Source organism: Atractosteus spatula, unplaced genomic scaffold (genome assembly GCF_055471065.1).
Source record: "Atractosteus spatula isolate fAtrSpa1 unplaced genomic scaffold, fAtrSpa1.hap1 Scaffold_120, whole genome shotgun sequence".
Classification (NCBI taxonomy): domain Eukaryota; kingdom Metazoa; phylum Chordata; class Actinopteri; order Semionotiformes; family Lepisosteidae; genus Atractosteus; species Atractosteus spatula.
In genome coordinates this window covers 1-72,089 of record NW_028296676.1, presented here as the reverse complement: position 1 = coordinate 72,089, position 72,089 = coordinate 1, and the positions used below count along the sequence as shown (strand labels likewise).

The window sequence follows — 72,089 nt, the reverse complement described above, 5'->3', positions numbered from 1 at the left end:
TTTTTATTTTCCTTTTTAACTGCGGTGGCCGGCTTTCTCTGAATTAGCCCTGCTCGAAAGTGCGGAAACGAAACGTGACGGACGCGGCGCTGACGTAACGCGCTGCGGACCTCTGCCACCCCACAATCCCTAGCGAGCCCTTTTTTCTTTTTTCGTTACCAGGGCAACGAGAAGTGAAATCCTGCGTCTGTTTTGATTCGTGTGTCCGATTCAGATCCCACTCCTTTGCTGTTTGTGCATCTTACCGGTCTTTCGCTTTTTGTTTCTTCCCTGCCTGCTCTCTTTTTTTCGACAGAGTTGTTTCTCCCTGTCTGTGCTCTGTGCGATTGGAAGGGGAGAATTGCAGTCCAGTAATGTTGTGTTAAACTGTACAGCGCTCTTGCTGGACCTCATGTGTAGAGAATACTGTGTCGATTTGTTCCCGAAGAAGATTAATAAAGGTTCCCTTGCGAGAGATCCAGTAGGAAGTTCAATTGGTATATACTGTACAGGTGAACCTGCAGCTTCAGGCAGGGTACCAGTGAACGAGGCCACACTGACTTGTCTGGTCGTTACTAAATAATGGATCTCAAGATCTCATCCAGCTATGTCTGGAGAGGAGCCAGGGTATCGGCTTCAACAACATGGCTGGGCAGCTTGTTCCCCACCCCCACCCCCCTCTGTGTAAAGAAGAGCCTCCTGTCCTGACTGGAGGGTCTCACCCAGCTGTGTCTGGAGAGAAGCCAGGGTATCGGCTTCAACAACATGGCTGGGCAGCTTGTTCCCCACCCCAACCACCCTCTGTGTGAAGAAGAGCCTCCTGTCTTGACTGGAGGGTCTCACCCAGCTGTGTCTGGAGAGGAGCCAGGGCATCGGCTTCAACAACAGGGCTGGGCAGCTTGTTCCGTTCTGGGAGAGAGGAAAGAGAAGAGGAGAGAGGGGGCAAGAGGGAGGAAGATAGAGGAGAAGAGAGGAATGAGTACACTTTCTGTGTCCACGCTGTGGTCACTGAGCCTGTCCTCTCTGGACAGTCAGGTCTGTCTGTGTCCAGTTTCTGTGTCCACGCTGTGGTCACTGAGCCTGTCCTCCCTGGACAGTCAGGTCTGTCTGTGTCCAGTTTCTATGGCCAGTCTGTGGTCACTGAGCCTGTCCTCTCTGGACAGTCAGGTCTGCCTGTGTCCAGTCTCTGTGTCCAGGCTGTGGTCACTGAGCCTGTCCTCTCTGGACAGTCAGGTCTGTCTGTGTCCAGTTTCTGTGTCCAGGCTGTGGTCACTGAGCCTGTCCTCTCTGGACAGTCAGGTCTGTCTGTGTCCAGATTCTGTGTCCAGGCTGTGGTCACTGAGCCTGTCCTCTCTGGACAGTCAGGTCTGCCTGTGTCCAGTTTCTGTGTCCAGGCTGTGGTCACTGAGCCTGTCCTCTCTGGACAGTCAGGTCTGCCTGTGTCCAGTGTCTGTGTCCAGGCTGTGGTCACTGAACTTGTCCTCTCTGGACAGTCAGGTCTGCCTGTGTCCAGGCTGTGGTCACTGAGCTTGTCCTCTCTGGACAGTCAGGTCTGTCTGTGTCCAGTCTCTCTCCCCTCTCTCTCCCCTCTCCCCTCTCTCTCCCTATCTTTCCTCTCTCTGTTCTCTCTCTCCTCTCTACCTCTCCTCCAGGAAGTTCGTCTTCCTCCTCTGTGTCTCAGTATTGCTCATATCCATGGCAACAGACACACTTCCTACACAAATCTGCCAGACACTTACTTCAGCTTGTGTGTGTGTGGCAGTGTGTTTCTGTGTGAGAGGCAGAGGTAAGTGCCACACTGTGAGAGACATAACAGTTGTCAACTGAGAGTGAAGTGATTTTCAGAAACATATTTCTCTCAAACCTGTGAAAATGTGTTCTCTCACAGCAGACTGGAAATATGTCGTAGAATGTAGAAAGTGTCTGTATTAACCCCTCTCTCTCAGTGCAGTGTTCATGTACTGGAGTGTCCAGTCAGTCAGTGTGTCTGTATGAACCCCTCTCTCTCAGTGCAGTGTTAATGTACTGGAGTGTCCAGTCAGTGTGTCTGTATTAACCCCTCTCTCTCAGTGCAGTGTTAATGTACTGGAGTGTCCAGTCAGTGTGTCTGTATTAACCCCTCTCTCTCAGTGCAGTGTTAATGTACTGGAGTGTCCAGTCAGTGTGTCTGTATGAACCCCTCTCTCTCAGTGCAGTGTTAATGTACTGGAGTGTCCAGTCAGTGTGCCTGTATGAACCCCTCTCTCTCAGTGCAGTGTTAATGTACTGGAGTGTCCAGTCAGTGTGTCTGTATTAACCCCTCTCTCTCTCAGTGCAGTGTTAATGTACTGGAGTGTCCAGTCAGTCAGTGTGTCTGTATGAACCCCTCTCTCTCAGTGCAGTGTTAATGTACTGGAGTGTCCAGTCAGTGTGTCTGTATTAACCCCTCTCTCTCAGTGCAGTGTTAATGTACTGGAGTGTCTAGTCAGTATGTTTGTATTAACCCCTCTCTCTCAGTGCAGTGTGAATGTACTGTAGTGTTCAGTCAGTGTGTCTGTATTAACCCCTCTCTCTCAGTGCAGTGTTAATGTACTGGAGTGTCCAGTCAGTGTGTCTGTATTAACCCCTCTCTCTCAGTGCAGTGTTAATGTACTGGAGTGTCCAGTCAGTCAGTGTGTCTGTATTAACCCCTCTCTCTCAGTGCAGTGTTAATGTACTGGAGTGTCCAGTCAGTGTGTCTGTATTAACCCCTCTCTCTCAGTGCAGTGTTAATGTACTGGAGTGTCCAGTCAGTGTGTCTGTATTAACCCCTCTCTCTCAGTGCAGTGTTAATGTACTGGAGTGTCCAGTCAGTGTGTTTGTATTAACCCCTCTCTCTCAGTGCAGTGTTAATGTACTGTAGTGTTCAGTCAGCGTGTCTGTATTTACCCCTCTCTCTCAGTGCAGTGTTAATGTACTGTAGTGTCCAGTCAGTGTGTCTGAATTAACCCCTCTCTCTCAGTGCAGTGTTAATGTACTGGAGTGTCCAGTCAGTCAGTGTGTCTGTATGAACCCCTCTCTCTCAGTGCAGTGTTAATGTACTGGAGTGTCTAGTCAGTATGTTTGTATTAACCCCTCTCTCTCAGTGCAGTGTGAATGTACTGTAGTGTTCAGTCAGTGTGTCTGTATTAACCCCTCTCTCTCAGTGCAGTGTTAATGTACAGTACTGTAGTGTCCAGTCAGTGTGTTTGTATTAACCCCTCTCTCTCAGTGCAGTGTTAATGTACTGGAGTGTCCAGTCAGTCAGTGTGTCTGTATTAACCCCTCTCTCTCAGTGCAGTGTTAATGTACTGGAGTGTCCAGTCAGTCAGTGTGTCTGTATTAACCCCTCTCTCTCAGTGCAGTGTTAATGTACTGGAGTGTCCAGTCAGTGTGTCTGTATTAACCCCTCTCTCTCAGTGCAGTGTTAATGTACTGGAGTGTCCAGTCAGTGTGTCTGTATTAACCCCTCTCTCTCAGTGCAGTGTTAATGTACTGGAGTGTCCAGTCAGTGTGTTTGTATTAACCCCTCTCTCTCAGTGCAGTGTTAATGTACTGTAGTGTTCAGTCAGCGTGTCTGTATTTACCCCTCTCTCTCAGTGCAGTGTTAATGTACTGTAGTGTCCAGTCAGTGTGTCTGAATTAACCCCTCTCTCTCAGTGCAGTGTTAATGTACTGGAGTGTCCAGTCAGTCAGTGTGTCTGTATGAACCCCTCTCTCTCAGTGCAGTGTTAATGTACTGGAGTGTCTAGTCAGTATGTTTGTATTAACCCCTCTCTCTCAGTGCAGTGTGAATGTACTGTAGTGTTCAGTCAGTGTGTCTGTATTAACCCCTCTCTCTCAGTGCAGTGTTAATGTACAGTACTGTAGTGTCCAGTCAGTGTGTTTGTATTAACCCCTCTCTCTCAGTGCAGTGTTAATGTACTGGAGTGTCCAGTCAGTCAGTGTGTCTGTATTAACCCCTCTCTCTCAGTGCAGTGTTAATGTACTGGAGTGTCCAGTCAGTGTGTCTGTATGAACCCCTCTCTCTCAGTGCAGTGTTAATGTACTGGAGTGTCCAGTCAGTGTGTTTGTATTAACCCCTCTCTCTCAGTGCAGTGTTAATGTACTGGAGTGTCCAGTCAGTCAGTGTGTCTGTATGAACCCCTCTCTCTCAGTGCTGTGTTAATGTACTGGAGTGTCCAGTCAGTGTGTCTGTATTAACCCCTCTCTCTCAGTGCAGTGTTAATGTACTGGAGTGTCCAGTCAGTCAGTGTGTCTGTATTAACCCCTCTCTCTCAGTGCAGTGTTAATGTACTGTAGATTCTCTATCTCCGCCACCCACCCCCCCTCAGGAATTTTGCCAGGAGAGTGAGTCATTCTGAGAGATTTGAGAGTCACGAGTCACGTTAATACAGAAGGAACACACTTCAGCAGAGAAATTATATTTCTTAAAGGAGCTTCAGATGAGTGCAAATAGATATGCAGAAAATGATTATTTTTTATCTCCTCTCTCTCACTGTGTCTCCTGTCCTGTTGTGTGTGTTTATTACTGAGGGATTCTCTGTGATCTCCTCTCTCTCTCACTGTGTCTCCTGTCCTGTTGTGTGTGTTTATTACTGAGGGCTTCTCTGTGATCTCCTCTCTCTCTCACTGTGTCTCCTGTCCTGTTGTGTGTGTTTATTATGGAGGGCTTCTCTGTGATCTCCTCTCTCTCACTGTGTCTCCTGTCCTGTTGTGTGTGTTTATTACCAAGGGCTTCTCTGTGATCTCCTCTCTCTCACTGTGTCTCCTGTCCTGTTGTGTGTGTTTATTACCAAGGGCTTCTCTGTGATCTCCTCTCTCTCACTGTGTCTCCTGTCCTGTTGTGTGTGTTTATTACTGAGGGCTTCTCTGTGATCTCCTCTCTCTCTCACTGTCTCCTGTCCTGTTGTGTGTGTTTATTACCAAGGGCTTCTCTGTGATCTCCTCTCTCTCACTGTGTCTCCTGTCCTGTTGTGTGTGTGTGTATTACTGAGGGCTTCTCTTTGATCTCCTCTCTCTCACTGTGTCTCCTGTCCTGTTGTGTGTGTTTATTACTGAGGGCTTCTCTGTTATCTCCTCTCTCACTGTGTCTCCTGTCCTGTTGTGTGTGTTTATTACTGAGGGCTTCTCTGTTATCTCCTCTCTCACTGTGTCTCCTGTCCTGTTGTGTGTGTGTATTACTGAGGGCTTCTCTGTGATCTCCTCTCTCTCACTGTGTCTCCTGTCCTGTTGTGTGTGTTTATTACTGAGGGATTCTCTGTGATCTCTTCTCTCTCACTGTGTCTCCTTTCCTGTTGTGTGTGTGTATTACTGAGGGCTTCTCTGTGATCTCTTCTCTCTCACTGTGTCTCCTGTCCTGTTGTGTGTTTATTACCAAGGGCTTCTCTGTGATCTCCTCTCTCTCACTGTGTCTCCTGTCCTGTTGTGTGTGTGTATTACTGAGGGCCTCTCTGTGATCTCCTCTCTCTCTCACTGTGTCTCCTGTCCTGTTGTGTGTGTATTACTGAGGGCTTCTCTGTGATCTCTCTCTCACTGTGTCTCCTGTCCTGTTGTGTGTGTTTATTACTGAGGGATTCTCTGTGATCTCTTCTCTCTCACTGTGTCTCCTTTCCTGTTGTGTGCGTGTATTACTGAGGGCTTCTCTGTGATCTCTTCTCTCTCACTGTGTCTCCTGTCCTGTTGTGTGTTAATTACCAAGGGCTTCTCTGTGATCTCCTCTCTCTCACTGTGTCTCCTGTCCTGCTGTGTGTTTATTACTGAGGGATTCCCTGTGATCTCCTCTCTCTCACTGTGTCTCCTGTCCTGTTGTGTGTGTTTATTACTGAGGGCTTCTCTGTTATCTCCTCTCTCACTGTGTCTCCTGTCCTGTTGTGTGTGTTTATTACTGAGGGCTTCTCAGTGATCTCTTCTCTCTCACTGTGTCTCCTGTCCTGTTGTGTGTGTGTATTACTGAGGGCTTCTCTGTGATCTCTTCTCTCTCACTCTGTCTCCTGTCCTGTTGTGTGTGTTTATTACTGAGGGCTTCTCTGTGATCTCTTCTCTCTCACTCTGTCTCCTGTCCTGTTGTGTGTGTGTTTATTATTGTGTTAGAAACTCAAGTTGACTTATGAAGGTATTGTTTGACTTTCTCAGTAACTGAAGCACTAAATTAGTCATGGAGGTAGTGACTCACACACTCAATATTTCATGCTGTTCTCCTGGCTCTGTATTACTTGATCTGCTCCCAGTTATCAGATGACTTTTCTTTCTCTTCTTCCTCCAGTTCTCCTCTCCCTCCCTCGCAGAAGCTGGGTGAGAGGATTCCTCTGTCATAAGAATCCAGACTCTGGTTTCCTTGACAACAGTCACCAGGCAACTGTCACCTTGTCCGCCTCGGCACTCCACCTTTCTCTCTGCCTCTCTTAGCGCCTGGGGTTGTTCTGTAGTGTGTCTCCGAGTAAGAACCCGACTGACACACTCACAGGCTGACTGACTGACACACTCACAGGCTGACTGACTGACACAGTTCCTGACTGACACACTGACACAGTGCCTGACTGACACACTCACAGGCTGACTGACTGACACACTCACAGGCTGACTGACACACTGACACAGTGCCTGACTGACACACTCACAGGCTGACTGAGACACTCACAGGCTGACTGACTGACACACTCACAGGCTGACTGACACACTGACACAGTGCCTGGCTGACACACTGACACAGTGCCTGACTGACACACTCACAGGCTGACTGACTGACACACTCACAGGCTGACTGACACACTGACACAGTGCCTGACTGACACACTGACACAGTGCCTGACTGACACTGACAATGTTACTGTCTGACACCCACAGACAGACACAGTGACTGAGTGATGTACTCAGGGTGTCTGACAGTAACTGACATACTTACACACTGACAGACACAGTGACTGAGTGATGTACTCAGGGTGTCTGACAGTAACTGACATACTTACACACTGACACACACAGTGACTGAGTGATGTACTCAGGGTGTCTGACAGTAACTGACATACTTACACACTGACAGACACAGTGACTGAGTGATGTACTCAGGGTGTCTGACAGTAACTGACATACTTACACACTGACACACACAGTGACTGAGTGATATACTCAGGGTGTCTGACAGTAACTGACATACTTACACACTGACAGACACAGTGACTGAGTGATGTACTCAGGGTGTCTGACAGTAACTGACATACTTACACACTGACAGACACAGTGACTGAGTGATGTACTCAGGGTGTCTGACAGTAACTGACATACTTACACACTGACAGACACAGTGACTGAGTGATGTACTCAGGGTGTCTGACAGTAACTGACATACTTACACACTGACACACACAGTGACTGAGTGATGTACTCAGGGTGTCTGACAGTAACTGACATACTTACACACTGACAGACACAGTGACTGAGTGATGTACTCAGGGTGTCTGACAGTAACTGACATACTTACACACTGACACACACAGTGACTGAGTGATGTACTCAGGGTGTCTGACAGTAACTGACATGCTTACACACTGACAGACACAGTGACTGAGTGATGTACTCAGGGTGTCTGACAGTAACTGACATACTTACACACTGACAGACACAGTGACTGAGTGATGTACTCAGGGTGTCTGACAGTAACTGACATACTTACACACTGACAGACAGTGACTGAGTGATGTACTCAGGGTGTCTGACAGTAACTGACATGCTTACACACTGACAGACACAGTGACTGAGTGATGTACTCAGGGTGTCTGACAGTAACTGACATACTTACACACTGACACACACAGTGACTGAGTGATGTACTCAGGGTGTCTGACAGTAACTGACATACTTACACACTGACAGACACAGTGACTGAGTGATGTACTCAGGGTGTCTGACAGTAACTGACATACTTACACACTGACAGACACAGTGACTGAGTGATGTACTCTGAGTGTCTGACAGTAACTGACATACTTACACACTGACAGACACAGTGACTGAGTGATGTACTCAGGGTGTCTGACAGTAACTGACATACTTACACACTGACAGACACAGTGACTGAGTGATGTACTCAGGGTGTCTGACAGTAACTGACATACTTACACACTGACACACACAGTGACTGAGTGATGTACTCAGGGTGTCTGACAGTAACTGACATACTTACACACTGACAGACACAGTGACTGAGTGATGTACTCTGAGTGTCTGACAGTAACTGACATACTTACACACTGACAGACACAGTGACTGAGTGATGTACTCAGGGTGTCTGACAGTAACTGACATACTTACACACTGACAGACACAGTGACTGAGTGATGTACTCAGGGTGTCTGACAGTAACTGACATACTTACACACTGACAGACACAGTGACTGAGTGATGTACTCAGGGTGTCTGACAGTAACTGACATACTTACACACTGACAGACTATTGCTATCAAACCGATGGTCTTGGTGGAAATCTTTAGATTTACAATCAATAACCTTCACAAAACACACTAGAAGAAATCTGAACAAAATCATATTTATTCTTTAACAAAGTGTGACAAGCTAGTCCCAAGTCCTGTACGATACAGTATTGTAATCATATTTACAGATATTGAAATTCAAAGTATTGAGGTGAGATGGCTTAAGAATGACATATAATTAAAATTAAATTAATCTCTTTTCCATTCCTGCAGTTTTGTCATCTGACGGTTCGAATGTGTTTCTTTCTGAGGGATTCTCTGCAATCTCCTCTCCCTCTCACTGTGTCTCCTGTCCTGTTGTACAGTATGTATTACCAAGGGCTTCTCTGTGATCTCCTCTCTCTCACTGTGTCTCCTGTCCTGTTGTGTGTGTTTATTACTGAGGGCTTCTCTGTGATCTCCTCTCTCTGTCACTGTGTCTCCTATCCTGTTGTGTGTGTGTATTACCAAGGGATTCTCTGTGCTCTCCTCTCTCTCACTGTCTCCTGTCCTGTTGTGTGTTTATTACTGAGGGATTCTCTGTGATCTCCTCTCTCTCTCTCACTGTGTCTCCTGTCCTGTAGTATATATTACTGAGGGCTTCTCTGTGATCTCCTCTCTCTCACTGTGTCTCCTGTCCTGTTGTGTTTATTACTGACCTCTCTTACTGTCTCCTCTAGTAATGAGATAATTTGACTGTGCACATACATTTCATGTAGAGAAGATATTATAGAATCTAGTGCTAGTGCCAATGTTAATTCTGCCTATGTCCTTATTAACAGACAATTATAAATATGATTTGTGTAATGTACAATATATGCCACTAAAATATGACAGAATAGACTGAGGTCAAAAATCAGAATAAATACTAGTCTGAATTAGATATTGCATTAATGCTTGTGTTAGTTGTGACTCTATGGTCTCAACAACAGTCAAATCACACTTCATGAAGGAGACATATCCAAAGTATATATTCATCTTTTTCTTTAATTATGTTTCTGGTGACTGTGTTAGTTGTATCTATAATGTTTATGTATTAGGGCCTATATAAATCCATCTTAATTGTGTCTCTAGGGTCCAAACTAATTTCTCTGTGCAAGGAGTGTCTCTAGGGTCTATATTAGGGTCTGTATTAAACTCTCTGTGTGAGGTGTGTCTCTAGGGTCTATATTAGGGTCTGTATTAATCTCTCTGTGTGAGGAGTGTCTCTAGGGTCTATATTAGTGTCTGTATTAATCTCTCTGTGTGAGGGGTGTCTCTAGGGTCTATATTAGTGTCTGTATTAATCTCTCTGTGTGAGGAGTGTCTCTAGGGTCTATATTAGGGTCTGTATTAATCTCTCTGTGTGAGGGGTGTCTCTAGGGTCTATATTAGGGTCTGTATTAATCTCTCTATGTGAGGAGTGTCTGTAGGGTCTATATTAGTGTCTGTATTAATCTCTCTTCATGAGGAGTGTCTCTAGGGTCTGTATTAATCTCTCTTTATAAGGAGAGTCTCTAGGGTCTATATTAGGGTCTGTATTCATCTCTCTGTGTGAGGAGTGTCTCTAGGGTCTATATTAGGGTCTGTATTAATCTCTGTGTGAGGAGTGTCTCTAGGGTCTATATAAGGATCTGTATAAATGTCTCTGTGTGAGGAGTGTCTCTAGGGTCTATATAAGGATCTGTATTAATCTCTCTGTGTGAGGAGTGTCTCTAGGGTCTATATTAGTGTCTGTATTAATCTCTCTGTGTGAGGAGTGTCTCTAGGGTCTATATTAGGGTCTGTATTAATCTCTCTATGTGAGGAGTGTCTCTAGGGTCTATATTAGTGTCTGTATTAATCTCTCTGTGTGAGGAGTGTCTCTAGGGTCTACATTAGGGTCTGTATTAATCTCTCTATGTGAGGAATGTCTCTAGGGTCTATATTAGTGTCTGTATTAATCTCTCTGTGTGAGGAGAGTCTCTAGTGTTTATTTCAGGGTTTTTATTAATCTTTGTCTTGTATAGGTTTCTATGTTCAGTGTTTCCTTATCTTCTCAGTGTCTCTCCATCCCTCTCAGTATCACAGAGAGCTAAGATCATGACAAGAACGTGACTTCTGCCGAAAGAATCGTCCTGCACTACTGGGATAACGTGGAACTAGACTGGACAGAAACCTCTTAGCCCTTGAGGTCAGACTCTCCCTTCTGACCAGCCCAAACACACCACCGACCCCCCCGCTGCCTGGTTGCCAGGTGGACCAGCCCCGTGCACAGCGGACAGCTCCCTCGAGGAGCTCGGAGGTGCAGTGATCCAGAGAAGCAGAGATCTCATAGTACTGACACTCAAACAGGAGAGCACTGGAATGAGCCTCTGAGAGAGACAGAGAGAGAGGGGTTAATACACACACACTGACTGACTGGACACTCCAGTACATTAACACTGCACTGAGAGAGAGGGGTTCATACAGACACACTGACTGGACACTCCAGTACATTAACACTGCACTGAGAGAGAGGGGTTCATACAGACACACTGACTGGACACTCCAGTACATTAACACTGCACTGAGAGAGAGGGGTTCATACAGACACACTGACTGGACACTCCAGTACATTAACACTGCACTGAGAGAGAGGGGTTCATACAGACACACTGACTGACTGGACACTCCAGTACATTAACACTGCACTGAGAGAGAGGGGTTCATACAGACACACTGACTGGACACTCCAGTACATTAACACTGCACTGAGAGAGAGGGGTTCATACAGACACACTGACTGACTGGACACTCCAGTACATTAACACTGCACTGAGAGAGAGGGGTTAATACAGACACACTGACTGGACACTAACACTGCACGAGCCTGGAGAGTCTCACACTGCTCTGTCAGTGTCAGTGGAGTCTGATTATAATCTCAGTTAATCACTAATCAAGATCACAGTCCAGTCAGTCCAGTCCAGCCTGGAGAGTCTCACACTGCTCTGTCAGTGTCAGTGGAGTCTGATTACAGTCTCAGTTAATGACTAATCAAGATCACAGTCCAGTCAGTACATTACCCTAACCTGCACAGATCAGGGGGAGGAGAGAGAAACTGTACCCCAGACTGTACCCCAACCTGCACAGATCAGGAGGAGAGAAAAACTGTATCCCAGACTGCACCCCAACCTGCACACCAGGGGAGCAGAGAGAAACTGTACCCCAGACTGTACCCCAACCTGCACAGATCAGGAGGAGAGAGAAACTGTACCTCATCTCAATGAAGGGGAGTTGTCAGGGAGACCAGCCTGTACAGCAGAGTGTCCATTTAGACATACTGTATAAAGAAATTTCATTGCATGAAGCCACAACACAAAGCTGGCTCACCCTCTGCGCTGACCTCCCGTGACCTCACCAGGTCAGTCTTGTTCCCCACGAGGATGATGGGGGTTTGGGGGTGACTCTCGCGCAGTTGGAGGCGGAGTTGTGCTGCACGATGGAAACTGCGCCTGTCTGTCACTGAGAACACCAGCAAACACACTTCACAGTTCAGCAGAGACAGGTCCTGTTGGAGAGAGAGGGGTTAATACAGACACACTGACTGACTGGACACTCCAGTACATTAACACTGCACTGAGAGAGAGGGGTTCATACAGACACACTGACTGACTGGACACTCCAGTACGTTAACACTGCACTGAGAGAGAGGGGTTCATACAGACACACTGACTGACTGGACACTCCAGCACATTAACACTGCACTGAGAGAGAGGGGCTCATACAGACACACTGACTGACTGGACACTCCAGTACATTAACACTGCACTGAGAGAGAGGGGTTCATACAGACACACTGACTGGACACTCCAGTACATTAACACTGCACTGAGAGAGAGGGGTTCATACAGACACACTGACTGACTGGACACTGCAGTACATGAACACTGCACTGAGAGAGAGGGGTTCATACAGACACACTGACTGACTGGACACTCCAGCACATTAACACTGCACTGAGAGAGAGGGGCTCATACAGACACACTGACTGACTGGACACTCCAGTACATTAACACTGCACTGAGAGAGAGGGGTTAATACAGACACACTGACTGGACACTCCAGTACATTAACACTGCACTGAGAGAGAGGGGTTCATACAGACACACTGACTGACTGGACACTCCAGTACATTAACACTGCACTGAGAGAGAGGGGTTCATACAGACACACTGACTGGACACTCCAGTACATTAACACTGCACTGAGAGAGAGGGGTTAATACAGACACACTGACTGGACACTCCAGTACATTAACACTGCACTGAGAGAGAGGGGTTAATACAGACACACTGACTGACTGGACACTCCAGTACATTAACACTGCACTGAGAGAGAGGGGTTAATACAGACACACAGACTGATACATAAAAAACAGAACCAACTAAACACACAATCTCAGAGATAGAGACGGAGATCCACCTGTTTCCAGTTGTCGTATATAATGACGGTTACCTCCTCTTCATCCACTATCACTGTCCTCACATATCCATCTTCTGGAATAGAGTCACATCAGCCTTTAATTCCTTGGTATAGATTATAATCAGTAGTTGTTTAATGCTTTAGAATTATAATTTCAAATAAAAATATGGTCAATGTACATTCAGTCCAGTCTGTAATGTCTCACACTGCTCTGTCAGTGTCAGTGGAGTCTGATTATAATCTCAGTTAATCACTAATCAAGATCACAGTCCAGTCAGTCCAGTCCAGTCTGGAGTGTCTCACACTGCTCTGTCAGTGTCAGTGGAGTCTGATTATAATCTCAGTTAATCACTAATCAAGATCACAGTCCAGTCAGTCCAGTCTAGCCTGGAGTGTCTCACACTGCTCTGTCAGTGTCAGTGGAGTCTGATTATAATCTCAGTTAATCACTAATCAAGATCACAGTCCAGTCAGTCCAGTCCAGCCTGGAGAGTCTCACACTGCTCTGTCAGTGTCAGTGGAGTCTGATTATAATCTCAATTAATCACTAATCAAGATCACAGTCCAGTCAGTCCAGTCCAGCCTGGAGTGTCTCACACTGCTCTGTCAGTGTCAGTGGAGTCTGATTATAATCTCAGTTAATCACTAATCAAGATCACAGTCCAGTCAGTCCAGTCCAGCCTGGAGAGTCTCACACTGCTCTGTCAGTGTCAGTGGAGTCTGATTATAATCTCAGTTAATCATTAATCAAGATCACAGTCCAGTCAGTCCAGTCCAGCCTGGAGAGTCTCACACTGCTCTGTCAGTGTCAATGAGTCTGATTATAATCTCAGTTAATCACTAATCAAGATCACAGTCCAGTCAGTCCAGTCCAGCCTGGAGAGTCTCACACTGCTCTGTCAGTGTCAGTGGAGTCTGATTATAATCTCAGTTAATCACTAATCAAGATCACAGTCCAGTCAGTCCAGTCCAGCCTGGAGAGTCTCACACTGCTCTGTCAGTGTCAGTGGAGTCTGATTATAATCTCAGTTAATCACTAATCAAGATCACAGTCCAGTCAGTCCAGTCCAGCCTGGAGAGTCTCACACTGCTCTGTCAGTGTCAGTGGAGTCTGATTATAATCTCAGTTAATCACTAATCAAGATCACAGTCCAGTCAGTCCAGTCCAGCCTGGAGTGTCTCACACTGCTCTGTCAGTGTCAGTGGAGTCTGATTATAATCTCAGTTAATCACTAATCAAGATCACAGTCCAGTCAGTCCAGTCCAGCCTGGAGTGTCTCACACTGCTCTGTCAGTGTCAGTGGAGTCTGATTATAATCTCAGTTAATCATTAATCAAGATCACAGTCCAGTCAGTCCAGTCCAGCCTGGAGTGTCTCACACTGCTCTGTCAGTGTCAATGAGTCTGATTATAATCTCAGTTAATCACTAATCAAGATCACAGTCCAGTCAGTCCAGTCCAGCCTGGAGAGTCTCACACTGCTCTGTCAGTGTCAGTGGAGTCTGATTATAATCTCAGTTAATCACTAATCAAGATCACAGTCCAGTCAGTCCAGTCCAGCCTGGAGAGTCTCACACTGCTCTGTCAGTGTCAGTGGAGTCTGATTATAATCTCAGTTAATCACTAATCAAGATCACAGTCCAGTCAGTCCAGTCCAGCCTGGAGAGTCTCACACTGCTCTGTCAGTGTCAGTGGAGTCTGATTATAATCTCAGTTAATCACTAATCAAGATCACAGTCCAGTCAGTCCAGTCCAGCCTGGAGTGTCTCACACTGCTCTGTCAGTGTCAGTGGAGTCTGATTATAATCTCAGTTAATCACTAATCAAGATCACAGTCCAGTCAGTCCAGTCCAGCCTGGAGTGTCTCACACTGCTCTGTCAGTGTCAGTGGAGTCTGATTATAATCTCAGTTAATCATTAATCAAGATCACAGTCCAGTCAGTCCAGTCCAGCCTGGAGTGTCTCACACTGCTCTGTCAGTGTCAATGAGTCTGATTATAATCTCAGTTAATCACTAATCAAGATCACAGTCCAGTCAGTCCAGTCCAGCCTGGAGAGTCTCACACTGCTCTGTCAGTGTCAGTGGAGTCTGATTATAATCTCAGTTAATCACTAATCAAGATCACAGTCCAGTCAGTCCAGTCCAGCCTGGAGAGTCTCACACTGCTCTGTCAGTGTCAGTGGAGTCTGATTATAATCTCAGTTAATCACTAATCAAGATCACAGTCCAGTCAGTCCAGTCCAGCCTGGAGAGTCTCACACTGCTCTGTCAGTGTCAGTGGAGTCTGATTATAATCTCAGTTAATCACTAATCAAGATCACAGTCCAGTCAGTCCAGTCCAGCCTGGAGAGTCTCACACTGCTCTGTCAGTGTCAGTGGAGTCTGATTATAATCTCAGTTAATCACTGATCAAGATCACAGTCCAGTCAGTCCAGTCCAGCCTGGAGTGTCTCACACTGCTCTGTCAGTGTCAGTGGAGTCTGATTATAATCTCAGTTAATCACTAATCAAGATCACAGTCCAGTCAGTCCAGTCCAGCCTGGAGTGTCTCACACTGCTCTGTCAGTGTCAGTGGAGTCTGATTATAATCTCAGTTAATCACTAATCAAGATCACAGTCCAGTCAGTCCAGTCCAGCCTGGAGAGTCTCACACTGCTCTGTCAGTGTTAATTTACCAACAACATTGTCGGAGTCGACGGATGCAGTTCTGTCGTTTATCCCAGAGAGGGCGCTGGCGAGCGAGGACTTCCCCACCCCGTTCTGCCCCAGGAGCGCGATCCGAACTGGTCCGTCTTCATCCCTGTCGGGGGGGCAGCCTGTCTCCCCCGCGTCCTTGTCTCCGCCCTCTGCCTCTTCAGAGGCGGGGCCGAAGCTGATTGGCGGAGGGCTCGGCCCGGCGAGGCCGGACGTCCAGTCGCCGTCCTCGGACACGGCCTCCTCCCTCCTGAGCTGGTGCTTGATGGGCAGGGGAGTGCTGCCTCTGCGATGGGGGGGGGCGCTGGAGAGAGTCATGTTGCGCTGACGGGGGGGAGAGGAGAGGAGCTGATTAAGAGCAGGTCATTAATTAGCGACAGCCTGGGCCGCCTGTGTGTGGAGGAGGGCAGCTCAGCCCGGCCTCCTGCGTGGCCGCGTCGCTCTCCAGATCCTGTGAGCAGGGAGAGAGGTACCCCAGTCCCCCACACCGCATCTGCCAGGCACTACAGAACCGGGTCAGCCTGGGGATCTGAATACTGACACCAGACACCTGGTCCAGAACCGGGTCAGGCGCCGGTCCACACAGCTTGTCAGCCTGGGGATCTGAATACTGACCAGACACCTGGTCCAGAACCGGGTCAGGCGCCGGTCCACACAGCTTGTCAGCCTGGGGATCTGAATACTGACCAGACACCTGGTCCAGAACCGGGTCAGGCGCCGGTCCACACAGCTTGTCAGCCTGGGGATCTGAATACTGACCAGACACCTGGTCCAGAACCGGGTCAGGCGCCGGTCCACACAGCTTGTCAGCCTGGGGATCTGAATACTGACCAGACACCTGGTCCAGAACCGGGGACACAGGGGTACAGGGGTACAGGGACAGGGGGACACGGGTAAGGAGGTACAGGGGTACAGGCAGATACACACCACTCACACAGATACACTCCCTCACACACCACACACACACACCACACACACAGATACACAGACTCACAGACAGATACACACCACACACACACACAGATACAGATACACACCCTTACACACCACACACACAGATACACTCCCTCACACACCACACACACAGACACACAGACAGATACACACCACACACACACAAACACACACACACAGATACACACCCTCACACACCACACACACAGATACACAGACTCACAGACAGATACACACCACACACACACAGATACACTCCCTCACACACCACACACACACACAGACACACACACACACACACACACACACACACACAGACTCACAGACAGATACACACCTCACACACAGGGACTGACACACACACCTCCACACACACAGATACACACACAGGCACTGACATACACACACCTCACACACACAGGCAGTGACATACAGTACACACACCTCACACACACAGGAACTGACACACAAAGATACATACACCTCCACAAAGACACATGAATGCACATACACAAAACCACAAACTCTCTCACACACACACAGATACACACACAGGCACTGACACACACACACAGATACACACACACCTCCACACACAGGCACTGACGCAGAACCACAAACTCACACACAGACACACACACAGGCACTGACACACACACAGAACCACAAACTCACACACCGATACACACAGGCACTGACACACACTTTCACAGAGGCACATGCATGCACACACACAGAACCACAGACTCACTCTCACACTCACACACACACACACTTTCACAGAGGCACATGCATGCACACACGCAGAACCACGAACACACACACACACACAGCCGCTCGCACTGAGGTGCGTGCACATACACATGCAAATAAACACACACACACACTCACCCACATGCACATCGCCACACAAGCACACACAGACACACACACATGCTGTACAGACACACAAGTACACACAGACACACAGATTCACGGGGCGGGCGAGTCAGGAGGGTGGCCGCTAACCCACACCAACACACAGAGAACGTGCAGGCTCCACACAGAGGGTTCCCCAGGTTGGACTCGGACCCAGAGCTCCCTGCTGCTCCTCCCGTACGACAGCCGCACCTTCTCGCCAGAGGCGACCTGCTGCGACATTCCGTGACCGTTACACGCCCCCTGCCCCGCGGGGTACCGCCCCACTCACCGCTCCGGGCCGCGCTGGACCACGCACCACCGCCGGCTCCGCCCTCGGTCCACGCGTGGGTGTCCGCCCGCGGCTCTCCCGGCGTGCCCGAGCGCGTGAACACCACTGCTCGCCCGGGGGCGGGAGCGCGAGAGTCCCGGTGGTTTTTTCCCACACCTATGCGCCGGACCGACCCGTGCGCGCGTGTAAACCTGCAGCCCCCTGTTTGCGCCTGTTTGCGTGAGCGCAGGTGTCTGTGCGTGGGCTCTAGTGGGTGTCTGTCTGTGCGTGTCCTCAGGTGTCCGTGTCTGTGAGCGCCGGTGTCTCTGGTCTGTTGTCCGCGCGTGTGGTCGCGGGTGTCTGGGCTGCTGTCCGCGCGTGTGGTCGCGGGTGTCTGTCGGTGCGTGGAAGCCCGGGTGTCTGTAGTAACGCGCTTCCCTGCCGCTGACGACTGAGCCGAGCCGCGCGGGCTGGCGGGAGACACCTGTACTCCCCTCTCTCTCTCTCTCTCTCCTCCCGCCCCCTCTCCCCCCGCCTCTGTCCCGCGACCGCGCACACGCGCGCGCGTGTGTGGCAGCACGCCTCGCACGATGACTCACGCACTGCGGGCGCCCGCGCGCTCGGCTCGGCTCGGCTCGGCTCGGCCCGGACAGGACCCGCGGCGGCCCGGGCGGACACGAGTGCGGTCGCGCGGAGAAGCGCACGGCGGCCAAGTCAAAGACGGTCACCTGCAATTCCCCAGGGCGGCCAGCAGGCGGCAGCACAGGACAGCGAGCGGCGTTTAAAACGCCTATGGGGAGAAACTGTGTGTATACTGCTGTCAGCTCTTGTGTGTGTGTCTGTGTGTGTGTATACTGCTGTCAGCTCTTGTGTGTGTGTCTCTGTGTGTGTATACTGCTGTCAGCTCTTGTGTGTGTGTCTGTGTGTGTGTATACTGCTGTCAGCTCTTGTGTGTGTCTCTGTGTGTGTATACTGCTGTCAGCTCTTGTGTGTGTGTCTGTGTGTGTGTATACTGCTGTCAGCTCTTGTGTGTGTGTCTGTGTGTGTGTATACTGCTGTCAGCCCTTGTGTGTGTGTCTCTGTGTGTGTATACTGCTGTCAGCTCTTGTGTGTGTGTCTGTGTGTGTATACTGCTGTCAGCTCTTGTGTGTGTGTCTCTGTGTGTGTATACTGCTGTCAGCTCTTGTTTGTGTGTCTGTGTGTGTGTATACTGCTGTCAGCTCTTGTGTGTGTGTCTCTGTGTGTGTATACTGCTGTCAGCTCTTGTTTGTGTGTCTGTGTGTGTGTATACTGCTGTCAGCTCTCTTGTGTGTGTGTGTGTCTGTGTGTGTATACTGCTGTCAGCTCGTGTGTCTGTGTTTGTGTGTATACTGCTGACAGCTCTCATGTGTCTGTGTATACTGCTGTCAGCTCTTGTGTGTGTGCCTGTGTGTGTGTATACTGTTGTCATCTCTTGTTTGTGTGTCTGTGTGTGTGTATACTGCTGTCAGCTCTTGTGTGTGTGTCTGTGTGTGCGTATACTGCTGTCAGCTCTTGTGTGTGTGTGTCTGTGTGTGTATACTGCTGTCTGCTCTTGTGTGTGTCTGTGTGTGTGTATACTGCTGTCAGCTCTTGTGTGTGTCTATGTGTGTGTATACTGCTGTCAGCTCTTGTGTGTGTCTGTGTGTGTATACTGCTGCAGATCTTGTGTGTGTGTCTGTGTGTGTGTATACTGCTATCAGCTCTTGTGTGTGTATACTGCTGTCAGCTCTTGTGTGTGTGTCTGTGTGTGTATACTGCTGTCAGCTCTCGTGTGTGTGTGTATACTGCTGTCAGCTCTTGTGTGTGTCTGTGTGTATACTGCTGTCAGCTCTTGTGTGTCTGTGTGTGTGTATACTGCTGTCAGCTCTTGTGTGTGTCTGTGTGTGTATACTGCTGTTAGCTCTTGTTTGTGTGTGTGTATACTGCTGTCAGCTCTTGTGTGTGTCTGTGTGTGTGTATAATGCTGTCAGCTCTTGTGTGTGTGTGTCTGTGTGTGTGTATACTGCTGTCAGCTCTTGTGTGCGTCTGTGTGTGTGTATAATGCTGTCAGCTCTTGTGTGTGTGTCTGTGTGTGTGTATACTGTTGTCAGCTCTTGTGTGTGTCAGTGTGTGTATACTGCTGTCAGCTCTTGTGTGTCTCTGTGTGTGTGTATAATGCTGTCAGCTCTTGTGTGTCTCTGTGTGTGTGTATAATGCTGTCAGCTCTTGTGTGTGTGTGTCTGTGTGTGTGTATACTGCTGTCAGCTCTTGTGTGTGTCAGTGTGTGTATACTGCTGTCAGCTCTTGTGTGTCTCTGTGTGTGTGTATAATGCTGTCAGCTCTTGTGTGTCTCTGTGTGTGTGTATAATGCTGTCAGCTCTTGTGTGTGTGTCTGTGTATACTGCTGTCAGCTCTTGTGTGTGTCTGTATACTGCTGTTAGCTCTTCTGTGTGTCTGTGTGTGTGTATACTGCTGTCAGCTCTCTTGTGTGTGTGTGTATACTGCTGACAGCTCTCGTGTGTCTGTCTGTGTGTGTATACTGCTGTCAGCTCGTGTGTGTGTCTGTGTGTGTGTATACTGCTGTCAGCTCTCGTGTGTGTGTCTGTGTGTGTATACTGCTGTCAGCTCTTGTGTGTGTGTATATTGCTGTCAGCTCTTGTGTGTCTCTGTGTGTGTGTATACTGCTGTCAGCTCTTGTGTGTGTCTGTGTGTATACTGCTGTCAGCTCTTGTGTGTCTGTGTGTGTGTATATACTGCTGTCAGCTCTTGTGTGTATGTCTGTGTGTGTATACTTTTGTCAGCTCTCGTGTGTGTCTGTGTGTGTGTCTGTGTGTGTATATACTGCTGTCAGCTCTTGTGTGTGTGTCTGTGTGTGTATACTTTTGTCAGCTCTCGTGTGTGTCTGTGTGTGTGTGTATAATGCTGTCAGCTCTTGTGTGTGTCTGTGTGTATACTGCTGTCAGCTCTTGTGTGTCTGTGTGTGTGTATACTGCTGTCAGCTCTTGTGTGTCTGTCGGTGTGTGTATACTGCTGTCAGCTCTTGTGTGTCTGTGTGTGTGTATACTGCTGTCAGCTCTTGTGTGTGTGTCTGTGTGTGTGTATACTGCTGTCAGCTCTTGTGTGTGTCTGTGTGTGTGTATACTGCTCTCAGCTCTCGTGTGTGTCTGTGTGTCTATGTGAGTTTACATCTAACTGTGTAAGTGTGTGTCTCTGTGTGTGTCTGAATGTGTTTTTCTAACTGTGCGAGTCTATACGTGTGTTTGTGTGTGTAACATTGTGTGCTCTGTAGTTTACTCTCTATAGCTCGGACTGACAATGGCCTGAGAGCTCTGAACTACAGGGCCTTTATGACCATAAGCCCCCCATTGTACCCTGCTGGAGAGCGGAGTGAGGTCACTCTGAACTGCATTCACCTACAGAGAGCTGGGTCAAACAGCACTGCATATCTCTGGAAGACTGAAGAGAAAGGGCTGGATTAGTACTGCACTGAGAGAGAGGGGTTCATACAGACACACTGACTGACTGGACACTCCAGTACATTAACACTGCACTGAGAGAGAGGGGTTCATACAGACACACTGACTGACTGGACACTCCAGTACATTAACACTGCACTGAGAGAGAGGGGTTCATACAGACACACTGACTGGACACTCCAGTACATTAACACTGCACTGTGAGAGAGGGGTTCATACAGACACTCTGACTGACTGGACACTCCAGTACATTAACACTGCACTGAGAGAGAGGGGTTCATACAGACACACTGACTGACTGGACACTCCAGTACATTAACACTGCACTGAGAGAGAGGGGTTAATACAGACACACTGACTGGACACTCCAGTACATTAACACTGCACTGAGAGAGAGGGGTTCATACAGACACACTGACTGGACACTCCAGTACATTAACACTGCACTGAGAGAGAGGGGTTCATACAGACACACTGACTGGACACTCCAGTACATTAACACTGCACTGAGAGAGAGGGGTTCATACAGACACACTGACTGACTGGACACTCCAGTACATTAACACTGCACTGAGAGAGAGGGGTTCATACAGACACACTGACTGGACACTCCAGCACATTAACACTGCACTGAGAGAGAGGGGTTAATACAGACACACTGACTGGACACTCCAGTACATTAACACTGCACTGAGAGAGAGGGGTTCATACAGACACACTGACTGACTGGACACTCCAGTACATTAACACTGCACTGAGAGAGAGGGGTTCATACAGACACACTGACTGGACACTCCAGTACATTAACACTGCACTGAGAGAGAGGGGTTCATACAGACACACTGACTGGACACTCCAGTACATTAACACTGCACTGAGAGAGAGGGGTTAATACAGACACACTGACTGGACACTCCAGTACATTAACACTGCACTGAGAGAGAGGGGTTCATACAGACACACTGACTGGACACTCCAGTACATTGAGGGTACATGGATGAGTGTTGATAAACACATGAAGGACACACATGTCCGTTCTTTTTTGAATGAAATGTTTTTATTTTTGTTTATGAAAACACTATAACAACAGAAGGAACAACAGCCGATCTAACAGCTACGAAAGCACACAACGTCAGGCAGTGCGGTGACCGGGGACTGCGCTGGGGCAGGTGGGGCTTCTGTCAGAGGTAGTAGTTGTGGGGTTCTGCTTCGTGGCTGCGCTTTTGGGGCTCTGCGAGTCTTTGCCGTGTCCTGGAGAGGTCTGGATGAGCGACGTGGCCGCGATTTGAGATTTGAGTGGATTTGAGAACTGGTCTTCCTCTCTCCTCTCCCTGGACATTCAGGAGTGGTTTTACGGACGTGTGTAAACATCACGAGGATCGTGATATCAGCTGTGTATGGTTTTCACAGTAATAAGTGACAGCATCAGAATATCCTGATACGGGAAATGTCGTGATGTGACATTAATTTTGTGACAATTTCAGAGTACCATGATACAGGCTCTGTCCTGATGTCACAGTCATGTCACAACAAAATCAGAATATCATGATACTGGCAATGACAGTAAGATCACAACAACATCAGAATGTCATGATACCAGCTCTCTCCTGATGTCACAGTCATGTCACAACAACATCAGAATATCATGACACTGGCAATGACAGTAAAATCACAACAGCATCAGAATGTCATGATACCAGCTCTGTCCTGATGTGACAGTAAAATCACAACATCAGAATATCATGACACCAGCTCTGTCCTGATGTGACAGTAAAATCACAACAGCATCAGAATGTCATGATACCAGCTCTGTCCTGATGTGACAGTAAAATCACAACATCAGAATATCATGACACCAGCTCTGTCCTGATGTGACAGTAAAATCACAACAGCATCAGAATGTCATGATACCAGCTCTGTCCTGATGTGACAGTAAAATCACAACATCATCAGAATGTCATGATACCAGCTCTCTCCTGATGTCACAGTCATGTCACAACAGCATCAGAATATCGTGATACCAGCTCTGTCCTGATGTGACAGTAAAATCATAACATCAGAATATCATGACACCAGCTCTGTCCTGATGTGACAGTAATATCACAACAACATCAGAATATCGTGATACCAGCTCTGTCCTGATGTCACAGTAATACCACAACAACATCAGAATATCGTGATACCAGCTCTGTCCTGATGTGACAGTAATATCACAACATCAGAATACCTTGTCAAAAACCAAATATTGTGAGACAGAATTGGTCCTGATGCAAATGCAATTTTAAGACAATATCAGTATACTGTCATATCAGCTGTGTATAGTTTTAACAGTGACATCAAGACGTCAGAATATCATGATACTGGCAATGTCCTGATGTGACATTAAAATCACAACATCAGAATATCGTGATACCAGCTCTCTCCTGATGTCACAGTCATATCACAACAACATCAGAATATCATGACACCAGCTCTGTCCTGATGTGACAGTAATATCACAACACCATCAGAATATCGTAATACCAGCTCTCTCCTGATGTCACAGTCATGTCACAACAGTATCAGAGTATCGTGATACCAGCTCTCTCCTGATGTCACAGTCATGTCACAACAGTATCAGAGTATCGTGATACCAGCTCTCTCCTGATGTCACAGTCATGTCACAACAGTATCAGAGTATCGTGATACCAGCTCTCTCCTGATGTGACAGTAATATCACAACAACATCAGAATATCGTGATACCAGCTCTGTCCTGATATGACAGTAATACCACAACAGTATCAGAGTATCATGACACCAGCTCTCTCCTGATGTCACAGTCATGTCACAACAGCATCAGAGTATCATGACACCAGCACTGTCCTGATGTGACAGTAATATCACAACAGTATCAGAATATTATGATAGCAGCTCTGTCCTGATGTCACAGTAAAATCACAACAGCATCAGAATATCGTGATACCAGCTCTCTCCTGATGTGACAGTAAAATCACAACAACATCAGAATATCGCGATACCAGCTCTCTCCTGATGTGACAGTAAAATCACAACAACATCAGAATATCGCGATACCAGCTCTCTCCTGATGTCACAGTCATGTCACAACAACATCAGAATATCATGACACCAGCTCTCTCCTGATGTGACAGTAAAATCACAACAGCATGACTGTAAAATCACAACAGCATGACTGTGATACCAGCTCTCTCCTAATGTCACAGTCATGTCACAACAGTATCAGAGTATCGTGACACCAGCTCTGTCCTGATGTGACAGTAAAATCACAACAACATCAGAATATCGCGATACCAGCTCTCTCCTGATGTCACAGTCATGTCACAACAGCATCAGAATATCATGACACCAGCTCTGTCTTGATGTGACAGTAATATCTATAATACCGTGGTAGAGAATTCGTCCTGATGTAACTGCAATGTCAAGACAATATCAGAATATCGTGATATCAGCTGTGTCTAGTTTTCTCAGTCATGTCAAGACACCATCAGGATACGGCGATACAGGCTGTGTCCTGATATCACAGTGATATCCTGCCTACAGGAATGCGGCCAGCAGTTTTCCCAGTCACGTCCCGACGCTGACTGCATCCGGATCTCAGACCCGCTGGGTCAGCCGCGATCGGGACCGCGCTGGCGACGTCGGAGTCCGATCACAGCGCCGCGGGGCCAGACCCCAGCTCCGCCCCCCCCGACGGCACCAGAGCCCGACCGGACCGGACAGCGGAGCTCCGCGGAGGAGTCGCGCGGGCGGGGCTCGGCCTGGGGGTACGCCAGCGTGTGTCCCGGCGCTGGGGAGGGAGCGCGGAGCACACACGGAGACTGAGAGCCCCCGGACCTGCCAGCTCCTGCCCTGAGGGCCCGGGGCGTCAGCGACGTGGGGGCGCGGGGTGGGCTCTGGCGCCGTCCGGAACGGCGACCCCAACCTCCCTCCCGCCAGGGATCGCGGCTCCGCGGCTGACCGGACGTCCCGCTTTCGAGAAACCTCCCCGCACATCCTGCAGCGCAGAGTTCTCCGAGTCTCCGGGGGCTCGCTCTCCTTCCCTGTCATAGGAAGAAATCCTGAGGGGAGGGGCTGCGGCTCCGATGGGCGACGGGGGTCTCGTTCACGGAGATGAGCTTCTCGTAGCGAGATTTATAAGTGTCTCTCTCCCTCAGGACCCGGGCCAGCTCACACTGCAACTGCTCCAGCTGAGACACAGAGAGAGAGGGGTTAATACAGACACTCTGACTGACTGGACACTCCAGTACATTAACACTGCACTGAGAGAGAGGGGTTCATACAGACACTCTGACTGACTGGACACTCCAGTACATTAACACTGCACTGAGAGAGAGGGGTTCATACAGACACACTGACTGGACACTCCAGTACATTAACACTGCACTGAGAGAGAGGGGTTAATACAGACACACTGACTGGACACTCCAGTACATTAACACTGCACTGAGAGAGAGGGGTTCATACAGACACACTGACTGGACACTCCAGTACATTAACACTGCACTGAGAGAGAGGGGTTCATACAGACACACTGACTGACTGGACACTCCAGTACATTAACACTGCACTGAGAGAGAGGGGTTCATACAGACACACTGACTGACTGGACACTCCAGTACATTAACACTGCACTGAGAGAGAGGGGTTCATACAGACACTCTGACTGACTGGACACTCCAGTACATTAACACTGCACTGAGAGAGAGGGGTTCATACAGACACACTGACTGACTGGACACTCCAGTACATTAACACTGCACTGAGAGAGAGGGGTTCATACAGACACACTGACTGACTGGACACTCCAGTACATTAACACTGCACTGAGAGAGAGGGGTTAATACAGACACACTGACTGGACACTCCAGTACATTAACACTGCACTGAGAGAGAAGGGTTCATACAGACACACTGACTGGACACTCCAGTACATGAACACTGCACTGAGAGAGAGGGGTTCATACAGACACACTGACTGACTGGACACTCCAGTACATTAACACTGCACTGAGAGAGAGGGGTTCATACAGACACACTGACTGGACACTCCAGTACATTAACACTGCACTGAGAGAGAGGGGTTCATACAGGCACACTGACTGGACACTCCAGTACATTAACACTGCACTGAGAGAGAGGGGTTCATACAGACACACTGACTGACTGGACACTCCAGTACATTAACACTGCACTGAGAGAGAGGGGTTCATACAGGCACACTGACTGGACACTCCAGTACATTAACACTGCACTGAGAGAGAGGGGTTCATACAGACACACTGACTGGACACTCCAGTACATTAACACTGCACTGAGAGAGAGGGGTTCATACAGACACACTGACTGACTGGACACTCCAGTACATTAACACTGCACTGAGAGAGAGGGGTTCATACAGACACACTGACTGGACACTCCAGTACATTAACACTGCACTGAGAGAGAGGGGTTCATACAGACACACTGACTGACTGGACACTCCAGTACATTAACACTGCACTGAGAGAGAGGGGTTCATACAGACACACTGACTGGACACTCCAGTACATTAACACTGCACTGAGAGAGAGGGGTTCATACAGACACACTGACTGGACACTCCAGTACATTAACACTGCACTGAGAGAGAGGGGTTCATACAGACACACTGACTGACTGGACACTCCAGTACATTAACACTGCACTGAGAGAGAGGGGTTCATACAGACACATTGACTGGACACTCCAGTACATTAACACTGCACTGAGAGAGAGGGGTTCATACAGACACACTGACTGACTGGACACTGAGGGGACATGGATCACAGGGCTGTGCTGGGAGAGGCTGTACTGTGGACATACAGGTCTTGTTCTGTTGTCCACCTGCTGTGTACCTGCTGTGTGAGCAGTGTCTTCTCGGACTCCAGGACGTGTTTCTGCTGGACGCGTTTGAACCGGCAGGACTGGGCATAGCCTCGGTTCTTCAGAGTTCGGCGCTTCTGCTTCAGACGGACAATCTCCTCCTTACTGAAGCCACGCAAGTATCGGTTCAGCTCTCGCACTGACATACTGACCAGCTGGTCATCAGAGAACCTCTCCTCCAGTCCACACTGAGAAAGAGAGAGGGGTTAATACAGGCACACTGACTGGACACTCCAGTACATTAACACTGCACTGAGAGAGAGGGGTTCATACAGACACACTGACTGACTGGACACTCCAGTACATTAACACTGCACTGAGAGAGAGGGGTTCATACAGACACACTGACTGACTGGACACTCCAGTACATTAACACTGCACTGAGAGAGGGGTTCATACAGACACACTGACTGGACACTGCAGTACATTAACACTGCACTGAGAGAGAGGGGTTCATACAGACACACTGACTGACTGGACACTCCAGTACATTAACACTGCACTGAGAGAGAGGGGTTCATACAGACACACTGACTGACTGGACACTCCAGTACATTAACACTGCACTGAGAGAGAGGGGTTCATACAGACACACTGACTGGACACTCCAGTACATTAACACTGCACTGAGAGAGAGGGGTTCATACAGACACACTGACTGGACACTCCAGTACATTAACACTGCACTGAGAGAGAGGGGTTCATACAGGCACACTGACTGGACACTCCAGTATATTAACACTGCACTGAGAGAGAGGGGTTCATACATTTACACTGACTGACTGGACACTCCAGTACATTAACACTGCACTGAGAGAGAGGGGTTCATACAGACACACTGACTGGACACTCCAGTACATTAACACTGCACTGAGAGAGAGGGGTTAATACAGACACACTGACTAACTGGACACTCCAGTACATTAACACTGCACTGAGAGAGAGGGGTTCATACAGACACACTGACTGACTGGACACTCCAGTACATTAACACTGCACTGAGAGAGAGGGGTTCATACAGACACACTGACTGACTGGACACTCCAGTACATTAACACTGCACTGAGAGAGAGGGGTTCATACAGACACACTGACTGACTGGACACTCCAGTACATTAACACTGCACTGAGAGAGAGGGGTTCATACAGACACACTGACTGACTGGACACTCCAGTACATTAACACTGCACTGAGAGAGAGGGGTTCATACAGACACACTGACTGGACACTCCAGTACATTAACACTGCACTGAGAGAGAGGGGTTCATACAGACACACTGACTGACTGGACACTCCAGTACATTAACACTGCACTGAGAGAGAGGGGTTCATACAGACACACTGACTGACTGGACACTCCAGTACATTAACACTGCACTGAGAGAGAGGGGTTCATACAGACACACTGACTGGACACTCCAGTACATTAACACTGCACTGAGAGAGAGGGGTTCATACAGACACACTGACTGACTGGACACTCCAGTACATTAACACTGCACTGAGAGAGAGGGGTTCATACAGACACACTGACTGACTGGACACTCCAGTACATTAACACTGCACTGAGAGAGAGGGGTTCATAGAGACACACTGACTGACTGGACACTCCAGTACATTAACACTGCACTGAGAGAGAGGGGTTCATACAGACACACTGACTGGACACTCCAGTACATTAACACTGCACTGAGAGAGAGGGGTTCATACAGACACACTGACTGGACACTCCAGTACATTAACACTGCACTGAGAGAGAGGGGTTCATACAGACACACTGACTGACTGGACACTCCAGTACATTAACACTGCACTGAGAGAGAGGGGTTCATACAGACACACTGACTGACTGGACACTCCAGTACATTAACACTGCACTGAGAGAGAGGGGTTCATACAGACACACTGACTGGACACTGCAGTACATTAACACTGCACTGAGAGAGAGGGGTTCATACAGACACACTGACTGACTGGACACTCCAGTACATTAACACTGCACTGAGAGAGAGTGGTTCATACAGACACACTGACTGACTGGACACTCCAGTACATTAACACTGCACTGAGAGAGAGGGGTTCATACATTTACACTGACTGACTGGACACTCCAGTACATTAACACTGCACTGAGAGAGAGGGGTTCATACAGACACACTGACTGGACACTCCAGTACATTAACACTGCACTGAGAGAGAGGGGTTCATACAGACACACTGACTGGACACTCCAGTACATTAACACTGCACTGAGAGAGAGGGGTTCATACAGGCACACTGACTGGACACTCCAGTATATTAACACTGCACTGAGAGAGAGGGGTTCATACAGGCACACTGACTGGACACTCCAGTATATTAACACTGCACTGAGAGAGAGGGGTTCATACATTTACACTGACTGACTGGACACTCCAGTACATTAACACTGCACTGAGAGAGAGGGGTTCATACAGACACACTGATTGGACACTCCAGTACATTAACACTGCACTGAGAGAGAGGGGTTCATACAGACACACTGACTGGACACTCCAGTACATTAACACTGCACTGAGAGAGAGGGGTTCATACAGACACACTGACTGGACACTCCAGTACATTAACACTGCACTGAGAGAGAGGGGTTCATACAGACACACTGACTGGACACTCCAGTACATTAACACTGCACTGAGAGAGAGGGGTTCATACAGACACACTGACTGACTGGACACTCCAGTACATTAACACTGCACTGAGAGAGAGGGGTTCATACAGACACACTGACTGACTGGACACTCCAGTACATTAACACTGCACTGAGAGAGAGGGGTTCATACAGACACACTGACTGACTGGACACTCCAGTACATTAACACTGCACTGAGAGAGAGTCTAATCTCTACTCAGAGAAGTCAACATGTGTAGCAGCATGAACCCTGAATCAGTGTTTCAGGGGAGACATGTGGCCTCTCTCTGCTGTACAGTTTTCCCAGTGACAGAGGGTCTCGATGGGGTACCCCCTCGGGGACGCCAGTGTGTGTGGCGAGCTACAGGACCTGTCTAGGGAGTCTGGGGTTCCCCCTGCAGGAGAGAGGTGCGTGGGGTGTCAGGGCTGTGTGCCGTAGTCACGCACCCCAGCCTGCCTCCTGACCGCCTCGTTCACGAGCCCCAAACGAGCGCGGAGGCAGGGGGGCGTCAGAAGTTGCCACGGTAATCTGATTGAGTGGGGATGACAGTGAGCAGTCTTACACCCCTGCAATAATAGCAATTATAATCTCCTGGGGCCTCACGCGCGGCTGCGCACACGCACACACGCGCCGGCGCGCGGGCGGACACGTGTGCCCTCACGCGCGGGGTCACTCACACGCGTGCGCCGCTCATCTCCGCTACATGACCCAGCTGCATGGCGGGGCCAGTTTCTCTGCCCCTGTCTCGCGTCTGGTGAGGGCGACGAAGATGAAGAATACCTTCATCTCTCAGTCCTTTACCCATCACCTTCGTCTCCCTACCCTCCTCTCTCTCTCTATCGCCATACTCTCCTCCATGTGCCAGATTTCATTCACTCACTCCTCCTGTCTGTCTCTCCACCTGTCTGTCTCCTTCACTCTCCCCCTGTCTGTCTCTCTCCCTGTTTGTGTCACTCTCTCTGCCTCTCCCCCTGTCTGTCTCTCTCCCTGTCTGTGTCCTTCACTCTCCCCCTGACTGTCTCCTTCACTCTCCTCCTGTCTGTCTCTCTCCCTGTCTGTCTCCTTCACTCTCCCCCTGTCTGTCTATCTCCCTGTCTGTCTCCTTCACTCTCCCCCTGTCTGTCTCTCTCCCTGTCTGTCTCCTTCACTCTCCCCCTGTCTGTCTCTCTCCCTGTCTGTCTCTCTCTCTCTGCCTCTCCCTGTCTGTCTCCTTCACTCTCCCCCTGTCTGTCTCTCTCCCTGTCTGTCTCCTTCACTCTCCCCCTGTCTGTCTCCTTCACTCTCCCTGTCTGTCTCTCTCCCTGTCTGTCTCCTTCACTCTCCCCCTGTCTGTCTCTCTCCCTGTCTGTGTCTCTCTCTCTCTGCCTCCCCCTGTCTGTCTCCTTCACTCTCCCCCTGTCTGTCTCTCTCCCTGTCTGTGTCTCTCTCTCTCTGCCTCTCCCTGTCTGTCTCCTTCACTCTCCCCCTGTCTGTCTCTCTCCCTGTCTGTCTCCTTCACTCTCCCCGTCTGTCTCTCTCCCTGTCTGTGTCCTTCACTCTCCCCCTGTCTGTCTCCTTCACTCTCCTCCTGTCTGTCTCTCTCCCTGTCTGTCTCCTTCACTCTCCCCCTGTCTGTCTCTCTCCCTGTCTGTGTCTCTCTCTCTGCCTCTCCCCCTGTCTGTCTCTCTCCCTGTCTGTCTCCTTCACTCTCCCCCTGTCTGTCTCTCTCCCTGTCTGTCTCCTTCACTCTCCCCCTGTCTGTCTCTCCACCTGTCTGTCTCCTTCACTCTCCCCCTGTCTGTCTCTCTCCCTGTTTGTGTCACTCTCTCTGCCTCTCCCCCTGTCTGTCTCTCTCCCTGTCTGTGTCCTTCACTCTCCCCCCGTCTGTCTCCTTCACTCTCCCCCTGTCTGTCTCTCTCCCTGTCTGTCTCCTTCACTCTCCTCCTGTCTGTCTCTCTCCCTGTCTGTCTCTCCCCTGGTGGTTCACCTCTCTCTGTGTGTGTCTCCCTCTCTCCCTCTCCTGTGTTACCTCTGCCTTCAGCTCTCTCTCCCTCAGTCTCGCTCCGTCTCACATCCTGTACCTGGTTCAGCTGATGATGACGATGGTGATGATGGTGAAGACTGTTCTGTTGATGATGATGGTGGTGATGATGAAGGTGCAGATGACCTTGAGGGCTGGGAGGTTCTGTTGCCCCTAGTGACAGGATGCTGTTACCATGGTGATGCTGGGGGGAGGACAGGACGAAGGACCCCGATGCAGGAGGAGAGGTGAGGAAGAGGACAGGTCTTCCCAGAGCAATTTCTCCTGCACCATTACTGCCACTGGTCCCAGAATCCGGACTCGTGTTCCCAGAATTCTGGCTGAGGACCGAGAACTATGAAAAGAGAAAAAGAGAAGTTAATACAGACACACTGACTGGACACTCCAGTACATTAACACTGCACTGAGAGTAAGGGGTTCATACAGACACACTGACTGGACACTCCAGTACATTAACACTGCACTGAGAGAGAGGGGTTCATACAGACACACTGACTGACTGGACACTCCAGTACATTAACACTGCACTGAGAGAGAGGGGTTCATACAGACACACTGACTGGACACTCCAGTACATTAACACTGCACTGAGAGAGAGGGGTTCATACAGACACACTGACTGGACACTCCAGTACATTAACACTGCACTGAGAGAGAGGGGTTCATACAGACACACTGACTGACTGGACACTCCAGTACATTAACACTGCACTGAGAGAGGGGTTAATACAGACACACTGACTGACTGGACACTCCAGTACATTAACACTGCACTGAGAGAGGGGTTAATACAGACACACTGACTGACTGGACACTCCAGTACATTAACACTGCACTGAGAGAGGGGTTAATACAGACACACTGACTGACTGGACACTCCAGTACATTAACACTGCACTGAGAGAGAGGGGTTCATACAGACACACTGACTGGACACTCCAGTACATTAACACTGCACTGAGAGAGAGGGGTTCATAAAGACACACTGACTGACTGGACACTCCAGTACATTAACACTGCACTGAGAGAGAGGGGTTCATACAGACACACTGACTGGACACTCCAGTACATTAACACTGCACTGAGAGAGAGGGGTTCATACAGACACACTGACTGGACACTCCAGTACATTAACACTGCACTGAGAGAGAGGGGTTCATACAGACACACTGACTGACTGGACACTCCAGTACATTAACACTGCACTGAGAGAGAGGGGTTAATACAGACACACTGACTGGACACTCCAGTACATTAACACTGCACTGAGAGAGAGGGGTTAATACAGACACACTGACTGACTGGACACTCCAGTACATTAACACTGCACTGAGAGAGAGGGGTTCATACAGACACACTGACTGGACGCTCCAGTACATTAACACTGCACTGAGAGAGAGGGGTTCATACAGACACACTGACTGACTGGACACTCCAGTACATTAACACTGCACTGAGAGAGAGGGGTTAATACAGACACACTGACTGGACACTCCAGTACATTAACACTGCACTGAGAGAGAGGGGTTCATACAGACACACTGACTGACTGGACACTCCAGTACATTAACACTGCACTGAGAGAGAGGGGTTCATACAGACACACTGACTGGACACTCCAGTACATTAACACTGCACTGAGAGAGAGGGGTTCATACAGACACACTGACTGACTGGACACTCCAGTACATTAACACTGCACTGAGAGAGAGGGGTTAATACAGACACACTGACTGGACACTCCAATACATTAACACTGCACTGAGAGAGAGGGGTTCATACAGACACACTGACTGGACACTCCAATACATTAACACTGCACTGAGAGAGAGGGGTTAATACAGACACACTGACTGGACACTCCAGTACATTAACACTGCACTGAGAGAGAGGGGTTCATACAGACACACTGACTGGACACTCCAATACATTAACACTGCACTGAGAGAGAGGGGTTCATACAGACACACACTGACTGGACACTCCAGTACATTAACACTGCACTGAGAGAGAGGGGTTAATACAGACACACTGACTGGACACTCCAGTACATTAACACTGCACTGAGAGAGAGGGGTTCATACAGACACACTGACTGGACACTCCAGTACATTAACACTGCACTGAGAGAGAGGGGTTCATACAGACACACTGACTGACTGGACACTCCAGTACATTAACACTGCACTGAGAGAGAGGGGTTCATACAGACACACTGACTGACTGGACACTCCAGTACATTAACACTGCACTGAGAGAGAGGGGTTCAAACCGACACACTGACTGGACACTCCAGTACATTAACACTGCACTGAGAGAGAGGGGTTAATACAGACACACTGACTGGACACTCCAGTACATTAACACTGCACTGAGAGAGAGGGGTTCATACAGACACACTGACTGGACACTCCAGTACATTAACACTGCACTGAGAGAGAGGGGTTAATACAGACACACTGACTGGACACTCCAGTACATTAACACTGCACTGAGAGAGAGGGGTTCATACAGACACACTGACTGGACACTCCAGTACATTAACACTGCACTGAGAGAGAGGGGTTCATACACACACACTGACTGGACACTCCAGTACATTAACACTGCACTGAGAGTGAGGGGTTCATACAGACACACTGACTGGACACTCCAGTACATTAACACTGCACTGAGAGAGAGGGGTTCATACAGACACACTGACTGACTGGACACTCCAGTACATTAACACTGCACTGAGAGAGAGGGGTTAATACAGACACACTGACTGGACACTCCAGTACATTAACACTGCACTGAGAGTGAGGGGTTCATACAGACACACTGACTGGACACTCCAGTACATTAACACTGCACTGAGAGAGAGGGGTTCATACAGACACACTGACTGACTGGACACTCCAGTACATTAACACTGCACTGAGAGAGGGGTTAATACAGACACACTGACTGACTGGACACTCCAGTACATTAACACTGCACTGAGAGAGGGGTTAATACAGACACACTGACTGACTGGACACTCCAGTACATTAACACTGCACTGAGAGAGAGGGGTTCATACAGACACACTGACTGGACACTCCAGTACATTAACACTGCACTGAGAGAGAGGGGTTCATAAAGACACACTGACTGACTGGACACTCCAGTACATTAACACTGCACTGAGAGAGAGGGGTTCATACAGACACACTGACTGACTGGACACTCCAGTACATTAACACTGCACTGAGAGAGAGGGGTTCATACAGACACACTGACTGGACGCTCCAGTACATTAACACTGCACTGAGAGAGAGGGGTTCATACAGACACACTGACTGACTGGACACTCCAGTACATTAACACTGCACTGAGAGAGAGGGGTTAATACAGACACACTGACTGGACACTCCAGTACATTAACACTGCACTGAGAGAGAGGGGTTCATACAGACACACTGACTGACTGGACACTCCAGTACATTAACACTGCACTGAGAGAGAGGGGTTAATACAGACACACTGACTGGACACTACAGTACATTAACACTGCACTGAGAGAGAGGGGTTCATACAGACACACTGACTGACTGGACACTCCAGTACATTAACACTGCACTGAGAGAGAGGGGTTCATACAGACACACTGACTGACTGGACACTCCAGTACATTAACACTGCACTGAGAGAGAGGGGTTAATACAGACACACTGACTGGACACTCCAATACATTAACACTGCACTGAGAGAGAGGGGTTCATACAGACACACACTGACTGGACACTTCAGTACATTAACACTGCACTGAGAGAGAGGGGTTAATACAGACACACTGACTGGACACTCCAGTACATTAACACTGCACTGAGAGAGAGGGGTTCATACAGACACACTGACTGGACACTCCAGTACATTAACACTGCACTGAGAGAGAGGGGTTCATACAGACACACTGACTGACTGGACACTCCAGTACATTAACACTGCACTGAGAGAGAGGGGTTCATACAGACACACTGACTGACTGGACACTCCAGTACATTAACACTGCACTGAGAGAGAGGGGTTCAAACCGACACACTGACTGGACACTCCAGTACATTAACACTGCACTGAGAGAGAGGGGTTAATACAGACACACTGACTGGACACTCCAGTACATTAACACTGCACTGAGAGAGAGGGGTTCATACAGACACACTGACTGGACACTCCAGTACATTAACACTGCACTGAGAGAGAGGGGTTAATACAGACACACTGACTGGACACTCCAGTACATTAACACTGCACTGAGAGAGAGGGGTTCATACAGACACACTGACTGGACACTCCAGTACATTAACACTGCACTGAGAGAGAGGGGTTCATACAGACACACTGACTGGACACTCCAGTACATTAACACTGCACTGAGAGAGAGGGGTTCATACAGACACACTGACTGGACACTCCAGTACATTAACACTGCACTGAGAGAGAGGGGTTCATACAGACACACTGACTGACTGGACACTCCAGTACATGAACACTGCACTGAGAGAGAGGGGTTCATACAGACACACTGACTGGACACTCCAGTACATTAACACTGCACTGAGAGAGAGGGGTTCATACAGACACACTGACTGGACACTCCAGTACATTAACACTGCACTGAGAGAGAGGGGTTCATACAGACACACTGACTGACTGGACACTCCAGTACATTAACACTGCACTGAGAGAGAGGGGTTCATACAGACACACTGACTGGACACTCCAGTACATTAACACTGCACTGAGAGACAGTCAGTGACACACCTGGGAAGTGACTGCTGTGTTGAGGATGGCCTCCACTGTGTCCTCGCACCCGAAGCAGCTTGGCGCCGTGCCCCTGTCGCGGTCGCCGATGCCGATGGCGCCCAGCACGGCCGCCGCCGCGGCCCCGCCCCCCTCCCCGGCCAGCTGCTGCTGCAGCGCGGCGATCCAGAGCAGGTCCTCCAGCGAGGCGCCAGCAGGGGGCGCTGCGGCGCCGACCCCGCCGGGCAGGGAGGAGGAGGAGGAGGAGGAGCAGGGCGTGGGCGCGAAGGACAGGCACTGGCCCGCCTCGCTGGGCGTCGGGGAGGGGGGCAGGGAGCTGCAGGGGCTGGCCGGGGGGCCGCGCTCTGGGGGCGCAGGAGCGCAGGGCTCCGGCTTCACCTCGAACTTGAGCAGGTCGAAGTCGTTGAGGTACTCCAGCGCCAGCGGGCTGGGGGGCAGCTCGGCCTCCGGCAGGGGCAGAGCAGACATGGCGACTGCCTGGGTCTGTCTCTCCGTCTGTCTTTCTCTCCGTGTGCCTGTCTGTCTGTCTGTCTCTCCGTGTGCCTGTCTCTCCGTGTGTCTGGGGCTCTGACAGACAGAGGCAGTCTGCCTGTGTCTCTCCGTGTGTCTGTCTGTCTGTCTCTCCGTGTGTCTGGGGCTCTGACAGACAGAGGCAGTCTGCCTGTCTCTCTGCGTGCCTGTCTGTCTGTCTCTCCGTGTGTCTGTCTGTCTGTCTGTCTGTCTCTCCGTGTGTCTGGGGCTCTGACAGACAGAGACAGTCTGTCTGTCTCTCCGTGTGTCTGTCTGTCTGTCTCTCCGTGTGTCTGAGGCTCTGACAGACAGAGACAGTCTGCCTGTGTCTCTCTGTGTGCCTGTCTGTCTGTCTCTCCGTGTGTCTGTCTGTCTGTCTCTCCGTGTGTCTGGGGCTCTGACAGACAGAGACTGTCTGCCTGTCTCTCCGTGTGTCTGTCTGTCTGTCTCTCCGTGTGTCTGGGGCTCTGACAGACAGAGACAGTCTGCCTGTGTCTCTCTGTGTGCCTGTCTGTCTGTCTCTCCGTGTGTCTGTCTGTCTGTCTCTCCGTGTGTCTGGGGCTCTGACAGACAGAGACAGTCTGCCTGTCTCTCCGTGTGTCTGTCTGTCTGTCTCTCCGTGTGCCTGGGGCTCTGACAGACGGAGGCAGTCTGCCTGTCTCTCTGTGTGCCTGTCTGTCTGTCTCTCCGTGTGTCTGGGGCTCTGACAGACAGAGACAGTCTGCCTGTCTCTCTGTGTGCCTGCCTGTCTGTCTCTCCGTGTGCCTGGGGCTCTGACAGACGGAGGCAGTCTGCCTGTCTCTCTGTGTGCCTGCCTGTCTGTCTGTCTCTCCGTGTGCCTGGGGCTCTGACAGACAGAGGCAGTCTGCCTGTTCCCTTCCTCGATGTCCCTCTGGATTCCTCTCCGGGCTCCGGGCAGGCGGGGGTGGGAAGGAGCCGAAGGGCTGTCCGGGATGCCGTCTGTCGCTCGCTGTGGAGGCCCGGAGTGCGCTGTGATCCTGCTGTGATCCTGCCCAGACACACGCGGCCTGTCCCGGCAGAGAAGGAGAGAGAGAGAGGGGAGGGGTTGATCTCGCGCCCGGACCACGCGACAGCAGCACAGCCCCCACACGACCCCCTCTCCTCGCCCGGGACCCCGCTCTGCCACTACTGAGGCACATGGGAGAGAGCGAGCGATAGGCGGGTACCCATTGCGTGACCCTCTCTGTGCCTCCCCTCTCCCTGTGTACCTGTACCCCTCCTCTCTCTCTCGCTGTGTGTACCTGTCTGTCTCTGTGTACCTGTCTGTCTCTCTCTCTGTACCCCTCCCCTCTCTCTCGCTGTGTGTACCTGCCTGTCTCTCTCTCTGTACCTGTCTCTCACTGTGTACCTGTCTGTCTCTCTCTCTGTACCCCCCTCTCTCTGTGTACCTGCCTGTCTCTCTCTCTGTACTCCTTCTCTCTCTGTGTACCTGCCTGTTTCTCTATCTATATCCCCTCTCTCTGTGTGTGTACCTGTCTCTCTCTCTCTATACCCCCTCTCTCTCTCTGTACCCCCTCTCTCTCTCTGTGTACCTGCCTGTCTCTCTCTGTGTACCTGCCTGTTTCTCTATCTATATCCCCTCTCTCTCTCTGTGTACCTGTCTGTCTCTCTCTATATCCCCTCTCTCTCTCTGTGTACCTGCCTGTCTCTCTCTCTGTGTACCTGTCTGTCTCTCTCTCTATATCCCCTCTCTCTCTGTGTGTACCTGTCTGTCTCTCTCTATACCCCCCCCTCTCTGTACCCCCCTCTCTCTCTGTACCCCCCTCTCTCTCTGTGTACCTGTCTGTCTCTCTCTATATACCCTCCTCTCTCTCTGTGTGTACCTGTCTGTCTCTCTCTCTCTATATCCCCCCCTCTATACCCCCCCTCTCCATGTACCTGTCTGTCTCTCTCTCTGTACCCCTCTCTCTGTGTGTGTTCTTTTCTGTCTCTCTCTGTGTTCTCCTGTCTGTCTCTCTCTCTCTGTACCCTTCTCTGTACGTACCTGTCTCTCTGTATGTACCTCTCTCTGTGTTCTTTTCTGTCTCTCTGTACCCCTCTCTCTGTCTGTCTCTCTCCCTGTACCCCTCTCTGTGTGTACCTGTCTCTCTGTGTGTACCCCTCTTGCTCTGTGTACCTGTCTTTCTCTCTGTACCCCTCTCTCCGTGTGTTTCTGTCTGTCTCTCTCTCTGTACCTCTCTCTCTGTGTTCTCCTGTCTGTCTCTCTCCCTGTACCCCTCTCCGTGTGTACCTGTCTCTCTCACTGTACCCCTCTCTGTGTGTACCTGTCTCTCTCTGTGTTCTCCTGTCTGTCTCTCTCCCTGTACCCCTCTCTGTGTGTACCTGTCTGTCTGTGTGTACCCCTCTCGCTCTGTGTACCTGTCTCTCTCACTGTACCCCTCTCTGTGTGTACCTGTCTCTCTCCGTGTGTACCTGTCTCTCTCTCTGTACCTCTCTCCGTGTGTACCTGTCTCTCTCTCTGTACCTCTCTCTGTGTTCTCCTGTCTGTCTCTCTCCCTGTACCCCTCTCTGTGTGTACCTGTCTCTCCCCCTGTACCCCTCTCCGTGTGTACCTGTCTCTCTCTCTCCTGTGATCCGGACGCGGACACTCGGACAGTCTCCAGACTCTCACTCACCGGACTCCAAACCCCACAGCTCAGCGCACCGGAGTGAACAGCAATGAACTCGTCTGCCGCCTTCCTATCTGAAATCCAGTGAGCGTCTGTCCGTCCGCCCCTTGAGGCGTCCACCTCCCCGGTCCTGATCCGTGCGGGACTGCGCCGAGCCGTGCCGAGCCTTGCCGTGCCGAGCCGTGCCGCTCTGAGCCCGGTCTCTCCTGATCACAGTCTCCCCCGGGGGAAACGTGACAGCCGCTCTAATCGGGGCTCCGGCGGTGACGTCAGCCGGGTGCTAATTCTCCGCGCCGTCCAATCGCGGGGCGGAGCGGCGCTGTGGGCGTGGCCGGGCGGCGGGGGGCGGGGCGGGCTAATTCCCAGATTTTATTATCGATTACTTACCGCCGTCACGAGGACCGGAACATGAAGGAGGGTTACTAGACATGGATGAGCTATTATTGTTATTGATTATGATGATGACGAGCACACAACGTGGATTATTATTATTATTATTATTATTGATGATGATGATGGTGCAGTGTAAATAAAACGTTTCATACTCAACCAGACAGCACCCCCCCAAAAAAGCCTGACAGCTGTCTCGGTTTCAGTCTCCGTCACATCACTTCATCGCTGCCCGTTTCAGCACGGGGATCACGCGTGGAAGTTCTCCGCGCCACGCGTGACCGGCGTTTGACCCGGCTTCTCCTGAACGCCGAGTCTCCCCTGAGCCGGCCCCGGGCTGCCCACTCTCGCGTACCCGTCTCTCTCTCTCTCCGTGTACCTGTCTGTCTCTCTGTGGCCGGGGACTGCTCGGGCTGCGCGGCTGCCGCGGCGCCCCCTGCCGGACAGGGGCGTGTGTGCGGGTGGCCGCGGGCGCCTAGACCCTAGTCAGGTGTGGAGCTGCGTCAGCAGGCGTAGGCTGGAAAGGAACAAGTACGGGTTTATTCCTGCTGAAAAAAACACAACGTTTCGGCTGTGGAGCCTTCTTCAGGTGTGAGCACCTGTCACCCTCACAGCTGAAGAAGGCTCCACGGCCGAAACGTTGTGTTTTTTCAGCAGGAATAAACCTGTACTTGTTCCTTTAGACTCTAGTCAGCCTGGCGGGGTCACGCAGAGCGGGGCGGGTTGGAGCCGATTGACAGCCTCAGGTCTGACACTGGCCGCCCAGGTCTTCCCCGGCCTGGAAGGGGGGACCCCGGGGGCGACGACCACCGGCACCGCAGCTGTGAAGCGTGGCGCCGGTCTCTGAGCTCCGCCGGCAGGGCCGGAGCGGTGCGGCACTGCCCCTGCTGGCCGTGAGCCGGTACTGCACCCCGGAACTACCGGCCAAGTCCGTGACGGCACGACATACTGTATCTGACCATTCCCTCAGGAGACCGTGTGTGTGTGTGTGTGTGTGTGTGTGGGAGTTTGTCTGTCTATATGTGTGTCTTTGTGGGTATGCGCATGAATCTATGTTTGTCCTTATGTGTGGGTGTGCTTGTGTACCTGTGTCTGTGTGTGTGTCTGCTTTTGTATCTGTGTGTGTCCTTGTGTACCTGTGTCTTTGTGTGAGTCAGTGTGTGTCCTTGTGTACCTGTGTCAGTGTGTGTGTGCTTGTGTACCCGTGTTAGTGTGAGTGTCTGCTTTTGTATCTGTGTGTGCTTGTGTACCCGTGTGTGTCTGTGTGTGCTTGTGTACCCGTGTGCGTCTGTGTGTTGCACTGTTTACACTGGTAATTCTTTAATTGTGGTTTTTAGTGGTTCTAATTCCATTAAGTTGAGAAACGCAGAATCTGCAGGTTTTAATGATCGTGCTGTGATGAGCTCGTTAAGCTGCAGTCTCTCTGTGTTAATTATGTCGTCTCTGTGCAGATCAGAGCAGTGATATTCCTGTCTAAATCTCTCAGAGATAAACAGTACAGATTACACCCTACAGAGGCACTAAGTATCCAGCTGACACACACACTGACACACACAGTCCTGACACTCTCACTGATACATACTGTACTGATACACACTAACACACTAACATACACTGATATACACACTGTCCTGATACACACACAGTCCTGATACACACACACTGATAAACACAGTGCTGATACACTCTAACATACACTGACACACACAGACTGATACACACAGTACTGGTACACACACACAATACTGACAAACACACACTGACGCACACAGTACCGATACACACTGTTAGTACTGTGTGTACACTAATACACACACAGTCCTGATACAGACACAGTACTGATACACACTAACACACACTAACATACATTGATACACACAGTACTCATACACACTAACATACACTGATACACACTAATACACACTGATACACACTGACACACACTAACATACACTGATACACACTAATACACACTAACACACACTGATACACATAGTACTGATACACACTAACATACCTGTACACTGATACACACATACAATACTGATACACACTAACACACACTAACATACCTGTACACTAATACACACATACAATACTGATACACACTAACACACACTAACATACCTGTACACTGATACACACATAGAATACTGATACACACTAACACACACTAACATACCTGTACACTGATACACACATACAATACTGATACACACTAACACACACTAACATACCTGTACACTGATACACACATACAATACTGATACACACTAACATACCTGTACACTGATACACACATACAGTACTGATACACACTAACACACACTAACATACCTGTGTCCATTCCTCCACACAGAATCTCAGAGAACACATATAAAGGTACTGTTTATGAGTCCATTCCTCCACACAGAATCTCAGAGAACACATATAGAGGTACTGTATATGAGACCATTCCTCCTTACAGAATCTCAGAGAACACATATAGAGGTACTGTATATGAGACCATTCCTCCACACAGAATCTCAGAGAACACATATAAAGGTACTGTATATGAGTCCATTCCTCCTTACAGAATCTCAGAGAACACATATAAAGGTACTGTATATGAGTCCATTCCTCCTTACAGAATCTCAGAGAACACATATAGAGGTACTGTATATGAGACCATTCCTCCACACAGAATCTCAGAGAACACATATAGAGGTACTGTATATGATTCCATTCCTTCTTACAGAATCTCAGAGAACACATATAGAGGTACTGTATATGAGACCATTCCTCCTTACAGAATCTCAGAGAACACATATAGGGGTACTGTATATGAGACCATTCCTCCACACAGAATCTCAGAGAACACATATAGAGGTACTGTATATGAGTCCATTCCTCCACACAGAATCTCAGAGAACACATATAGAGGTACTGTATATGAGTCCATTCCTCCTTACAGAATCTCAGAGAACACACATATAGAGGTACTGTATATGAGTCCATTCCTCCACACAGAATCTCAGAGAACACATATAGAGGTACTGTATATGATTCCATTCCTTCTTACAGAATCTCAGAGAACACATATAGAGGTACTGTATATGAGTCCATTCCTCCTTACAGAATCTCAGAGAACACATATAGAGGTACTGTATATGAGACCATTCCTCCACACAGAATCTCAGAGAACACACATAGAGGTACTGTATATGAGACCATTCCTCCTTACAGAATCTCAGAGAACACACATATAGAGGTACTGTATATGAGACCATTCCTCCACACAGAATCTCAGAGAACACATATAGAGGTACTGTATATGAGTCCATTCCTCCACACAGAATCTCAGAGAACACATATAGAGGTACTGTATATGAGTCCATTCCTCCTTACAGAATCTCAGAGAACACACATATAGAGGTACTGTATATGAGTCCATTCCTCCACACAGAATCTCAGAGAACACATATAGAGGTACTGTATATGATTCCATTCCTTCTTACAGAATCTCAGAGAACACATATAGAGGTACTGTATATGAGTCCATTCCTCCTTACAGAATCTCAGAGAACACATATAGAGGTACTGTATATGAGACCATTCCTCCACACAGAATCTCAGAGAACACACATAGAGGTACTGTATATGAGACCATTCCTCCACACAGAATTTCAGAGAACACATATAGAGGTACTGTATATGAGTCCATTCCTCCACACAGAATCTCAGAGAACACATATAGAGGTACTGTATATGAGACCATTCCTCCTTACAGAATCTCAGAGAACACATATAGGGGTACTGTATATGAGACCATTTCTCCACACAGAATCTCAGAGAACACATATAGAGGTACTGTATATGAGACCATTCCTCCTTACAGAATCTCAGAGAACACATATAGAGGTACTGTATATGAGTCCATTCCTCCACACAGAATCTCAGAGAACACATATAGAGGTACTGTATATGATTCCATTCCTCCTTACAGAATCTCAGAGAACACATATAGAGGTACTGTATATGAGACCATTCCTCCTTACAGAATCTCAGAGAACACATATAGAGGTACTGTATATGAGACCATTCCTCCACACAGAATCTCAGAGAACACATATAGAGGTACTGTATATGAGACCATTCCTCCTTACAGAATCTCAGAGAACACATATAAAGGTACTGTATATGAGTCCATTCCTCCTTACAGAATCTCAGAGAACACATATAAAGGTACTGTATATGAGTCCATTCCTCCTTACAGAATCTCAGAGAACACATATAGAGGTACTGTATATGAGACCATTCCTCCACACAGAATCTCAGAGAACACATATAGAGGTACTGTATATGATTCCATTCCTTCTTACAGAATCTCAGAGAACACATATAGAGGTACTGTATATGAGACCATTCCTCCTTACAGAATCTCAGAGAACACATATAGGGGTACTGTATATGAGACCATTCCTCCACACAGAATCTCAGAGAACACATATAGAGGTACTGTATATGAGTCCATTCCTCCACACAGAATCTCAGAGAACACATATAGAGGTACTGTATATGAGTCCATTCCTCCTTACAGAATCTCAGAGAACACACATATAGAGGTACTGTATATGAGTCCATTCCTCCACACAGAATCTCAGAGAACACATATAGAGGTACTGTATATGATTCCATTCCTTCTTACAGAATCTCAGAGAACACATATAGAGGTACTGTATATGAGTCCATTCCTCCTTACAGAATCTCAGAGAACACATATAGAGGTACTGTATATGAGACCATTCCTCCACACAGAATCTCAGAGAACACACATAGAGGTACTGTATATGAGACCATTCCTCCTTACAGAATCTCAGAGAACACACATATAGAGGTACTGTATATGAGACCATTCCTCCACACAGAATCTCAGAGAACACATATAGAGGTACTGTATATGAGTCCATTCCTCCACACAGAATCTCAGAGAACACATATAGAGGTACTGTATATGAGTCCATTCCTCCTTACAGAATCTCAGAGAACACACATATAGAGGTACTGTATATGAGTCCATTCCTCCACACAGAATCTCAGAGAACACATATAGAGGTACTGTATATGATTCCATTCCTTCTTACAGAATCTCAGAGAACACATATAGAGGTACTGTATATGAGTCCATTCCTCCTTACAGAATCTCAGAGAACACATATAGAGGTACTGTATATGAGACCATTCCTCCACACAGAATCTCAGAGAACACACATAGAGGTACTGTATATGAGACCATTCCTCCACACAGAATTTCAGAGAACACATATAGAGGTACTGTATATGAGTCCATTCCTCCACACAGAATCTCAGAGAACACATATAGAGGTACTGTATATGAGACCATTCCTCCTTACAGAATCTCAGAGAACACATATAGGGGTACTGTATATGAGACCATTTCTCCACACAGAATCTCAGAGAACACATATAGAGGTACTGTATATGAGACCATTCCTCCTTACAGAATCTCAGAGAACACATATAGAGGTACTGTATATGAGTCCATTCCTCCACACAGAATCTCAGAGAACACATATAGAGGTACTGTATATGAGACCATTCCTCCACACAGAATCTCAGAGAACACACATAGAGGTACTGTATATGAGACCATTCCTCCACACAGAATTTCAGAGAACACATATAGAGGTACTGTATATGAGTCCATTCCTCCACACAGAATCTCAGAGAACACATATAGAGGTACTGTATATGAGACCATTCCTCCTTACAGAATCTCAGAGAACACATATAGGGGTACTGTATATGAGACCATTTCTCCACACAGAATCTCAGAGAACACATATAGAGGTACTGTATATGAGACCATTCCTCCTTACAGAATCTCAGAGAACACATATAGAGGTACTGTATATGATTCCATTCCTCCTTACAGAATCTCAGAGAACACATATAGAGGTACTGTATATGAGACCATTCCTCCTTACAGAATCTCAGAGAACACATATAGAGGTACTGTATATGAGACCATTCCTCCACACAGAATCTCAGAGAACACATATAGAGGTACTGTATATGAGACCATTCCTCCACACAGAATCTCAGAGAACACATATAGAGGTACTGTATACAGTATGAGTCCATTCCTCCTTACAGAATCTCAGAGAACACATATAGAGGTACTGTATATGAGACCATTCCTCCTTACAGAATCTCAGAGAACACATATAGAGGTACTGTATATGAGACCATTCCTCCACACAGAATCTCAGAGAACACATATAGAGGTACTGTATATGATTCCATTCCTTCTTACAGAATCTCAGAGAACACATATAGAGGTACTGTATATGAGACCATTCCTCCACACAGAATCTCAGAGAACACATATAGAGGTACTGTATATGATTCCATTCCTTCTTACAGAATCTCAGAGAACACATATAGAGGTACTGTATATGAGACCATTCCTCCACACAGAATCTCAGAGAACACATATAGAGGTACTGTATATGAGACCATTCCTCCACACAGAATCTCAGAGAACACATATAGAGGTACTGTATATGAGTCCATTCCTCCTTACAGAATCTCAGAGAACACATATAGAGGTACTGTATATGAGACCATTCCTCCTTACAGAATCTCAGAGTCCTCGGTCCTGGCTTGTGGGCTCTCCTCTTCAGCTCACCCACAGGTTTCAGTGGGGTTTAGGGCAGGGGACTGGGATGGCCACTGCAAAAGCTTCATTCTGTGGTCAGTGAAGCCCTTCTGTGGGGATGTGGAGGTGTGCTCTGGATCATTGTCCAGCTGGAAGATCCAACCAGGACCCAGTCGCCGCCTCCTGGCAGAGGCAGCCAGATTGTGACCTAAACCCTCCTGGTGTTTGATGGAGTCCCTGATGGCATGTATCCTCACAAGATTCCCAGGGCCTGTGGAAGATAGACAGCCCCGCACCATCACAGAGCCACCACACTTCACAGTGGGGACGAGGTTCCTGTCACGATTATAGTCCCCCCTCCTTAAGGGCGCTCCAGCCCTTTCACTTAAGACTTCATTCTGTGCACCTGATTCCTATTCCCAGCCCACCTTAAAAGCCAGGAGCTGACGCTCATCCTGGCTCTGCATCTGGTTTCTGCACCATGCGAGTCCGGGACCTGGAAGCGCCTGGTCCCGTTAAGGTTTTACCTCTGTTCTTGTTCCTAGTCCGCCGGTTCCGACCCGGTTCATGGTTTTTAATTCCTTGTTTGGATGGATCTCCTGGCTTTGGACTTACTCTTGTGTTTTTGGAGACCCTCTCTGGATTACTCTCTTGGATTGTTTGCCTCGGCCACACCTCCCCCGTGCACCAGCGCACTTTGGACACGCCCCCCTGTTTTCAGCCCCGTATTCCTGCATGACTTTTCCCCAGTGTTTCCCCACTTCTTTGGATTGTGTCGTCCGCATAGGGTCCGGAAAGAACTGTTCGTTACAGTTCCTCTCTGCTTGACCTTGACCCCTTTTCTCATTGGAGGTTTGGAGAGCTGGTGACCCCAGGATGCAACCACCTCCTGCAGTTGTCCAACTGTGAGTCCCTGGAGAAGGTTGTGCCTCTCGATCCATCCTCCTCACTGTGCGTGGGGGCCAAATACACCTGCGTCCTCTTCCAGGCAGGTTCGCCAGAGCTCCGGATGAAGCTTCTGAATGATTGCCCTAATGGCGGAGATGGGGATTTTCGGGTGTGGAGCTATTTTCTTACAGCCGTTGCCTGATTTGTGGGGGTCAATAACCTTTTGTCTCGTTTCATTTGTGTATTCTCTGATCTCCCCCATGTTGACGGATGACTGAGGGTGTTTGGCCTGCGTGTCACCTCATATTCATACCCCAGTGAAACAGGAAGTCATCACTTAAGAGTTCCTAAGCACTCAGGTGGGCTTAAAAGAGGTCATGAATGGGGATATACAGTATGTCAATTCGATTTTGTTCGTAGGGATTTCCAGGGATGCCAATAATTGTGACAACTGTGTTTTGGAGAAAAATGTTATTTTTTTTATAAGGCTTTTTTTTTTTCTGTGAATAATTTGACCTCACTGAAAGGTTAGATTTCTCCCCTATTTTCAGTGTAAGATCAAGCTGATGAACAACAAAGACATTTTTTCCTAGCCTTTTTTGCTCATCTTTACCAAAGGTGCCAATAATTCTGGAGGGCACCATATATACTGACACACACACCCCCTCACACACATAGTGACACAAACACACTGTCACACACCATCAGGGTTACCTCTTCCAATCCTTCTATATAGACATATACTAATATATATACTTTATAGACAAATATGTATATACACTGTATAGACACACGGTACGGTATACTATATATATACACATTTATATATAGACACTCAGGCAGATTGATGGAAAGACAGATACAGAGGCACCTACAGTACACAGATAGATACAACACACAGACAGGTACAGTACACAGCCAGACACCTAGAGTATACAGACAGATACAGCACACAGACAGATACTGTACACAGACACCTACAGTATACAGACAGATACAGCACACAGACAGATACACAGACACCTACAGTATACAGACAGATACAGCACACAGACAGATACACAGACACCTACAGTATACAGACAGATACAGCACACAGACAGATACAGTATACAGACAGATACACACAGACAGACAGGCACACAGACAGACAGGTAGCCCATCGACAGCAGCAAACAGGGGCTTAATTAGCTCACGAAGCCGGAGTGGGAGACAGGAAGAGGGAGTGGAGGCAGAATGCGCTGGATTACGTGTGACAGTTTAAGTGACAGATTACTTCAATTATTTCAATAATGCGGGGATTAGACACGGGCCAAGAGATGGGGTTCGAGTCAGGCTTTGCAGAAGTGAGACAGCTAATTCTGTTATTTGTGAGGAGGCTGAGAGGGATCAGGACATCTATCTGACAGATCATGTTCATAGTCTCCTGGCCTCTTCGACACAGCCATCTGCTGGGTTCCTGGAGTCTGTAAACACACTGACACCCCTCTGTACACACACTGACACCCCTGTACACACACTGACACCCCCTACAGACACTGACACCCCCCGTACACACACTGACACCCCTGTACACACACTGACACCCCCCGTACACACACTGACACCCCTCTGTACACACACAGACACCCCCTACAGACACTGACACCCCCTGTACACACACTGACACCCCCTACAGACACTGACACCCCCTGTACACACACTGACACCCCTGTACACACACTGACACCCCCTACAGACACTGACACTGTATGCAGTCTGTATGGGATGTGTATGGGATCTGTATGGAGTCTGTATGCAGTCTGTATGGGGTCTGTATGCAGTCTGTATGCAGTCTGTATGGGGTCTGTATGGAGTCTGTATGCGGTCTGTATGGGGTCTGTATGGAGTCTGTATGGAGTCTGTATGCAGTCTGTATGCAGTCTGTATGGAGTCTGTATGGAGTCTGTATGGAGTCTGTATGCAGTCTGTATGCAGTCTGTATGGAGTCTGTATGGAGTCTGTATGGGGTCTGTATGCAGTCTGTATGCAGTCTGTATGGAGTCTGTATTGAGTCTGTATGGGGTCTGTATGGAGTCTGTATGGGGTCTGTATGGAGTCTGTATGCAGTCTGTATGCAGTCTGTATGGAGTCTGTATGCAGTCTGTATGCAGTCTGTATGGAGTCTGTATGCAGTCTGTATGCAGTCTGTATGGAGTCTGTATGGGGTCTGTATGGAGTCTGTATGCAGTCTGTATGGAGTCTGTATGCAGTCTGTATGGGATCTGTATGCAGTCTGTATGGAGTCTGTATGGGGTCTGTATGGAGTCTGTATGGAGTCTGTATGCAGTCTGTATGGAGTCTGTATGGGGTCTGTATGGAGTCTGTATGCAGTCTGTATGGGATCTATATGCAGTCTGTATGCAGTCTGTATGGAGTCTGTATGGAGTCTGTATGGGGTCTGTATGGAGTCTGTATGCAGTCTGTATGGAGTCTGTATGGAGTCTGTATGGGGTCTGTATGGAGTCTGTATGCAGTCTGTATGCAGTCTGTATGCAGTCTGTATGGAGTCTGTATGCAGTCTGTATGGGATCTGTATGGAGTCTGTATGGAGTCTGTATGCAGTCTGTATGGAGTCTGTATGGGGTCTGTATGGAGTCTGTATGCAGTCTGTATGCAGTCTGTATGGGATCTGTATGCAGTCTGTATGGAGTCTGTATGGGGTCTGTATGGGGTCTGTATGGAGTCTGTATGCAGTCTGTATGCAGTCTGTGTGGAGTCTGTATGCAGTCTGTATGCAGTCTGTATGGAGTCTGTATGCAGTCTGTATGCGGTCTGTATGCAGTCTGTATGGAGTCTGTATGCAGTCTGTATGGGATCTGTATGCAGTCTGTATGCAGTCTGTATGGAGTCTGTATGGAGTCTGTATGGGGTCTGTATGCAGTCTGTATGCAGTCTGTATGCAGTCTGTATGGGGTCTGTATGGAGTCTGTATGCAGTCTGTATGGAGTCTGTATGGGGTCTGTATGGGGTCTGTATGCAGTCTGTATGCAGTCTGTGTGGAGTCTGTATGCAGTCTGTATGCAGTCTGTATGCAGTCTGTATGGAGTCTGTATGCAGTCTGTATGCAGTCTGTATGCAGTCTGTATGGAGTCTGTATGCAGTCTGTATGCGGTCTGTATGGGGTCTGTATGCAGTCTGTATGCAGTCTGTATGGAGTCTGTATGCAGTCTGTATGGGATCTGTATGGGATCTGTATGGAGTCTGTATGCAGTCTGTATGCAGTCTGTATGGGGTCTGTATGGGGTCTGTATGGAGTCTGTATGCAGTCTGTATGCAGTCTGTATGCGGTCTGTATGGGGTCTGTATGCAGTCTGTATGCAGTCTGTATGGAGTCTGTATGCAGTCTGTATGGAGTCTGTATGCAGTCTGTATGGGATCTGTATGGGATCTGTATGGAGTCTGTATGCAGTCTGTATGGAGTCTGTATGGAGTCTGTATGGGGTCTGTATGGAGTCTGTATGCAGTCTGTATGGAGTCTGTATGCAGTCTGTATGCAGTCTGTATGGAGTCTGTATGCAGTCTGTATGCAGTCTGTATGGAGTCTGTATGGAGTCTGTATGGAGTCTGTATGCAGTCTGTATGGAGTCTGTATGGAGTCTGTATGGAGTCTGTATGCAGTCTGTATGCAGTCTGTATGGAGTCTGTATGGGATCTGTATGGGATCTGTATGGAGTCTGTATGCAGTCTGTATGCAGTCTGTATGGAGTCTGTATGCAGTCTGTATGCAGTCTGTATGGAGTCTGTATGGAGTCTGTATGCAGTCTGTATGGAGTCTGTATGGAGTCTGTATGCAGTCTGTATGCAGTCTGTATGGAGTCTGTATGGGATCTGTATGGGATCTGTATGGAGTCTGTATGCAGTCTGTATGGGGTCTGTATGCAGTCTGTATGGGGTCTGTATGCAGTCTGTATGCAGTCTGTATGGGGTCTGTATGCAGTCTGTATGCAGTCTGTATGGGGTCTGTATGCAGTCTGTATGGAGTCTGTATGCAGTCTGTATGCAGTCTGTATGGGGTCTGTATGCAGTCTGTATGCAGTCTGTATGGGGTCTGTATGGGATCTGACTCCATACAGACCCCCTCCATGTTCCTGCTGACCAGGGGTCTGTTAGCCGTTCACCAGCCATGAGCAGGCCCTGGCTGCGCCGGGTGTGTCCCAGCGCTGCAGTCTGTGTGCGGGGTCTCTGCGAGCCGGGGATTAGCAGGCTGGGCTGCGGATTAGCGCCGCGGATTGATTCCTGGAGCGAGGCCCCTCTCCCTCTAATCCGGTGTCAGATTAACACAGCCCCCGTTTTAACGAGCTGTCTGTAATCAAGCCTGGAAAATTAGCCCAGCGCTGACAGACCGCGCCCGAGACAGCCGTGCTGGGCCACGGCCCTGCTCAACGAGGAGCTGAGGCCTCCTGGGAGGACAGAAGAGAAGGGTGAGGGAGAGGTGTGAAAACACAGAGCACCCCCACACCGCGTGCAGGACTGAGTTAGGCCAATACCCGTTACTAATCAGCACACAGAACACAGCATTGGAATACTGGCTACACCTGAGAAACAGTGAGCACTGCTCCTGCCTCAACACAGCCCTGCTGAGCCAAGAGCTGAGCCCAGAGAGGAGCCCCCTGAGCCAGCTGGTCCTGAGGCTCACTGACCTGAGCCACACCGACACCAGCCAGCCTCAGGACAGCACTGCTAGAATCAAGCACAGCACAGATCACACAGCAATATCTCACACACTGGGACACACACACACAACACTACCTCACCCACTGGGACACACACAGAGAGAGGAGCCCCCTGAGCCAGCTGGTCCTGAGGCTCACCGACCTGAGCCACACCGACACCAGCCAGCCTCAGGACACCACTGCTAGAATCAAGCACAGCACAGATCACACAGCCATATCTCACACACTGGGACACACACACAACACTACCTCACACACTGGGACACACACAGAGAGAGGAGCCCCCTGAGTCAGCTGGTCCTGAGGCTCACTGACCTGAGCCACACCGACACCAGCCAGCCTCAGGACAGCACTGCTAGAATCAAGCACAGCACAGATCACACAGCAATATCTCACACACTGGGACACACACACACAACACTACCTCACCCACTGGGACACACACACACAACACTACCTCACCCACTGGGACACACACACAAACACAACACTACCTCACCCACTGGGAAAATACACACACACACACACACACACACACACACACACACACAACACTACCTTACCCACTGGGACACACACACACAAACACAACACTGCCTCACCCACTGGGACTCACACACAACACTACCTCACCCATTGGGACACACACACAAACACAACATAAACTACAGTACCTTGCCCACAGGGAAACACACACAAACACAGCACTAACAACCCTACCATACCCACTGGGACACACACACAAACGCAAAACAAACAATACCTCACCCACTGAGGCAAACACACAAACACAACACAAATGAGATATCACAGGGAAAAATACCCTAACAATGTACAGGCTCAGTGACCACAATCTGGACATAGAAACTGGACACAGTCCAAAGAGGACAGGCTCAGTGAGTGAGGAACAGTGAGCCTGTCTCTCAATAATAATAATACAGTGTGTGATCTCCTGTCCCAGCCTGAGGAACAGACAGTGAGCCTGTCTCTCAATAATAATAATACAGTGTGTGATCTCCTATCACAGCCTGAGGAACAGTGAGCCTGTCTCTCAATAATAATAATACAGTGTGTGATCTCATGTCACAGCCTGAGGAACAGACAGTGAGCCTGTCTCTCAATAATAATAATACAGTGTGTGATCTCCTGTCCCAGCCTGAGGAACAGACAGTGAGCCTGTCTCTCAATAATAATAATACAGTGTGTGATCTCCTGTCCCAGCCTGAGGAACAGACAGTGAGCCTGTCTCTCAATAATAATAATACAGTGTGTGATCTCCTATCACAGCCTGAGGAACAGTGAGCCTGTCTCTCAATAATAATAATACAGTGTGTGATCTCCTGTCACAGCCTGAGGAACAGACAGTGAGCCTGTCTCTCAATAATAATAATACAGTGTGTGATCTCCTGTCACAGCCTGAGGAACAGTGAGCCTGTCTCTCAATAATAATAATACAGTGTGTGATCTCCTGTCACAGCCTGAGGAACAGACAGTGAGCCTGTCTCTCAATAATAATAATACAGTGTGTGATCTCCTGTCACAGCCTGAGGAACAGACAGTGAGCCTGTCTCTCAATAATAATAATAATAATAATAATAATACAGTGTGTGATCTCCTGTCACAGCCTGAGGAACAGACAGTGAGCCTGTCTCTCAATAATAATAATACAGTGTGTGATCTCCTGTCACAGCCTGAGGAACAGACAGTGAGCCTGTCTCTCAATAATAATAATACAGTGTGTGATCTCCTGTCCCAGCCTGAGGAACAGACAGTGAGCCTGTCTCTCAATAATAATAATACAGTGTGTGATCTCCTGTCACAGCCTGAGGAACAGTGAGCTTGTCTCTCAATAATAATAATACAGTGTGTGATCTCATGAGGAACAGACAGTGGGTCTATGTATTAAAGATGATGATGATGGTTTCTTGTTTTAATTGTTCTACTAATTGTTACTGTTTTGCTAAGAATGCAATTAATTAATCATGCAGTACAGCTCATTAACTCTCAATTATAGAGGCAGAGGGGAAATTAGGAGACAAAGGAGAGGGAAAAAACATTGGAGAAATGGAAAGATACAGAGAGAGATGGGATCACTGGGAGAGGAGGAGATGGAAAGACTGAGATGGTCAATGCTTTGGCTCGACTCCCAGACTGAAAGATGACACTAAATCTGTTAATTCCCTCCCTCTCTCCCACCCGACACTGATCTGGATCAACACCAAACCACCTGTCCATCAGAGCGCCCTGTGACCCAACACACTGACTGACTGGACACTCCAGTACATTAACACTGCACTGAGAGAGAGGGGTTCATACAGACACACTGACTGACTGGACACTCCAGTACATTAACACTGCACTGAGAGAGAGGGGTTCATACAGACACACTGACTGACTGGACACTCCAGTACATTAACACTGCACTGAGAGAGAGGGGTTCATACAGACACACTGACTGACTGGACACTCCAGTACATTAACACTGCACTGAGAGAGAGGGGTTCATACAGACACACTGACTGGACACTCCAGTACATTAACACTGCACTGAGAGAGAGGCGTTCATACAGACACACTGACTGACTGGACACTCCAGTACATTAACACTGCACTGAGAGAGAGGGGTTAATACAGACACACTGACTGACTGGACACTCCAGTACATTAACACTGCACTGAGAGAGAGGGGTTCATACAGACACACTGACTGGACACTCCAGTACATTAACACTGCACTGAGAGAGAGGGGTTCATACAGACACACTGACTGGACACTCCAGTACATTAACACTGCACTGAGAGAGAGGGGTTCATACAGACACACTGACTGACTGGACACTCCAGTACATTAACACTGCACTGAGAGAGAGGGGTTCATACAGACACACTGACTGACTGGACACTCCAGTACATTAACACTGCACTGAGAGAGAGGGGTTCATACAGACACACTGACTGACTGGACACTCCAGTACATTAACACTGCACTGAGAGAGAGGGGGTTCATACAGACACACTGACTGGACACTCCAGTACATTAACACTGCACTGAGAGAGAGGGGTTAATACAGACACACTGACTGACTGGGTACTCCAGTACATTAACACTGCACTGAGAGAGAGGGGTTCATACAGACACACTGACTGACTGGACACTCCAGTACATTAACACTGCACTGAGAGAGAGGGGGTTCATACAGACACACTGACTGGACACTCCAGTACATTAACACTGCACTGAGAGAGAGGGGTTCATACAGACACACTGACTGACTGGACACTCCAGTACATGAACACTGCACTGAGAGAGAGGGGTTCATACAGACACACTGACTGGACACTCCAGTACATTAACACTGCACTGAGAGAGAGGGGTTCATACAGACACACTGACTGACTGGACACTCCAGTACATTAACACTGCACTGAGAGAGAGGGGTTCATACAGACACACTGACTGACTGGACACTCCAGTACATGAACACTGCACTGAGAGAGAGGGGTTCATACAGACACACTGACTGGACACTCCAGTACATTAACACTGCACTGAGAGAGAGGGGTTCATACAGACACACTGACTGACTGGACACTCCAGTACATTAACACTGCACTGAGAGAGAGGGGTTCATACAGACACACTGACTGACTGGACACTCCAGTACATTAACACTGCACTGAGAGAGAGGGGTTCATACAGACACACTGACTGACTGGACACTCCAGTACATTAACACTGCACTGAGAGAGAGGGGTTCATACAGACACACTGACTGACTGGACACTCCAGTACATTAACACTGCACTGAGAGAGAGGGGTTCATACAGACACACTGACTGACTGGACACTCCAGTACATTAACACTGCACTGAGAGAGAGGGGTTCATACAGACACACTGACTGGACACTCCAGTACATTAACACTGCACTGAGAGAGAGGGGTTCATACAGACACACTGACTGGACACTCCAGTACATTAACACTGCACTGAGAGAGAGGGGTTCATACAGACACACTGACTGACTGGACACTCCAGTACATTAACACTGCACTGAGAGAGAGGGGTTCATACAGACACACTGACTGACTGGACACTCCAGTACATTAACACTGCACTGAGAGAGAGGGGTTCATACAGACACACTGACTGACTGGACACTCCAGTACATTAACACTGCACTGAGAGAGAGGGGTTCATACAGACACACTGACTGACTAAGTGTTCCACATGTAGAACTTTGGTGCAGTACCAATTATGTCCAGCTGATGGCAGCATTTGACAAGGCCTGCCCTGCTCCCTCTCTCTCCCCTACTGTCTCGTTAGAGAAATTGAAAATTTGTTACTGAGTTGATGTCGAGTTCCCATTAATGGCAAATCTGTGTTCTATTAAAATCCAATTATGCAGGGGAGTCATTTCGATTCATTAGCACATCACTGACTCCAAGAGCTAATTTCACAGACACCTGACACGGGAGGAGGAGAGAAAGAGAGAGGGATTGAGAGAGAGAGTTAGAGGGAGAGGAAGAGAGAGATAGAGGACTAGAGAGAGAGGGAGAGAGGGATAGAGAGAGGGAGAGAGAGGTCGAGAGAGATGGGTCGAGAGAGAGAGAGAGAAAGGTATAGAAGGATAGAGAGAGATAAAGGGAGAGAGAGGGATCGAGAGAGAGATAGAGGGAAAGAGAGAGGGATAGAGGAAGAGAGAGGGATAAAGAGACTGGGATAGAGATAGAGGGAGAGAGAGCGATAGAGAGAGATAGAGGGATAGAGTGATCGAGGGAGGGACAGATAGATACTAGGAGACAAAGGGATGGACAGAGAGAGAGAGAGAGAGAGAGATTTAATAAAGAATATTAAAGTATTGGCTACACCTAAAAACCAGTGACCAAAACTCCTACCACCACAAAGCCCTGCTGAGCCAAGAGCTGAGCCCAGAGAGGAGCCCCCTGAGCCAGCTGGTCCTGAGGCTCACCGACCTGAGCCACACCGACACCAGCCAGCCTCAGGACACCACTGCTAGAATCAAGCACAGCACAGATCACACAGCAATATCTCACACACTGGGACACACACACAACACTACCTCACACACTGGGACACACACAGAGAGAGGAGCCCCCTGAGCCAGCTGGTCCTGAGGCTCACTGACCTGAGCCACACCGACACCAGCCAGCCTCAGGACACCACTGCTAGAATCAAGCACAGCACAGATCACACAGCAATATCTCACACACTGGGACACACACACAACACTACCTCACACACTGGGACACACACAGAGAGAGGAGCCCCCTGAGCCAGCTGGTCCTGAGGCTCACCGACCTGAGCCACACCAACACCAGCCAGCCTCAGGACAGCACTGCTAGAATCAAGCACAGCACAGATCACACAGCAATATCTCACACACTGGGACACACACACAACACTACCTCACACACTGGGACACACACAGAGAGAGGAGCCCCCTGAGCCAGCTGGTCCTGAGGCTCACTGACCTGAGCCACACCGACACCAGCCAGCCTCAGGACAGCACTGCTAGAATCAAGCACAGCACAGCACAGATCACACAGCAATATCTCACACACTGGGACACACACACAACACTACCTCACACACTGGGACACACACAGAGAGAGGAGCCCCCTGAGCCAGCTGGTCCTGAGGCTCACTGACCTGAGCCACACCGACACCAGCCAGCCTCAGGACAGCACTGCTAGAATCAAGCACAGCACAGCACAGATCACACAGCAATATCTCACACACTGGGACACACACACAACACTACCTCACACACTGGGACACACACAGAGAGAGGAGCCCCCTGAGCCAGCTGGTCCTGAGGCTCACTGACCTGAGCCACACCGACACCAGCCAGCCTCAGGACAGCACTGCTAGAATCAAGCACAGCACAGATCACACAGCCATATCTCACACACTGGGACACACACACACAAACACAACATAAACTGGAATGCTACAGAACCCTAAACAGACAATACACACTAGCCAAATATTTGACCAAGATAAGAAACAACAAACAGAAACAGACCCTGATGAAGTACAGGCTCAGTGACCACAGCCTGGCCATAGAAACTGGGTGACACAGGCAGAGCTGGCTGCCCAGAGAGGACAGGCTCAGTGACCACAGCCTGGACACAGACACTGGACACAGACAGACCTGGCTGTCCAGAGAGGACAGGCTGTGCTCCCACTGCCAGCGGGGAGAAATAGAGACAGAGGTGCACTTCCTACTGCACTGTGACAGATACTCTGGGATTAGAGAAACATTCTTCCCGAAATTCAGAAATCTAATCCCAGAGTTCCCACACCTACCAAAATCACAACGGGTCCCAATCCTACTGGGAGAGGGAGGAGGGAACTCAGTGGAACTGGCAGCCCAGTATGTGATCTCCTGTCACAGCCTGAGGAACAGTGAGTCTGTCTCCCAATAATGCTCCAGCCGCCTACAGTATATGTCAATATTTTATGATATGTCTTTGTTGTAAAATGTCTGTAGATTTTATTTTACTTCTATTTTTTGTTTTGTTCCATGTTAATTTTATTATTTTCATTTGCTTTGGCGACACTGATTGTACCCATCGGTCATGCTAATAAAGCACCTTGAACTGAACTGAAATAGAGGTTGGAGAGAGAGACAGGAGCCGGAGGAGAGAGAGAGACATGAGCAGGAAGAGAGATGGGGACAGGAGCTGGAGGAGAGAGAGAGAGACAGGAGCAGGAGGAGAGAGAGACAGGAGCAGGAGGAGAGAGAGACAGGAGCTGGAGGAGAGAGGAAGACAGAAGCAGGAGGAGAGGGAAACAAGCAGGAGGAGAGAGGGAGACAGAAGCAGGAGGAGAGGGAGACAGAAGCAGGAGGAGAGAGGGAGACAGAAGCAGGAGGAGAGGGAGACAGAAGCAGGAGGAGAGAGGGAGACAGGGGCAGGAGGAGAGAGAGAGAAGCAGGAGGAGAGAGGGAGACAGGAGCTGGAGGAGAGAGAGAGAGACAGGGGCAGGAGGAGAGAGAGAGATCAGGGCTCTGAGGAGTGTGTGGGCTTTATAAACCTCCTCTCTCCCCTCACCCTTCTCTCTCCCTGCTATTATTAGTGTTCCTGTTACTTAGCAACTTGGGCCGACAGATTGGAAACACCATGTTTCTGTCTGTTTGTGGGGGATTTCTGTATGGAGATATACATAATCACATCTCTCCAGACGCCCCTGCAACAGTGTACAGCACTGTCTCTGAGAGACAGTTCTGGACACACAGTGTGTGTGTGTATACAGTGTGTCCAGTAAGACTCTGTACAGGTGTGTGTGTGTGTACAGTGTGTCCAGTAAGAATCTGTACAGGTGTGTGTGTGTGTGTATACAGTGTGTCCAGTAAGAGTCTGTACAGGTGTGCATTTGTGTGTGTGTGTGTGTACAGTGTGTCCAGTAAGAGTCTGTACAGGGGTGTGTGTGTATATATACAGTGTGTCCAGTAAGAGTCTGTACAGGTGTGTGTGTGTGTGTGTGTGTGTGTGTGTGTGTGTGTGTGTGTGTGTGTGTGTGTCCAGTAAGAATCTTTACAGGTGTGTGTGTGTATACACTGTGTCTCATCAGAGTCTGTACAGGTGTGTGTGTGTGTATACTGTATGTGTGTGTATACAGTATGTCCAGTAAGAGTTTGTACAGGTGTGTGTGTATACAGTGTGTTGGCTCTTGTGTGTGTACAGGTGTGTTTACAGTGTACAGGTGTGTGTGTGTATACAGTGTGTACAGGTGTGTATACAGTGTGTACAGGTGTGTGTGTGGACAGGTGTGTTTACAGTTTACAGGTGTGTGTGTGTATAAAGTGAGTACAGGTGTGTGTGTATACAGTGTGTGTGTGTATACAGTGTGTACAGGTGTGTGTGTGTATACAGTGAGTACAGGTGTGTTTACAGTGTACAGGTGTGTGTGTGTGTATACAGTGAGTACAGGTGTGTATGTATACAGTGTGTACAGGTGTGTTTACAGTGTACAGGTGTGTGTGTGTATATACAGTGTGTACAGGTGTGTTTACAGTGTACAGGTGTGTCTGTGTATACAGTGTGTACAGGTGTGTTTACAGTGTACAGGTGTGTGTGTGTATACAGTGAGTACAGGTGTGTGTGTGTACAGTGTGTACAGGTGTGTGTGTGTATACAGTGAGTACAGGTGTGTTTACAGTGTACAGGTGTGTGTGTGTGTATACAGTGAGTACAGGTGTGTGTGTGTACAGTGTGTACAGGTGTGTGTGTGTGTATACAGTGAGTACAGGTGTGTTTACAGTGTACAGGTGTGTGTGTGTGTATACAGTGAGTACAGGTGTGTTTACAGTGTACAGTGTCTCCAGTAAGAGACATGGAGAAGAATGTGTTTCTGAACACAAAGAGACAAATTCCCTGAGATGTGTGGACTTGTTTCAGGAAGCATTCGGTGCCGCAGTGCTGAGGATTATACAATTTCCTTGAAAGTTTAATCCCCAACTCAGCAGGAGACTTCACAGTTTCAGGCATTTCACTGGAGGGATACTACCAAACAAGACACACAGGGAAGATAAAAGCACTCACATACATACGAATACAGCACACACTGGGACACACAAAAAATGGCACTGATACGTTTTGAGACACATACAAACAGAACCACAACAATACACTGCAGGATACACAGACACACATACCCACAGATCCACATTGATATAATGACAGATACACAAACCCACACTCATGTACCACTGACACACAAACATATCCACTCAGACCCTCACTGATATATTCCCACACATATACACAGACACACACTGATAGACTCATGATACGCCTATACACACAGATACACTGGTACACAGATACACACTGATACACAAAGATACAGATATACTCACAACACTACTCAGTAGCTCAGTGTTGGCACCACCCCCAGTACAGGAGACACACTGAGACCCCACCCCCTGTACAGGAGAAACGCTGAGACCCCACCCCCAGTACAGGAGACACACTGAGACCCCACCCACAGTACAGGAGACACACCGAGACCCCACCCCCTGTACAAGAGAAATGCTGAGACCCCACCCCCAGTACAGGAGAAACGCTGAGACCCCACCACCCTGTACAGGAGACACACTGAGACCCTGCCCCCCCCAGTAAAGGAGACACACTGAGACCCCACCCCCAGTCACAGGAGACACTCTGAGACCCCACCCCCAGTCACAGGAGACACTCTGAGACCCCACCCCCAGTCACAGGAGACACTCTGAGACCCCACCCCCAGTCACAGGAGACACACTGAGACCCCACCCCCAGTCACAGGAGACACTCTGAGACCCAGTACAGGAGACACACTGAGACCCCACCCCCAGTCACAGGAGACACACTGAGACCCCACCCCCAGTCACAGGAGACACTCTGAGACCCCACCCCCAGTACAGGAGACACACTGAGACCCCACCCCCAGTCACAGGAGACACACTGAGACCCCACCCCCAGTCACAGGAGACACTCTGAGACCCCACCCCCAGTACAGGAGACACACTGAGACCCCACCCCCAGTCACAGGAGACACACTGAGACCCCACCCCCAGTCACAGGAGACACTCTGAGACCCCACCCCCAGTCACAGGAGACACTCTGAGACCCAGTACAGGAGACACACTGAGACCCCACCCCCAGTCACAGGAGACACACTGAGACCCCACCCCCAGTACAGGAGACACACTGAGACCCCACCCCCAGTCACAGGAGACACACTGAGACCCCACCCCCAGTCACAGGAGACACACTGAGACCCAGTACAGGAGACACACTGAGACCCCACCCCCAGTACAGGAGACACACTGAGACCCACAGGAGACTTCTTTACTCCTTCAGAGATGTCTGGGCTCCTGAGAAGCGTCAGAAGCCATGCTGGTCCTCTTACCTCTCTGCCCTTCTGCCAGTCAGACACACGTCTCTGAAACCTCTCCACTCGTTCACAGATTGGAGCCAAGCCCACCTCACCTCTCCTCCCCGTGTGAAAGTAACAGCGATAGCTCAGAGCAAGAACGACAGCCGCCTGTGAGCAGGTCATGTTAGATCTTTTTAATATCTTCATACTTCGTGACATGAGTAGACATTTGAAAAGCATCAGTCACTGAATCAGTGTAACATTATGTGAGGGTGTCAGTCAGTCAGTCAGTGTGTCAGTGTGTCAGGGTGTCAGTCAGTCAGAGAGCCAGGGTGTCAGTCAGTCAGTCAGTCAGTCAGTGTGTCAGTGTGTCAGGGTGTCAGTCAGTCAGAGAGCCAGGGTGTCAGTCAGTCAGTGTGTCAGTGTCTCAATGTCTAAGTGTGTCAGTGTGTCAGGGTGTCAGTCAGTCAGAGATCCAGTGTTTCAGGGTGTCAGGGTGTCAGTCAGTGTGTGAGTGTCTCAATGTCTAAGTGTGTCAGTGTGTCAGGCTGTCAGTGTGTCAGGGAGTCAGGGAGTCAGTCAGTGTGTCAGTGTGTCAGGGTGTCAGGGTGTCAGTCAGTCAGAGAGCCAGGGTGTCAGTCAGTCAGTGTGTCAGTGTGTCAGGGTGTCAGTCAGTCAGAGAGCCAGGGTGTCAGTCAGTCAGTGTGTCAGTGTCTCAATGTCTAAGTGTGTCAGTGTGTCAGGGTGTCAGTCAGTCAGAGATCCAGTGTTTCAGGGTGTCAGGGTGTCAGTCAGTGTGTGAGTGTCTCAATGTCTAAGTGTGTCAGTGTGTCAGGCTGTCAGTGTGTCAGGGAGTCAGTCAGTGTGTCAGTGTGTCAGGGTGTCAGGGTGTCAGTCAGTGTGTCAGTGTCTCAATGTCTCAGTGTGTCAGGGTGTCAGTCAGTGTGTCAGGGTGTCAGGGTGTCAATCAGTCACTGTGTCAGTGTGTCAGTCAGTGTCTCAGTGTGTCAGGGTGTCAGGGTGTCAGTCAGTGTGTCAGTGTGTCAGTCAGTGTCTCAGTGTGTCAGGGTGTCAGGGTGTCAGTCAGTGTGTCAGTGTGTCAGGGTGTCAGGGTGTCAGTCAAGGCGGGGCGAATCGAGGGGGGCCCTCCTGCACTCTCAGCGGGGCGACTCGAGGGGGGCCCCAGCAGCTCTTGCTCAGAGGGAGCAGGGCGCGCAGCTGCCGCAGGGCGGGGCGGGACAGCAGGAAGTAGAGGGGCGGGTTCCAGCAGGGCGCCAGGCAGATGAGCAGGATGGCCGTGAGCGAGCCCACCTCCCACAGCAGAGACACTGAGGGGGGGGGCTCCTCGGAGGAGGGGGTGCTGGGGGCAGGGGCAAGGTGCTTGGGGGGCAGTAAGGGGGGGCTGCAAGGGGCAGCGGGGGAGGCGAAGGGGGGAACTGAGGAGGGGTTTCGAGGGGCAGCGGGGGAGGTGAAAGGGCAGGGGGGAGCTGAGGGGGGACTGCGAGGCTCAGCTGGGGAGGTGAAGGAGGAGGGGGGGGCTGAGGGGGGACTGTGAGGGGCAGCGGGGGAGGTGAAAGGGCAGGGGGGAGCTGAGGGGGGACTGCGAGGCTCAGCTGGGGAGGTGAAGGAGGAGGGGGGGGCTGAGGGGGGACTGTGAGGGGCAGCGGGGGAGGTGAAAGGGCAGGGGGGAGCTGAGGGGGGACTGCGAGGCTCAGCTGGGGAGGTGAAGGAGGAGGGGGGAGCTGAGGGGGGACTGTGAGGGGCAGCGGGGGAGGTGAAGTGGGGGGCTGAGGGGGGGCTGTGAGGGGCAGCGGTTGGGGTGAAGGGGGTGGGCAGGAGCTCCAGGGGGTCGGGGGGCTCCAGCGGCGGAGGCAGGTTGACGAACTCCAGGGCGTAGTAGGGCAGCCAGCTGAGCGCGAAGGCCAGCGTGGAGCCGATCAGCAGCGCGGTGGCCTTCTTGTTGCGGCGGGCGGCGGTGAAGGTCGTGCCCCCCGGCGTGGGCGCGTGGCGCAGGTGCCGCACGATGCGGCCGCAGTTCACCGCGATGGTCACCAGCGGCGCCACGTAGTAGACCAGGAAGGCCGGCACCAGGAAGCCCAGCCACTGGCCCCGCCCCACCGCCCAGGTGCAGTGGCTGTCAAACTGGACATAGGTGACCTTCGGCAGGGCCATCGTCACGGCGACCAGCCAGATCACCGCCAGCACCGCCGCGCTGAGACAGAGGACATCAGTCAGATGAGCTGCACGGCCTTTGACCCTCACAGACCAGCTCTGCATGACCTTTGACCCTCACAGAGCAGCCCTGCATGACCTCTGCCCCTGACACACCATCTCTGCATGACCTTTGACCCTCACAGACCATCTCTGCGTGACCCTTGACCTTCACAGTGCAGCCCTGCATGACCTCTGCCCCTGCCAGAACAGCGAGACGTGTCTCCCCCCCACCACCACTGCAGTCACAGCTGGCTAGCACACCTGCGCCCCCTGCACCCTCGACCCGGCGCCCCGCCCTCACTCACAGGTGCCAAGGCCGCAGCGGGGGGCTGGCGGGCGCGGTGACGATGCGGTGCCGCAGCACGGACATGGCGGCCAGGCTGAAGATGTCCACGCCGGCGGTCAGCGAGGTGGAGAAGGCCAGGAAGACGCAGGTGTGGCCGCCTAGGCGCCAGCCGCGGCCGGCCGCGGTCAGCAGCACGCAGGGCAGTGCCAGCAGCGCGCCCAGGTCCGCCAGGCTCAGGTTGAGCAGCAGGACGGAGCTGGGCCGGGCCCGGCGCTGGCGCTGGCGCAGCAGCACCAGCCAGACCAGCAGGTGGCCCCCCACCCCAGCCAGCAGCGCCAGCACGCTGAACAGCGGCAGCACCAGCGAGAAGGAGATGGTGGTGTCGGCCGAGACTGACTCAAAAAGCAGGTTCACTATCGCGGGCATCCTGAGCGACCTGAGAGAGAGACAGGGAGAGAAGAAGACAGGGCGTGAGAGAGAGAGATGGTGGTGTCGGCCGAGACTGACTCAAAAAGCAGGTTCACTATCGCGGGCATCCTGAGCGACCTGAGAGAGAGACAGGGAGAGAGGGAGAGACAGGGAGTGAGAGAGACAGATGGTAGTGTCGGCCGAGACCAACACGAAGAGCAGGTTCACTAAAGTGGGCATCCTGAGCCACCTGAGAGAGAGACAGGGAGAGAGGGAGACATGGAGAGAGAGAGGGAGACAGGGAGTGAGAGAGAGAGAGACAGGGAGTGAGAGAGAGAGACAGGGAGTGAGAGAGACAGATGGTGGTGTCAGCCGAGACTGACACGAAGAGCAGGTTTACTATCGCGGGCATCCTGAGCCACCTGAGAAAGAGACAGGGAGAGAGAGAGAGACAGGGAGTGAGAGAGAGAGATGGTGGTGTCAGCCGAGACCGAGATGAAGAGCAGGTTTACTATCGTGGGCATCCTGAGCCACCTGAGAGAGAGACAGGGAGAGAGGGAGACAGGGAGAGAGAGAGGGAGACAGGGAGTGAGAGAGAGAGAGAGAGACAGGGAGTAAGAGAGGGAGACGGGTAGAGAGAGGGAGACAGAGGGAGAGAGGAAGATGGGGACAGAAAGGGACAGAGAGAGGTAGGTAGGAAAAGAGAGAGGGGATGGACAGAAGGAGAGAAAGTGTGATTGATGATTAATGATGCCGATCAAAATAATTCCACCAAAACTTAAATGTTGATACCAATACCGTGTACTAGTGTGTAGCTTCTAGTTTAAATTAATTCAAAGGAATACCAAGTCCAGTGCTTTAATTAGTCCAGAGTCTCATAATCAATCGAGTGTGATAAATAGTCCAGGTTTTAATTAATCCAGCATGCAAACTAGTCCAGTGTTTTAATCAATCCAGCGCGACGGTAAATTGAATGTCTTAATTACTCCTTTGAGATAATTAGTCCAGTGTCCTGAGTAATCCAGCACAGAAGACAGCCCAAGTCCATATGAATCCAGCAGGAAAATCAGTGAAGAAAGTTGAGATATGAACACACAACTCTTCCAGCAACTCTGGCAGTATGAATGATTCTGTCCCTTGCTCTCATCTCTCTATCCATCTCTCTCTCCCTCCTCCCCTCTGCCTTCTGCATTTCCTTAACTACTGATGAATGTAATTATGGTCACCAGCTGTTCATTTAAAAGGTCAAGAAGAGGCAGAAGGCTGATACACACTGCTGACACTGACAGACAGGTACCCAGAGAGAGAGAGACAGAGAGCAGACACAGACACACACCGCTGACACTGACAGACAGGTACCCAGAGAGAGACAGACAGAGAGCAGACACAGACACACACCGCTGACACTGACAGACAGGTACCCAGAGAGAGACAGACAGAGAGCAGACACAGACACACACCGCTGACACTGACAGACAGGTACCCGGAGAGAGACAGACAGAGAGCAGACACAGACACACACCGCTGACACTGACAGACAGGTACGCAGAGAGAGACAGACAGAGAGCAGACACAGACACACACCGCTGACACTGACAGACAGGTACCCAGAGAGAGACAGACAGAGAGCAGACACAGACACACACCGCTGACACTGACAGACAGGTACCCAGAGAGAGACAGACAGAGAGCAGACACAGACACACACCGCTGACACTGACAGACAGGTACCCAGAGAGAGACAGACAGAGAGCAGACACAGACACACACCGCTGACACTGACAGACAGGTACGCAGAGAGAGACAGACAGAGAGCAGACACAGACACACACCGCTGACACTGACAGACAGGTACCCAGAGAGAGACAGACAGAGAGCAGACACAGACACACACCGCTGACACTGACAGACAGGTACCCGGAGAGAGACAGACAGAGAGCAGACACAGACACACACACCGCTGACACTGACAGACAGGTACCCAGAGAGAGACAGACAGAGAGCAGACACAGACACACACCGCTGACACTGACAGACAGGTACCCAGAGAGAGACAGACAGAGAGCAGACACAGACACACACCGCTGACACTGACAGACAGGTACGCAGAGAGAGACAGACAGAGAGCAGACACAGACACACACCGCTGACACTGACAGACAGGTACCCAGAGAGAGACAGACAGAGAGCAGACACAGACACACACCGCTGATACTGACAGACAGGTACCCAGAGAGAGACAGACAGAGAGCAGACACAGACACACACCGCTGACACTGACAGACAGGTACCCGGAGAGAGACAGACAGAGAGCAGACACAGACACACACCGCTGACACTGACAGACAGGTACCCGGAGAGAGACAGACAGAGAGCAGACACAGACACACACCGCTGACACTGACAGACAGGTACCCGGAGAGAGACAGACAGAGAGCAGACACAGACACACACCGCTGACACTGACAGACAGGTACCCAGAGAGAGACAGACAGAGAGCAGACACAGACACACACCGCTGACACTGACAGACAGGTACCCGGAGAGAGACAGACAGAGAGCAGACACAGACACACACCGCTGATACTGACAGACAGGTACCCAGAGAGAGACAGACAGAGAGCAGACACAGACACACACCGCTGACACTGACAGACAGGTACCCGGAGAGAGACAGACAGAGAGCAGACACAGACACACACCGCTGACACTGACAGACAGGTACCCAGAGAGAGACAGACAGAGAGCAGACACAGACACACACCGCTGACACTGACAGACAGGTACCCAGAGAGAGACAGACAGAGAGCAGACACAGACACACACCGCTGACACTGACAGACAGGTACCCAGAGAGAGACAGACAGAGAGCAGACACAGACACACACCGCTGACACTGACAGACAGGTACCCAGAGAGAGACAGACAGAGAGCAGACACAGACACACACCGCTGACACTGACAGACAGGTACCCAGAGAGAGACAGACAGAGAGCAGACACAGACACACACCGCTGACACTGACAGACAGGTACCCAGAGAGAGACAGACAGAGAGCAGACACAGACACACACCGCTGACACTGACAGACAGGTACCCAGAGAGAGACAGACAGAGAGCAGACACAGACACACACCGCTGACACTGACAGACAGGTACCCAGAGAGAGACAGACAGAGAGCAGACACAGACACACACCGCTGACACTGACAGACAGGTACCCAGAGAGAGACAGACAGAGAGCTGACACAGACACACACCGCTGACACTGACAGACAGGTACCCAGAGAGAGACAGACAGAGAGCAGACACAGACACACACCGCTGACACTGACAGACAGGTACCCAGAGAGAGACAGACAGAGAGCAGACACAGACACACACCGCTGACACTGACAGACAGGTACCCAGAGAGAGACAGACAGAGAGCAGACACAGACACACACCGCTGACACTGACAGACAGGTACCCAGAGAGAGACAGACAGAGAGCAGACACAGACACACACCGCTGATACTGACAGACAGGTACCCAGAGAGAGACAGACAGAGAGCAGACACAGACACACACCGCTGACACTGACAGACAGGTACGCAGAGAGAGACAGACAGAGAGCAGACACAGACACACACCGCTGACACTGACAGACAGGTACGCAGAGAGAGACAGACAGAGAGCAGACACAGACACACACTGCTGACACTGACAGACAGGTACCCAGAGAGAGACAGACAGAGAGCAGACACAGACACACACCGCTGACACTGACAGACAGGTACCCAGAGAGAGACAGACAGAGAGCAGACACAGACACACACCGCTGACACTGACAGACAGGTACGCAGAGAGAGACAGACAGAGAGCAGACACAGACACACACCGCTGACACTGACAGACAGGTACCCAGAGAGAGACAGACAGAGAGCAGACACAGACACACACCGCTGACACTGACAGACAGGTACCCAGAGAGAGACAGACAGAGAGCAGACACAGACACACACCGCTGACACTGACAGACAGGTACCCGGAGAGAGACAGACAGAGAGCAGACACAGACACACACCGCTGACACTGACAGACAGGTACGCAGAGAGAGACAGACAGAGAGCAGACACAGACACACACCGCTGACACTGACAGACAGGTACCCAGAGAGAGACAGACAGAGAGCAGACACAGACACACACCGCTGACACTGACAGACAGGTACCCAGAGAGAGACAGACAGAGAGCAGACACAGACACACACCGCTGACACTGACAGACAGGTACCCAGAGAGAGACAGACAGAGAGCAGACACAGACACACACCGCTGACACTGACAGACAGGTACGCAGAGAGAGACAGACAGAGAGCAGACACAGACACACACCGCTGACACTGACAGACAGGTACCCAGAGAGAGACAGACAGAGAGCAGACACAGACACACACCGCTGACACTGACAGACAGGTACCCAGAGAGAGACAGACAGAGAGCAGACACAGACACACACCGCTGACACTGACAGACAGGTACGCAGAGAGAGACAGACAGAGAGCAGACACAGACACACACCGCTGACACTGACAGACAGGTACCCAGAGAGAGACAGACAGAGAGCAGACACAGACACACACCGCTGACACTGACAGACAGGTACCCAGAGAGAGACAGACAGAGAGCAGACACAGACACACACCGCTGACACTGACAGACAGGTACGCAGAGAGAGACAGACAGAGAGCAGACACAGACACACACCGCTGACACTGACAGACAGGTACGCAGAGAGAGACAGACAGAGAGCAGACACAGACACACACCGCTGACACTGACAGACAGGTACCCAGAGAGAGACAGACAGAGAGCAGACACAGACACACACCGCTGACACTGACAGACAGGTACCCGGAGAGAGACAGACAGAGAGCAGACACAGACACACACCGCTGACACTGACAGACAGGTACGCAGAGAGAGACAGACAGAGAGCAGACACAGACACACACCGCTGACACTGACAGACAGGTACCCAGAGAGAGACAGACAGAGAGCAGACACAGACACACACCGCTGACACTGACAGACAGGTACCCAGAGAGAGACAGACAGAGAGCAGACACAGACACACACCGCTGACACTGACAGACAGGTACCCAGAGAGAGACAGACAGAGAGCAGACACAGACACACACCGCTGATACTGACAGACAGGTACCCAGAGAGAGACAGACAGAGAGCAGACACAGACACACACCGCTGACACTGACAGACAGGTACCCAGAGAGAGACAGACAGAGAGCAGACACAGACACACACCGCTGATACTGACAGACAGGTACCCAGAGAGAGACAGACAGAGAGCAGACACAGACACACACCGCTGACACTGACAGACAGGTACCCAGAGAGAGACAGACAGAGAGCAGACACAGACACACACCGCTGACACTGACAGACAGGTACCCAGAGAGAGACAGACAGAGAGCAGACACAGACACACACCGCTGACACTGACAGACAGGTACCCAGAGAGAGACAGACAGAGAGCAGACACAGACACACACCGCTGATACTGACAGACAGGTACCCAGAGAGAGACAGACAGAGAGCAGACACAGACACACACCGCTGACACTGACAGACAGGTACGCAGAGAGAGACAGACAGAGAGCAGACACAGACACACACCGCTGACACTGACAGACAGGTACGCAGAGAGAGACAGACAGAGAGCAGACACAGACACACACCGCTGACACTGACAGACAGGTACCCGGAGAGAGACAGACAGAGAGCAGACACAGACACACACGCTGACACTGACAGACAGGTACCCGGAGAGAGACAGACAGAGAGCAGACACAGACACACACCGCTGACACTGACAGACAGGTACCCGGAGAGAGACAGACAGAGAGCAGACACAGACACACACCGCTGACACTGACAGACAGGTACCCGGAGAGAGACAGACAGAGAGCAGACACAGACACACACCGCTGACACTGACAGACAGGTACCCGGAGAGAGACAGACAGAGAGCAGACACAGACACACACCGCTGACACTGACAGACAGGTACCCGGAGAGAGACAGACAGAGAGCAGACACAGACACACACCGCTGACACTGACAGACAGGTACCCGGAGAGAGACAGACAGAGAGCAGACACAGACACACACCGCTGACACTGACAGACAGGTACCCGGAGAGAGACAGACAGAGAGCAGACACAGACACACACCGCTGACACTGACAGACAGGTACCCAGAGAGAGACAGACAGAGAGCAGACACAGACACACACCGCTGACACTGACAGACAGGTACCCAGAGAGAGACAGACAGAGAGCAGACACAGACACACACCGCTGACACTGACAGACAGGTACCCAGAGAGAGACAGACAGAGAGCAGACACAGACACACACCGCTGATACTGACAGACAGGTACCCAGAGAGAGACAGACAGAGAGCAGACACAGACACACACCGCTGACACTGACAGACAGGTACCCAGAGAGAGACAGACAGAGAGCAGACACAGACACACACCGCTGACACTGACAGACAGGTACCCAGAGAGAGACAGACAGAGAGCAGACACAGACACACACCGCTGACACTGACAGACAGGTACGCAGAGAGAGACAGACAGAGAGCAGACACAGACACACACCGCTGACACTGACAGACAGGTACGCAGAGAGAGACAGACAGAGAGCAGACACAGACACACACCGCTGACACTGACAGACAGGTACCCGGAGAGAGACAGACAGAGAGCAGACACAGACACACACCGCTGACACTGACAGACAGGTACCCGGAGAGAGACAGACAGAGAGCAGACACAGACACACACCGCTGACACTGACAGACAGGTACCCGGAGAGAGACAGACAGAGAGCAGACACAGACACACACCGCTGACACTGACAGACAGGTACCC

At 50.0% G+C, this 72,089-nt stretch overlaps 4 protein-coding genes across 5 annotated transcripts in view; all 4 read right to left on the bottom strand.

The window, feature by feature from the left end:
* Positions 1 to 68, bottom strand: part of LOC148809730 (magnesium-dependent phosphatase 1-like) — an 8,103-nt gene extending 8,035 nt beyond the window's left edge. Inside the window, exon 1 of the mRNA XM_088909222.1 lies at positions 1 to 68. This exon is cut by the window's left edge and continues 112 nt beyond it. The gene's annotated coding sequence lies outside the window, so the exon portion shown is untranslated.
* An 8,437-nt stretch (positions 69 to 8,505) lies between these two features.
* LOC148809729 (GTP-binding protein REM 2-like) lies at positions 8,506 to 18,201 on the bottom strand. 2 transcript variants are annotated; one of them, XM_088909220.1, is made up of 5 exons: positions 17,705 to 18,201; positions 15,543 to 15,885; positions 12,867 to 12,940; positions 11,775 to 11,952; positions 8,506 to 10,777 (listed from the first exon to the last, which is right to left on the bottom strand). In XM_088909220.1, the coding sequence occupies exons 2-5, from the start codon at positions 15,877 to 15,879 to the stop codon at positions 10,488 to 10,490; spliced, it is 879 nt and encodes a 292-aa protein (XP_088765346.1). In that variant the 5' UTR covers positions 15,880 to 15,885; positions 17,705 to 18,201; the 3' UTR covers positions 8,506 to 10,487. The 2 variants fall into 2 exon arrangements, with proteins under 2 accessions (XP_088765346.1, XP_088765347.1); XM_088909221.1 differs by having other exon boundaries at positions 12,867 to 12,937.
* A 7,020-nt stretch (positions 18,202 to 25,221) lies between these two features.
* Positions 25,222 to 37,028, bottom strand: LOC148809728 (transcription factor Maf-like). The gene is made up of 4 exons (XM_088909224.1): positions 36,561 to 37,028; positions 31,813 to 32,106; positions 27,052 to 27,267; positions 25,222 to 25,365 (listed from the first exon to the last, which is right to left on the bottom strand). The coding sequence occupies exons 1-4, from the start codon at positions 37,026 to 37,028 to the stop codon at positions 25,222 to 25,224; spliced, it is 1,122 nt and encodes a 373-aa protein (XP_088765350.1).
* A 26,330-nt stretch (positions 37,029 to 63,358) lies between these two features.
* Positions 63,359 to 65,165, bottom strand: LOC148809727 (somatostatin receptor type 5-like). The gene is made up of 3 exons (XM_088909225.1): positions 64,759 to 65,165; positions 64,113 to 64,451; positions 63,359 to 63,641 (listed from the first exon to the last, which is right to left on the bottom strand). Exons 1-3 carry the CDS (start codon positions 65,163 to 65,165, stop codon positions 63,359 to 63,361), a joined length of 1,029 nt encoding a protein of 342 aa, XP_088765351.1.
* Between the last annotated feature and the right edge of the window lie 6,924 nt (positions 65,166 to 72,089).

Excerpts from the sequence above, each read along its gene's own strand:
- LOC148809729 (XM_088909220.1), bottom strand. The coding sequence starts at position 15,879 with ATGACTCTCTCCAGCGCCCCCCCCCATCGCAGAGGCAGCACTCCCCTG. Across the intron at positions 12,941-15,542 it reads CGACTCCGACAATGTTGTTG|AAGATGGATATGTGAGGACA; the intron begins GTAAATTAACAC and ends ACTCTATTCCAG. Across the intron at positions 10,778-11,774 it reads ACGGGAGGTCAGCGCAGAGG|AGGCTCATTCCAGTGCTCTC; the intron begins GTGAGCCAGCTT and ends TGTCTCTCTCAG.
- LOC148809728 (XM_088909224.1), bottom strand. The coding sequence starts at position 37,028 with ATGTCTGCTCTGCCCCTGCCGGAGGCCGAGCTGCCCCCCAGCCCGCTG. Across the intron at positions 32,107-36,560 it reads ACACAGCAGTCACTTCCCAG|TTCTCGGTCCTCAGCCAGAA; the intron begins GTGTGTCACTGA and ends CTCTTTTCATAG. Across the intron at positions 27,268-31,812 it reads GTCATCATCAGCTGAACCAG|TGTGGACTGGAGGAGAGGTT; the intron begins GTACAGGATGTG and ends TCTCTTTCTCAG.
- LOC148809727 (XM_088909225.1), bottom strand. The coding sequence starts at position 65,165 with ATGCCCGCGATAGTGAACCTGCTTTTTGAGTCAGTCTCGGCCGACACC. Across the intron at positions 64,452-64,758 it reads CCGCTGCGGCCTTGGCACCT|CGCGGCGGTGCTGGCGGTGA; the intron begins GTGAGTGAGGGC and ends CCTCTGTCTCAG. Across the intron at positions 63,642-64,112 it reads GCCCTGGAGTTCGTCAACCT|CCCCCCCTTACTGCCCCCCA; the intron begins GCCTCCGCCGCT and ends TGCCCCTTGCAG.